The 72,089-nt window shown below is 40.8% G+C and overlaps 1 protein-coding gene and 1 long non-coding RNA gene across 6 annotated transcripts; one reads left to right on the top strand and one right to left on the bottom strand.

Annotated features, from left to right (window-relative positions):
* The first annotated feature begins 20,385 nt into the window (after positions 1-20,385).
* LOC147623812 (uncharacterized) lies at positions 20,386-21,136 on the top strand. Of its 4 annotated transcripts, none has more exons than XR_015269288.1 (3): positions 20,386-20,543; positions 20,637-20,778; positions 20,881-21,136. It is a non-coding gene; the product is annotated as an uncharacterized LOC147623812 (long non-coding RNA). The 4 variants fall into 4 exon arrangements; XR_015269289.1 differs by having other exon boundaries at positions 20,398-20,543; positions 20,643-20,778; XR_015269287.1 differs by having other exon boundaries at positions 20,402-20,543; positions 20,619-20,778.
* An 18,652-nt stretch (positions 21,137-39,788) lies between these two features.
* CNX5 (co-factor for nitrate, reductase and xanthine dehydrogenase 5) lies at positions 39,789-60,481 on the bottom strand. Of its 2 annotated transcripts, XM_086820439.1 has the most exons (11): positions 60,192-60,481; positions 59,782-59,874; positions 55,706-55,761; positions 44,773-44,837; positions 44,524-44,598; positions 44,287-44,365; positions 44,131-44,169; positions 43,911-44,019; positions 43,634-43,752; positions 40,497-40,616; positions 39,789-40,364 (listed from the first exon to the last, which is right to left on the bottom strand). In XM_086820439.1, the coding sequence occupies exons 1-11, from the start codon at positions 60,400-60,402 to the stop codon at positions 40,008-40,010; spliced, it is 1,323 nt and encodes a 440-aa protein (XP_086676565.1). In that variant the 5' UTR covers positions 60,403-60,481; the 3' UTR covers positions 39,789-40,007. The 2 variants fall into 2 exon arrangements, with proteins under 2 accessions (XP_086676565.1, XP_086676566.1); XM_086820440.1 differs by lacking the exon at positions 59,782-59,874 and having other exon boundaries at positions 60,192-60,427.
* Between the last annotated feature and the right edge of the window lie 11,608 nt (positions 60,482-72,089).

A 72,089-nucleotide genomic window follows, 5' to 3' on the forward strand; every position in this document is an offset into this window, starting at 1 on the left:
GAGGCAACCAACAGCTGTCTGATAGAGTGTGACATCAAAGTGATCTCCAGCATCATGAAGACTCAACTTCAAACCTGTCTCCATTGGAGTAGCAATAGGCTTGCAGTCTTCAAGGCCAAATCTCCGCAACAATGTTTCAATATACTTTGTCTGACACAAAGCAATACCTCCATCACACTGCTTAAATTGTATCCCCAAATAATGATGCAAATGCCCCAAATCTGACATCTCAAAAGAGGCATTCAAATCAGCCTTAAAATCAGCAATATGACTCTCATTTGGTCCTGTGAGCAGCATGTCATCGACATAGAGAGCAATGATTAGATGTACACCATCCACACGTTTAACATACAAAGTGCTTTCTGTTGGACTATTCTGAAACCCATGTGCAGTCAAATATGCATGTATTTTTTCATACCAAGCTCGTGGAGCTTGCTTTAAACCATATAAAGCCTTTTTTAACCTGCACACTTTGTTTTCCTGCCCTCTTTGAACAAAACCACGAGGCTGCGATACATACACCTCCTCATGCAAATCTCCATTTAAGAACGCTGAAGATTTGGCCTTGAAGACTGCAAGCCTATTGCTAATGTACATTCCAACCATTATGAGCTGCTAATGCACAGATGCTACGAACAGTGGTCATACGACATGTGGGAGCAAAAGTCTCATCAAAATCAATGCCCTTCTCTTGAGCATAACCTTTTGCAACAAGCCTAGCCTTATGGCGATCCACTGTGCCATCAGGCTTACGCTTCAATTTGTATACCCACTTAGTGCCAATGGCCTTCTTGCCAGGGGGCAAGTCACATAAAGACCATGTACTATTCTTCATAATAGCATCGTATTCTGCTTGCATAGCAGCCATCCAATTTTCTGAACTTTGTGCCTCATCAAATGAAACAGGCTCACTTTCATCGCACATACTAGAAACAGCCAATGCATAACAATCTGACGCATAAGAGGCACCATGAGAGCCAGAACGAGTGCGACTAGACAAAGGGGCATCCAACTTGCTGTCACGCAAAGTCTGCACCAGCCATCTAGGCATGTTCCTAGAGCCCTCAATCTCTTGTCTCTCATCCTCAAGTGCATCATGCACATCTGCATCAGATATAGGCTGATCTGTGCCATCATTTAAAACCTGCATAGGCTGAAAAACTGCCTCATGAGGTATTGCACTTGACTGTGCACCACTGAAAAGAGGCAACAATGTATCATAGACATCACGTGAGCTGATATCTGTCTCCTTAGTACATGAAACCAAGGGCTGAACTGCATCTTCCACAAATACAACATCACGGCTAACCAAAATGCGCTTTGTCTGTGGATGATACAAACGATAGCCTTTGCTCTCAGCACTATATCCAACAAAAATACATTTGACAGCTTTGTCATCCAATTTTCTGCGATGTTGCACAGGCACTAATGCATATGCCAGGCAACCAAAAACACGTAAATGGCCAACAGATGGCTTGCGGCTATGCCAAGCCTCATATGGAGTGACAACCTGTAATGCTTTGGTGGGACACCTGTTTAGTACATAAGTGGCACACATGACAGCCTCAAGCCAAAAACCATGTGGTAGACTTTGACTCTTAACCATACATCTTGCCATTTCCATGAGAGACCTGTTTTTTCTCTCAGCCACACCATTTTGCTGTGGTGTATACGGCACTGTACATTGGTGTTTTATCCCACGCTCAGCCAGAAATGCATTAAATTCTGAAGACATATACTCCCCCCCTCGATCTGAACGGAGGGTGCCCATCTTACTTTCTGACACATTTTCAGCCATAACCAAAAACTGTTTGAAGCACAAAAACACTTCGGACTTTGCCTTCAAAGGATATACCCATGCATGCCTGGTAAAATCATCAATGAAAGTCACGAAGTAAAGGTAGTTTCCAAATGATGGAGTTTGCATGGGACCACAAACATCACTGTGAACAAGCTGCAATCTGCGTTCAGCTCTCACTGATCCATCTTTGGGAAAGGAAGCACGCTGCATTTTACCCAATATGCAGCCCTCACAAACATGCTTGACAGGTGCCTCAAGCTTAGGCAAAGAAGACACCATTTCAGATTTCTGCAGGCGCAGCAAACTTGCAAAATTCAGATGACCAAAACGTGCATGCCACAGTTTTGCATTTGAAATAGCCTGCGTATCCATAATAGCACATGCTGAATCCTCTACACATTTGCCATCCATATTGAGCTTATACAGCCCTCGACATAGTGAACCAGATGCTACAATGATGTCACCACAAGAGAGATCATGAACAGTACATCTGTCATCCACAAATTTTACAACCAAACCTGTTTTGGCAAATGCGGAGACTGACAGCAGATTCTTTTTGATCCCTGGCACATACAATGCATCAAAAAGTGTAAAGGTGTTGCAATTTGCAACATTCAGCACAATCTGTCCAACTCCTTTAACGGGATAAGAGGAGTTATTGGCACAAGTGACAGTATTCCGTGTGGGAGCAGACTCAAGGAAAGTGAATAAACTGCGCTGCGAGGTGATATGCTTAGTGGCACCACTGTCAAAGTACCATACATCTGAATCTACTGCAGACATACATGTGTCATGCAAAGATGGGTCATAACTGCACTGCGCATTGAATGCCCATTCTGTATCTTGAACAACATTAGCAGATTCATTGTTAGAAGGAGAGGCATCTGCAACAGCCATACCAGCCTCTTTCTTTTTAGCCTCTTTCGCAGCCAGCTTAGGACACGCTTTGATGACATGATCATTTCCCTTACAGTACTTGCAAAATGTCTTCTGTTTGTCACCCTTCTTCTCATCTTTGTCTTCCTTCTTTGGTTGCGCAGCATTTGCAGATTTCTGCTTACTAGAAGAAAAGCCAGCTTTACCTTTCCCGCTTCTCTGACTAGCAACGAAAGCTTGATCTGCGACACGCATAATATTCCTGTTTTGCCTTGACTGGTCTTCTTGCAGCAAAACAGAAACTAACTCCTCAAATGATAAGGCATTGGGATTGCCTTTCATCATCAAGCGAAGAGTGGAAGCAAAACCCTGATAAGAATCTGGTAGACCATTCAAAACAGTCTGCACAAGTGAACTGTCTGACAGGATTTCATCTGCAGAAATGAGCTGCTCTTTGAAATCCTTGATCTTTGTCAAAAAGCTATCCATAGAATCACCTTCGTTCATATGCTCACTCTCCAACTGTTTTCGAAGGTAAGCAACACGAGCCTCATTTCTTGCCTGATACAATGTGGCAAGTACATCCCAAGCATCCTTAGAAGTCCTGCAGGAGCGAATATGTGGGATAATGGTACGTTTGACAGACAGCGCAATCAAGGCATGAGCCTGCGCATCTCTACCATCCCAACGAATCTGCTCTGCTGAAAGTGGTGGTTCTCGAACAGCTGCTACAGCACTTGTGCCTGCACCATCATCAACAGTACCTGTTTCTGATGTGTTTGCAGCATTCCCAGCCACAATAGGACGTGCATCAATACCCTGCACAATGTTCCATAACCCCTTTGCTACCAATACATGTCGCATCATATATGCCCACAATGGATAGTTGGTGCCATCCAACTTATCCTCAGCAGCTAACATGCGGAATACATCATTGTTGTCAGCCATGGCCAATGACTGTACTACTAGATGTAAATGCTGTCTGTAAGAGGTAAACCTGTATAAAATCGACCTGTGCTATGTAGCACAGCCCAAAACAGACGAATGGGCACCTATCCTGCAGATTTTAATCTTGACAGAAAATCTACACAGTAGTACGATTTTGCCTGCGCAGTACTTGGAATGCAAAAACGGAGGGCGAAATGACTTCAGATCAAAATTCTGAAATGAACAAGCCCTACGGGCTTTCCCACGGCATATACTAACCTGCAGACGCTCGTGAAACCTCGTCGCAATCGGAGGAGATGAAGCGGCAGGTGCCGGTGATGCTGCCCGGGAGGAGGAAGCCTGCTCTGATACCAATTGTTGGAATTAGGGTTGCAGGAATGCACACACAACTTCAAGAAGATGAGGAAGCTTGAGCACAACACAGTAGTGTATTATGAGTGCCAAAAATGAAAGATAACAAGCCCTAGAAGATAATGGGCGTATATACAATGCACGGGGGAAAAAACCTCCTAGTGAGGGAAAAAGTGCCCCGGCGGTCCTAAGTGTGTTCACACACATCACTACTATAATATGGTAACAGATTTGAGTGGAGGAATCTGGAACATCCTCAATTTCAAAATGCCCTGAAAGTTTCATTAGATCCTTCTCTTTGTTTCTCTTGGTCCCTCAAGAAGTCCTTAGCTTGTTTGGTTTCTATTTCAGGCTATCTAGAAATATCATTGCTTGTCATTTGTTATGGTCCTTGTTTCTTCTTTTCCCTTTTTTACTCTTCGGAGATTTTAATGCCTAAGATGTCGTGGACACGGTTGCATGATCTTGCAATTTCTTCGCTTCAGCTCTTGTCTCATGACCTTCAATAATGGAACTTCTTTTTCTTCCTTTAAAGAAGACAATGAACACATTACACTAACAATTCTCAAGCCAGTAGTGGTCTTGACAATGTATGCATTCGAGGATTTAGATTTTTTGGCTTAAGAGGGAAGTCACTAATCAAATGATCAATGCTACTTTTTATACACCATTTATATGGCTCATGGGTAACCCATCACCATTTATCCAATGGTGATGGGTTAGCTCTGCGGCTTCTAGGATGGCTCTCATTGGACAATCAACCACTTTGTGAGGGCCTTCTAAGAGGGCCTTGACATCTGAATCATGCTAAAGGAGCTTGCCTTAATGTCCTCTGCTTGGTTAGATCGTGATGCTAATGTTGTCAATTAGTGTGTGTCTACTAGCATTAAATGCCTTGGCTAGGCCATGTAGTGCTCACTCATTTGGACTTTCTACTATTGAGTCATGGTATTCCACATAGAAATCCAATGGGTTAGGAGGTTCTTCTTTGATGATAGGCTCTATCTCGACTACTCTTGTAGGAGTTATTCCTGACGTGGTGGCTAGTTGTGGTGGTAACACTGGAGGTGGAATCTATGTGTCCCTATAAAGATAAGATTCCTAATGACGCTGCTTGAGGTGGTAACACTAGAGGTGTGTGCCCAATGAGGATAGGCTTCCTAATGATGATTAGGTTTCTATTGGCACAGGTTGCATCAGTACCACTAAGAGGTGGTGGTGACAAGGCTAATGGGGTTGAGGAGGGGTTGGTAAAGGTGGCACTCTTGACATACTTATTCTTTAGGAATGGTAGCACTTACATGGACTATAGAAGTTTTATGGACTCTATGAGATCCTTGTGCTCCAGTTGGTACATCAAATGACTTGATACTGGAAGAGTTTTGTGTGGGGATATACATATTTCTTTCTGTAGATATGTAGAATTCATGTCCATAATGTATCGTGAATCTTTGGGTTGTTCAGGATCTCTAGTTCATGACCTGGCAATGCTGAAAGTGACCGTTGCTGCAAGAGTCCCAGCCATTTTGGTAAATATAGATTGGAACTTTTACAGCCTTGTGATAATCATAGCACTCTAGTACATAGGTTTCACCATGATCAAGTTTGTGTTTGTTCCCCACATTCTCACTAATCACTTGTCTCTCTCTGTTTTGGTGTGCCACCTAACACTAGATATGCAATCATTTTGGGACACTCTTTAACCGTATTGGGGACTCTACATTATATTGTAAAATTGTGAGAGCTGTAAAGAGGAAATATTCCATGAAAAGGCTTATTATTGTTCATAGATGATTGGGGGGATGGTCACCGAGGGAGCTTGGTGGAGGGAGCTTTGGAGGGAGCTTTTCATGGCTGCCCTCTCTCCTTACTTAAATAATCTCTCTTTAACTATTGCCACCACCATCGCCTAGCCTAGCCTGGCCCAGCCCACCATCGCCTAGCCTAGCCCAGCCCAACCCACAGCCCACACCACCCTCTCTCTCCTTCTCCCACCCTCTTTCCTCCCCCTCTCTCTCTTCCCTCCCTTTCCCTCTCCCACCCTCCCTCTCTCACTCTCTCTAGGAGAGAGAGTGTGGTGTGGGCTATATCCATCTCTATATCCTACTCTCTCCTTCCACCCTCCATCTCTCTCTCCCTTTCACTCTCCCATCGTCCCTCTCTCTCTCTCTCTCTCTCTCTCTCCCTCCTTTTCACTCTCCCACCCCCCCTCTCTCTCCTCTCTCTCCCTCCCTTTCACTCTCCCACCCTCCCTCTCTCGCATCTCCACCCTCTTCCCTCTCTCTATCTCCTTGCCCCACCACTGCCCAGTACACCCTCTCTCTCCTTCTCCTATCCTCTTCCATCCTCCTCTCTGTCTTCCCTCCCTTTCAATCTCCCCCCGTCACTCTTCTATTACCCTTTCCCTCTCCCACCCTCCCTCTCCCACTCCTTGTCTCTCTTTGCTACTAACACACACTCTCTCTTCTATTACCACTATCCATTTCTCTCCCTCCCTTTCCCTCTCCCACCCTCCCTCTCTATCCTTCTCCTATCCTCCTTCCCTCTCTCGCTCTCTATATCCTTGTCTCCCTCTCTATCCTTCTGTGACCTCTTATGCTCCTTCCCTCTCTCTCTCTCTCTCTCTCTCTCTCTCTCTCTATCCCCCCCTCTCTCTCTATCCTTCTCTTTGCTAACTCTTTAGTCCTTCTCTTTTCTCACTCTCGCCTCCCTCCCTCCCTCTCTCTCTCTCTCTCTCTCTCTCTCTCTCTTTCTCTTTGCTCACTCTTGCCTCCCTCTCTCTCTCTCTCTCTCTCTACACTTCTCTTTGTTCTCGCTCCCTCTCTCCCCCTCTCTCACTCTTTCAGTCCTTTTTTTTGCTCACTCTCTCTATCTTCCCTCCCTCCCTCCCTCTCTCTCTCTCTCTCTCTCTCTCTCTCTCTCTCTCTCTCTCTCTCTCTCCCTCCCTCTCTCCCTCGTTACCCTTCTCTTAATCACACTCTTTATCCTCCCTCTCTCTCTCTTCCCTTCTCTTTGCTCTCGCTCCCTCTCTCTCTTTCTCTCTCACTCACTCTTTCTATCCTTCTCTTTGCTCACTCTCTCTATATTTCTTTCTCATTTCTCAACAAAGCTTACTTAACTCATGTTTTGCCTATAGATCCTCAAGTGTACAAACGCTTCACTACCTTATTTATTCACACAAAATAGAAAATGTTGATTCTTTATTGGTTTGTACGACATGTTGCATATTAAATATCGTTGTAGAGGGAATGATGTCTTATTGCAAAACCCCAACATGCGTTGCTCTTGCCCTCTTTCTCTCTTTTTTAATATGAAAAATAAGATCATGACACAATCATAAGCAATTGCTACTACAAATAAGATCATGACCCAGTCACTTGAATATTCACAAATAAATATGTTTACTGCACTACAATGAAATATTCATCAAGACACCCTCCTTTACATCCCCTTTGGGATCAATACAAACAATATTCATGCCTAATTTACGTGCTACCATGGCACAATCTCCACATCTAGCATAAAGCTCAACTAACACTTGCCCTTGCTTTACATGATGCCTCAACAAGCTATCCCAAAAGTCATATCCACACTGAGATTCACCTGCAAAGAAAACATCTCTCTTAATTCCACAAAAAATGTAAGGCTCTTATTTTGGAGCACATGAAGAGTTAACTCCTTACCTTGCCATCATGTCCCATTTGGGCGTCTGCCCTAGTGCATTATGTTGCAAGGATCAATGATATAATCAGGTGTGAAAGGTGTTAGAAATGTAAGCAAGAGTGGGCTATGGTGGATCAAATATAGGGCAAGACATGATTAAGCATGTGATTAGCAAGTAATTACCAAGTGATTAACAATTCACTCAATACAATAGAGTAGGCATGGGAGATCAAATACTAACACATTCTCATTAGGCCAATGCCTCAATTCATAGCTTTTACATCCACAAGGTGCCAACAAGCACCCACTCCCCACTAATTTCTCCTTGATTTGTGCCACCTCCCCTATATCTGGGGACACCTTTTCCTAGAATCTTTCCACACCCATATATTCACTCATGCTACCCTTGATTCTCTCATCCAGTAGATTCTTCTCACCTTTTCACTACTACCCACTCAATTATGGACTCCCTTTTACAATCTCTAGCTAAGGGCTTGTTCCCACACACACCCATTCACTTGCATATTTCAACACCTCTCCTCAAGTGAATAATTCTTGCACACCTGGACCATATACCAAGTTTCCCTCTTACTTGGTAGCCGCGACTAGTGTCTCAAGTCCCTAACTCATAGTCCTTGACACTCTCTCTCTATTTGTCCAAGGCTACTACAAGTGCCCGTGACTTTGACTAAAGTGCTCACACATACATCTACCACATGGCCTACATCATCGGTGGCTCAGAGGTGGTTTTACTCTATTATTGGGGTAGGTTACATTGGGTTGTGGGGTTTCTCTCTTTCTCTCTCAGAGAAGATGTTCTGACTCCTCTTCCTTAGGAGTCTCCACATGAAGTTTACCGATGCCAATCCTTGTTCATTTGGTTTGCTGTAATAGTCTGTAGCCATGTGTCCTGGCTTCCCACAGTTGTGGCAATTGAAGGTCCTTCCTCCTCCCCTACCTCTTCCTTATCCTCATCCTCGTGCGAGGCCTCCTCGGGGGTGTAGAGTGCTTTCTCCTCTCCAGTTGTTGGGTCCAATCCTTTCTTCTCTTTGACCTTGTTCTTTTGCTCTAGTAGAGCTCCTTCTATCTCATGCAACTTCAAATCTGGTACATTCTTTAAGGTTGCCACAATGTTCTCATACTCTCCCTTGTCCACACTCTTTAGAAGCACTGCTAGTGCCTCATCATCTTCTACATTCTTTCCAATGGTTGTGTTTGATGTTTTTATATTTGTTCAATTGTGTGGTTAGAGGTTCACTTTACTTCATGTCAAGTTTGTAGAATTGCATTAGCAGATTTATCTTTGAATTCTTTGCTTGGGTGCCAAATAATTTGTTAAGTTCATCCCATGCATATTTATCTTGTTGTATCCCTGCAATGTGGTGAATGATTTCAGCATTTAAGCTAAGTGCAAAAAAGAGTCCTAATTCTCTTGCTCTTCCACTCATCCTTCCCATGCTCCTCTGGACATTCATCTCTTCCCTCACCATAGGTTCTTTCTCATGAGTAAATACACGATTTTTGTTTGCCATGTGTGGAATTGCTCCCTGTTGAACTTAGCTACTTATTAGGTAATGCTCATGATGATGTAAAGGGGGTCTTACCTCTTGATTCAATTCAAGATTCAAGGGCAGTGTCTACCCTTTCACAACAAGTTTTGACCACTAATGATGCTTAGAAAACTAGGTGTACTAGTTCACTGTTTGCGTGTGCAAAGAATACATTGACTTGGAGGGATTAATTGGGATAGTAATTATGATGAAAAATTTAAATTAAACACATAGACTTGTGTAGCACCCTCCCAATGCTGGATTAGATCCACCAATGTCTAATTAACACCTTGATTAGGAGAATTAATTAAGCAATTTGCCGAGATGATTCACTGTTCATTATGCAAAAAGTTGTCCCCACTTGGAGTCTTCAATTGATCCACTTGCACAAATCTAATCTCAAAATGCTTCAAGATAGTAGTAGATAAAATGTGTCTAGATATGTTTTGAGTCCACAAACATCAAGATTGAAGCAGTAATGAAGGATTAATCAAGTGATTAACAGAGGCACTTCCCTGACTGTGCACAGTGCTGGATCTCACTGTAGGCTTGATGAAATCAAAAACCGTCTTCACCAGCTTGTAGAGCACACTTGAAAACCACCAGGTCCAGTTGGAATTAGATAATTTCGAAACAAGCTCATCGTATGGAGCGTTTTTCCCAAATTTACCTGCTTGCTAATTTTGCTACCGTCGTCAATCTGCATCAAATTTTGCCAAACCCTCCGAGCAGTGTGTGGAGAAATGGGTCTAGTTTGGGCCTCTAAAAGGGCTTGGGAAAAGGATGTGTATGAAGGGAGAGGGAGCTCCTCCACCAGCTCTGCAGGTCCAGATCTTATTTACTAGGAATTACTAAAACCATGCCTAATCTCATCACTAAGCTAATGTGGACCTAACCCTAGACCTAGGTTCTGATACCATGTTAGAAATGCAAGCAAGAGTGGGCTATAGTGGATCAAATATGGAGAAAGACATGATTAAGCATGTGATTAGTAAGTAATTAAAGTGATTAGTGAACAATTCACTCATCAATGCAATAGAGTAGGCATGGGAGATCAAATACTAATACATTCTCATTAGGCCAATGCCTCAATTTATAGCTTTTACATCCACAAGGTGCCAAGCACCCACTCCCCACTTATTTCTCCTTAATTTGTGCCACCTCCCTTACATATGGGGGCACCTTTTCCTAGAATCTTTCCACACCCCTATATTCACTCATGCTACCCTTGATTCTCTCATCCAGTAGATTCTTCTCACCTTTTTACTACTATCCACTCAATTACAGACTCCCTTTTATAATCTCTAGCTAAGGGCTTGTTCCCGCACACACCCATTCACTTGTATATTCAACAAAAGGTTGTGTATAGTTTTGTCCAAGTATCCTCATGAAGGTAGCAGTGACGATGTATCTACACAAGAGTATGAGATGATTTTTTGTAGCAAAAGGTGATGCTCAATGGAAACCTCTATGGGCAATGTTTCTCACCTCTTATCCAAAGGCCCTTCCAATCTGCATTATACATCGCACATTCACCAAGGTGTCCAAGAAGAAGCCAGAATGCTCGGCATGAGCTATAATGGTTGCCACTTGATACACAATACCGATAACAATAATAGAGCCATTGTCGTCTAAGATGGTCTCACAAATCTGAAGCAATGCATGCTTCTCTCCATCTATGTGGCATTAATTAGAATGACATACACAAAAAACGTAAGCATGACATACACACACGCAGCATATACACAACAACACACAAGGTCTTAATGAAGGAAAAATAATCTCATTACTCACATGTGCAGAGATTCCATGGTGGGAAAATGTCATTGGGGAAACCAAAACAGAACCACCTTTAGCAGTAAAGGTCCTGTCTCCCATGTTGGCCTTTAACAACATATCAAAGACATGTTCTAGCTCCGGTGGACATGTTCCAGCTTCAATGATTTTTGAGGAAGCACCTTTCTTCAAAGACTTAGCAACTCGACTTGGATTCCTTTGAGGAGGAATCTAATCATCATCTATCTCTTGTACTTTCTTCCTCTTCTTGGTGCTTGTCACTTCTTGGTTTTGTTGCTTGGCAGGTGTACTCTTAACACAGTTTGCATGCTTTGGATGTGGTGTTTCCTTTGATGTGTTTATAACAATCTAAACACATCGACATATATAAACAGATTGCTCTCAAAAAAATCACTAAAAAGAGCATAATTGAAAAAGTGGAGAGAGATAAAATAAGACTTACACAATCTCTAGCTGGCCATACAATGATGTATCCTTTAGTTTGATTTAGCTTGTTGATATCACCATCTTCGAGGGGAAAAGGAAGAAGAGCTTCTCCCACTTCAATATCTTTTATTGACACGCCAACATGACCATGCGACAACAAAGCAATTCCATGGAAAGTATCCACTGTGGGATCCACATGCAAAACGGTCCCTGTTGTTGCAACCTTGGTATCACTGAACATCAAGGAGACTTGTGTCCCTCTTTGGAATCGGGGAGACGCCATGAGGAGTAACACAGAAGGAGAATAAACAAGAGAGAAAGAGTCCTAAAATATACAAGAAAAAAAAAGAGCAAAAAAGCAATGGATATAAATAGAGGGATAGATATAAATAGCGGTTTTGAAATTAGTGTTTTCAAATAACAAACAAAAAATAAGAGAACACACAAAGAAGAGGTGTAGAGAGAGAGAGAGAGAGAAAAAGAGAGAGTGAAGATAGAGCTGGTGAGAGAGAGAAAGAAAGAAATCTTAGGATTTAGAAAAGTAGAGAAAAAGCTTTTTTGAAAAGAGAGAAGGGTTTTGTTTGGGGAGAGTATGGAAAAGTAGAGTTAGTGAGAGAGAACAAGGGTTGGTGAAAGGAGAGAAAAGGGTTTTGTTTGGGAGGAGTATGGAAAGAGTTATAGAGGGAGGGAGATAATGCTTTGTTTTTTGGGGGGGAAGGATTGCAATGCCTTACATAAGAAGCGATCAAGAATGTAAATTTATTAAGGTCAATAATTTTTTAATTATTGACACACATCATGGCCTAATTCTTTGAGAGAGAGAGAGAGAGAGAGAGAGAGAGAGAGAGAGAGAGAGATAAGAACATGACGCTGGTATTCAAAACATACAATAAACCTAAAATCTAATATAATTAACCATAACAACGACAAATACACAATTAATACAAAAGACATGGTGATCTAGAGTTGAAGCTGCTTTATTCCAAAAAAAGGTTATTATATGGGCTACTGCACTCTAACATTGTTTAAAATTGAAAACATACTATAACTACTTATGAATCCTACACCTGTACACTCTTTTGGGCTACTTTATTCTTTAACTCCTCCTGTAAGGGCTTCTCCGCCTCTTTTGCAATATATTCAAAACTTCGCCAAGTACCGATGGTGGCGTTTCCAATCTTCATGTTCCACACAAACAAATCTCTAGAATTAATAGGCTCATTTACTAGCATCTTTGTCCAAAGATTGCGGGCCTTTACCGTGATTCTAAGATGTTCTCTTGCATCTCCTCCCGTTTTGTTGCAAAAATCTTTTGTAAACCCTTTCCAAGGTTTCCTTTAAAGTATATAAAGGGCCATTAGAAGAAGCCGTTAGAGATGAACAAAGGTACTTGATGGTCTTGAGGGTTATAAGGAAGAGAACAATAGAGAGGGAGAGAAATACAATGAGAGGGTGAGGGAGGCAACAAGAGGGAGAGAAAGGAAACAAGATTTGGAAGTGAGGATTATAGTAAGAGGCAGGGGTCAAATTTATAGATGCTACTTTGCATGGTTACCCACTAAATTTAGAAAAGTAGATGCTTGGTTTTTCCCTAAATTTAGAAAAGTACATGCATGGCCTTTCCGTAAATTTAGAAAAGTAGATACATGTCTATCCACTTTTTTTCAAAAAAGTAGATGAATGGAATGAACATATTCAAGGCATTGACAAATAACCATGCTAAAACATTAAAAAAAAAACAAAAAGTTAATAGTCGAACATTTTATTATTGCAACATGAAGGATATTTTCAAAACTACAGTACAATGTCATGAATAGTACTAGTAGGTCCTTTTCACATTGTTCTCCTACTACTGAACATTCTCATTATGTCCTCATTTTTTAAAGTGGATTGATGTATAAACATATTATGGTTCGCATCTAACCCAAAGATACGCAAATATACAAAGTAAAGGTGCTTGCATGCACAATATGGTCTACCCTGATTTGAAAATCGGGACATGTGCATGATGGGTTCTTTTCCATAGTCACCTGGTATTTTTCATTGCACACTAGTGATTCCTCAGTCTCAATTACAAAATCTCCCATCTGCCCAACTTTAATAACCAAATGCTCAAAGACCCCAGCTATACTTGAGATTGCCGAATCTATTCGCTTGGCTGCCATATATGATATGCCACTTCTGTACTTGTTGGCTATTGGCCCACATCATTTGCTTCCTAACATTGTCCCTTTTGCAACACAAACCCACCAGCCTCCAATTCTCGAATCTCATCCATAGTTAGGTTTGTACATTGTCCCACTAGCCAAACAACCGCCGGGGGTCTAGCAAGTGATTGATAAATGGTGTTACCATTCTCTCCAAGTATGATCCACATTGCTATTACAAAACCACATGAACTAATGCCTTTGCCCCCTAGACCATTCTCTCATACCATAGAAAGAAGGAGCTAGAACACCTTGCCTGCAATTCTTGATACTCTTTTTGCACTTGCCATCTTGGCCACCTAACCATCCTTGGCAAGTTACCTTGCTGTGTAGAGATGTTCGATGTATAGCCCACATTGAATCGTGTATGTCACTCTCCACAATTTCCTGCAACTCTACTTCACTTGTCTCTCCCTCTGCATTTTTTTGACCACCTGTAGTTAAAGGAATAGGGAGTGGAAAGCTTAATCTCCTACCTTGTTTCTTACATGGCTGGTTTTCTGTGACATACTCTAGACGATGTGATGAGTTATCTTCCTCAATATTTATAACGGTGGGTTTTTTATGCTAGCTAATAGTAATGTTATCACCCAAAAAAATTGGTTGCATGTGCATTGGTGTGCCACTCACTGCTTCCCCCACCAATCTACTAGTGCTTGATGGACTTGGAGCTTTTGATGTTTTGGCCTTCTCCATCAACTTTATTATTGTAGGGCATGCTCTCTGTGATATTTGCCTTGCATGAATGCATGCTTCTTTATGGATTGCAAGAGGGCATTGGCGAGGTCTGAAACAGCTACATCATATAAAGAGATGGTTCCCCTGAAACCCTCTCCTACTAACCAACTTGCATGCTTCGTTTCTACTAGATTAGTGGTCAGCATGTGTGGCACACAAGCTTTGTTGACATCCTACAACAGGAAAATAGGTTAATTACATCATCCAACTGCATTCTATAACCAGATAGTTAAGTTGACAATTTAGATTCAAAATACAAGCTATTCTTTTCAAGAAAATAATACTTACCCCTACAAAATGTTTCCTCCAATGGGAATATCTAGTATGCCACCAACTAAGCCAACAATCCATGCCTGGTAAGTTTGCATCACCGACTTTACCGTTCATCCACAATGATCCAATGTGTTCGTATTTTAAAAGTGCCTCTTTCTCACTCGATGCACAATGCCCTTGACATAGTCGCTTGTGCTCTTCCTAAAAATTTCTAACTATATGTTGTATTGTATGGATGTTCAAGCTTTGTTCCCAATTAAAAAGACACGAATGCTCACAACCTTCCAATATATTCTCTGGTCCATTTTTATAGACAATCCTAACTTCCCTCCAACTGGCTCCAGCCTCATCAGCCATGAAGCCAAAAAAACCTGGCTTAGAGAAGCCTTTTTGGACCACAACATTGTCAATCATCTCCCGGAACAGCACTTGTGCCACTGTGTCCTCCTCTTTCATTTCACAAGTTGTAATTGTCATCATGAGCTCTTGTAGGCTGCTGCATGCCATCATATGACAATTGAAAAAGTACTAAAATCAAAATCAAAATTTTCAAGAACTTAACAAGACCACACTCTACCTTGGATCATATACATGTGCAACCATTATTGTCCATCCTTGCACACACTTGATGTGATCAAAACAAACCCAAGCCTTCCTCAAATCCACGTCTCCTCTTTGGCACAATACGGTTCACTAGATCTAAACTCGATGCAGGCCCTGTGGTTGACATTTTAAACACATAACACCGATCTGACTCATCCAAAGCTTACCCAAAAAATGACTACCATGGAAGAACTCAAAAGCACATTGTCTCTTCAATTCTAGAATACTTAACTCTGCTCCTTACACTGAATTGTTGATCCTAGAAGCACGCACCATCATCTTGAATCTACAAGAGAATTGGACCAATTAACAAACTATATAAACGTTCATTCACAAGAATTACCAAACAATTAAAATCAATATGGAAAGAAAATTATATTTGACATTGAATTAGGGGATGCATGTATTCTAATAATAGTGATAGCTCCATGTTGCTAATATTTGATTCATTCTTTGTAGCTTCCTGACAACTGCATCTAATACGAGTTGTTTGGTGATATCCATTTGTACCTTCCTTGGACCACTTGTAGCAACCTCTAAAATTGCCTCTTACACATGTTCTCTTATCTTTTGCAATGCTTGCCTTGATGTGCCCCTTTGCACCTCATGCAAATGTTCCCCTTGATGTATCATCAATCTCGACATATGTGGATCAGCAGGCATATAATAGTACACCGTAGCACTACACATTCTTTTATATACAGGTTTGTTCTTGCAGCAGAAACAAGCTAGTGATCCATATCCATCTGTTGTTAAGCCCAAAGAGGAAAGTTTCTGTGTGAGCTTTCCTATTATGTGAAAAATTACAACATTCTAATAAATACTCTTATAAATCAAAGTTTACTGAAATTAAGCCAAGATAATACGCTTATCAAATAAGCCTCCACAAGAACTCTTTTGTACAACCCCAGGAAACTTCACATGACTCTCTGCAGGTTTCACCCAACAATGGCCATCATGTGCTTGCTCCATTCCTTTCATTGGAGAGACTAAAGAATCATGTACATTTGGCAACTCAAAAGCCACATTACCATTATAGATTTGAGGAATCTCTTCTACTTTCTCAATATGTGTGCTTGCTAATAACAATCTACAAAGAACACCAGCATGAGATTCCTCAGACAATAAGTACTTGGCCACACTCTTCTGAAGTGGTGTACCTGTGGGAGAATCTCCTATTGTAAGGTCAATAATAACTTCTTTTAGGGTGCTTGGTGTAGTGTTGCTTGACTCTCCTATTATTGGAATAACAAGGTATTCTGTTGTTATATCTTTATCAAAGATATAACATGGTTCCTCTCAACGGGTCTAGCTGTCTGGATAGGTATAAGATATTCTACACCATCATCTTGTGGTTTGATTGCAAAAACTTTCAATCCAGAGCGAGGACATAATATTCCATCAAAATCATCAGCTTTAGTAATATAATAATGACCCTGTACAGTTCTAACAATAGGATCACTCTCCAAACCTCCCACAAAAACGTGAAAAGAAGTGCTCTCCATGGCAAGAATATCTCTCAGAAAACCAGCTCAGTAACACCACATAAGCTCTCAAAAAACCATCTCACAAACGTACAACAAAGTAATGAGAATGAATTCAAAGTCTAAACATGAATTCTATACATAATAGAATTTAAAAAAAATATACTCATTTTAAATAATGTCATTAATACACAAAATCTAAAATTAATTTTCAATAATTAACTATACAATAAATGCATACATAACTACCTCTGATTATTCCATAACTAACTTCTATATAATGATTATTCCATAACTAATTCTTAGATAATGATTATTCTATAGCCCACTATCATATAATGATTGCATAACTTTTATATCTCTGCCATGATCCCAATTTAAGTTTTAACCTTTTTATCATCTCTTTTATGATTCCATCCATTTTTATTTCAAATATTAAAGAGTACATCCTTGTATTGCCTATCATTTGAGCATGTCTATCATCATCATGGACATTGTCATCATCATAATAATAAAGGTCTCTCCTTTAAGTTTAGCCACAATTACAAAGTAAAGTATTTTGTAGATGCTTTAAATTGATTAAGAAAATGCAAAACAGATCCATAATTACCATTTGTTTTTAATTAAGATCCATGGCTACATGGCACCATGGAATGCGTGTTATTTGAAAAGAAAAGAGAGAGAACACGTTATTTGGGGGGGGGGGGGGGGGAAGACAGCGCGTTATTTTGGGGGGGGGAGAGAAAGAGAGTGCATTATTGGGAGAGGGGATGCTTGCCACTAAGAACTACCGAGTCGCATTATTTGGGAGGGGGAGGCAAAGAGAGAGCACATGGAACGTAGGGGGAGAGAGAGAGAGAGAGAGAGAGAGAGAGAGAGAGAGAGAGAGAGAGAGAGAGAGAGAGAGCATGTTATTTGGGGGGAGGGGGGGTGCCCCACTAAGGGTGACCGGGTTGCCCTTAGTGGGGCACCCCCTATGTTCCACGTGCTCTCTTCCCCCCTCTCTCAAAGAACATGCTCTCTCTCTCTCTCTCTCTCTCTCTCTCTCTCTCTCTCTCTCTCTATGCCGTCACATATAAAGGCTTTAAATGCTATGAAGAAGTCACGTGAAAAGGGCATAGAGTACCATGCAATCACATGCACATATAATAACATCCAAATGCAATAACATCCACATGTCTAGATGAAGAGATCATGTATAGGGAGGGTGGGACAAGGGGGGAGAGAGAGAGAGAGAGAGAGAGAGAGAGAGAGAGAGGGAGGGAAGAGGATGGGAAAATGAGAGAGAGGGTACTGTGGGACAAGGAGAGAGAGAGAAGAGGGTGGGAGAGGGAGAGAAGGGAGGGAGGGTGGGAGGGCAAAAGGGAGAGATGAGAGAAAGGGAGGGTGGGAGAGAGAAAGGGAGAGAGGGAGGGTGGGAGAGAGAAAGGGAGAGAGGGAGAGGAGAGAGAGGAAGGGTGGGAGAGTGAAAGGGAGGGAAGAGGATGGGAGAAGGAGAGAGAGGGTAGTGTGGGACAAGGAGAGAGGGAAGAGGGTGGGAGAAGGAGAGAAGGGAGGGTGGGAGGGCAAAAGGGAGAGATGAGAGAGAGGGAGGGTGGGAGAGAGGGACAGGAGAGAGAGGGAGGGTGGGAGAGATGAGAGAGAAGGAGGGTGGGAGAAGGAGAGAGAGGGAGGGAGGGAGGGAGAGAGGGAGAGGAGAGGAGAGAGTGGGAGTGGGAGAGAAGGGAGGGAAGAAGGAGAGAGAGGGAGGGTGGGACAGAGAAAACAGAGAGAGAGGGAGGGAGTGTGAGAGAAGGATAGAGAGAGAGAGGGAGTGTGAGAGAAGAGAGCATCGTTGGGGAAGAGGGTGAAGAGGAGAGAGAGGGAGGGTGCGCTGGGTTGGGGGCTGGGCGGAGATGGCAACGATAATAGTTAGAGAGAGAGAGAGATAGTTCAAGTAGAGAGAGAGAGAGAGAGAGAGAGAGAGAGAGAGAGAGAGAGAGAGAGAGAGAGAGGATAACCAAGAAAAGCTCCCTCCACCAAGCTCCCTCAAAAATCACACTCGATAATTGGCAAGGAGCTTGAGATCATGAAATTGTTGAAGAAATATGTGCCTCAAAAGCTTTAGTAGAAAGAAATTGTAGGAGAAATATGTGCCTCAAAAGCTTTAGTATAAAGAATTTAAATCTTTTGTAGCATTGGCATTATACCAAATAGAATTTCAAACCAAGTAAGGTAGACTAAGCAAGGAAAAAAAAACTGTGTCTCGCTTGCAAAAGGAAGCTTCAGGGTGTGTTGAAATTTTCCTTCTATCAAACTTTTCATTCACACTTGTAATGAGTCCCTATATAGGTTCTATAGACTCCCCCTTTCTTTTCCTTTCTCTTTACCTTATTTCCTATATAGGTTAGGATCCAACCCATTTTCTATTAAGGGCCCTCACAATGTGTGGCATGCAAGAATCTCTCTCTCTCTCTCTCTCTTTATATATATATATATATATATATATATATATATATCAATATATCTATTAATAAATATATAGATAGATAGATAGATAGATAGATAGATATATTGTTGAACCACATTTTATACATTCAGTTTGAGCTATATCTATCTATCTATTAATCATGGACAACCAAAGAACAAGGAGAAGAGAGAAAAGAGAAATCTTGGATTTCTAAAAAATAAGAGGAAAAAATCCTTTTGATTTGACCCTTTGTATTCCGGTGCATTTTGCTTCTTAATGTCTTTTACATACCACAACAACTCGTGGGTTGAGTACTAGTATATATTTGAACCACATTTCATACATTCAGTTTGAGCTATTTAAGCTATTTCAACACCAATAATGGCACCAAAATGCTAGTTTGCTATTAATTAATTAATTGGGAACGTAAACTTTAGAACAAAATAATTGAAGCTCGGATCATAGACCTTAGAATGAAGGCGATGTATGCGAAAGTCTGGTGCCTTTCTAGATTCGTCAAACACTGACTTCGAGTGGTATAAGAGAGAGAGGGAGGGGAGGCTATGGTGAATGGAATGAGAGGGAGGCTAGGGCAAGGGGGAGGGAGAGGGAGAGGGAGAGGGTAGTCGAGGCGAGGGTGAGAGAGGGTGGCCACCGTTGGGGCAACACAAGGAGAGCAACTCTGGGGTGAACGAAACAAGAGGGAGGCTGGGGCAAGGGCGAGGGGGAGAGAGAGAGAGAGAGAGAGGGGGGAGGGGGGGGGAGAGAGGGCGGTTGGGGCGTGGGCAAGAGGGCATGGCCGGGGCAAGGCAATGCTGGGGGGTGAATGGAAGTAGAGGGAGGCTGGGGGGCGAGGGCCGGGTGTGACGATAGTGTGATGGAGGCGTCGTCAGCTTTTTAACCTTATCCCATAAATTAATTAATGGGCTCAGAGTGAATAGAGGGGGTTAGATATTTAGACTCCAATATGATATAGAGATTCCCTTCACACATTGGCAGTTTTCCATAAATAAATAAATAAATATATAGATTCGTAGCATTGCGAAGTTACGCTGGAGTGAAGATAAGAGCTACCGAGTTATACAGGAAATGGAATCTTTGAAAAGTGTAAAACCTAGGTGTGTAAGCTGGTGAGTGGCGGGTGGTCATTCATGGTGGTGGTGCCGCGTTAACGTGTGGTGAACAGTAGGGACGTAGTCAAAAATCACAAAAAGCAGTATATACATACATACCACTCACAAAAATGCAAAAGCAGTCTATACAGTCACAAAGGCCGCGCGCACACACGCACACACATGGGAGACAACGGCGCCAGTGAGCGGCGATATGGCTACCCCCCTCCTCCTCCTCCTCCTCCTGCAGCTGCGCCGCCCGGAGGTGAGAGTCTCTTCCATTATCTTTTCCTTTTTTTGTTATTGTTGTTGATAATATCTATTTTTGCAAAACAATCAGAGCTTACAGCGTTTACAGGACCAGGCTACAATAATTATAATAATACCAACCAGCCGAAAATTGTAGCGGCGCCTCCCCCCATCTTGGTGCAGCGGCCTCCGCCCCATACTACTAGAGGAGGAGGAGATAAATCAAGGGACGTTGGCCTCCTCGGATGCTGGTAAACCAAACACACACACTCTCCATGACCCTTCTCTTAAACACTTTTTTAACGCTCCTGTTTCTATGGTGCTTAAGCATAATCTGATCCTTGTGTGTGCAGCTTGGCCACCCTTTGCTGCTGGTGTCTGGTGGACGCTTGCTGCGGCTAATTATCAACACATAGCTCTCCAATAAAACATGCCCCTTCTATAGTAGCTCCCCCCCCCCCCCCCAATTCTTCTCTTGAGACCATGTTAGACATCTTAGGAGGTTAATGAAACGTGCCCCTTGTGTCCTCATTCGGTTATGTTTTGTGAACACTATACCTATAATTGATCGTCTTTGGGCTACGTTACAATGACAATTCTTTTTTTAAACTGGATGGAATTAGAAAGTAGAATACAACACACACCTATGTGTGCCATCACTTGCACAGTATGACCTTGGGACTCTCAAACAACACCTTTATTCACTACAATTCTTTTTTTATATTGGATGGAATTAGAAAGTAGAACCTACCATCGCTTGCACAATATGACCTTGGGACTCTCAAACAACACCTTTATCCTCTACACTAACTCTTCGATAACAATGACAGCTTCAGTAAACGTTCGATTCATGCTTCCTCTCTACATTTAATTTTCTCTTATTTACTTTGACCTAACCTCTTGTGTAGGGTATGTTGTAAGCTAACCACCACTTAGGCAAGAGCATGCAAGAAGGAATTTCTAAAAATCTCCAACACCTACATACCAACATAGTTTTTCATGCCTAAGGAAATTTTATAGGTATTTACGCTCATTAATGAAAAGAATTTTTCATTTTTAGGAACAGGGACAGTAGCCCATTGGTAGAGCAATGAACTCTAACCATACAGGTGCCCTCCCCCTCACATAAAGAAACTAACCTCTCATAATTTTATTTTATTTTTAAGAGCTTATCATTTTTTGAATGCATAGTGAAATACTAAAACTAATACCCCCTCAAGTCCACAATTATGTCTTGGCACCACATGGTGTGCTTCTCATCACACTCTCCAAACTCTTCGATCTTGATGGGTGTACAATTATAACATGGTATGTAGGTAAATTCACCAAAGGTATGATCTTTATGGGTATTATCACATGGTATGTAGGTGGATTGGCCAAAGATTTTTTTATCATTGACTACCTGATATTCTATAAGGAACTAAGCTCAATCACACATAAGAATTAGGGGTGATGATCAGTAGAGGTGATAAATTACCTTCCTCGCTATGAGTTTGTCCATAACACTATGCTTACATGAATTTCAAAAGCACTAATAGTAGTAAAATATCGTTATGAATTTAAGATAAAGATTTTATGTAGAAATTGTTATAGGTGTATGACTATGAAAATATGGTCAATAATCATTCATATTGCCTTTATGTGCACTATTTCAAGGAGAACATGAAATACTCAATTTTTTTTCATATACATAGCAGCTTTTAACTTTCCTTTACCCTACGTCCACCTCCGCATGTCTATCTCAAAAATACTCTACATACAAAACTAATATCAATTTTAACTACGATGCATCAAAAAGATAACTTTGCAATTCTTTCCATAGTTTTATTAGGGCGAGACCAAAAGATTTACAACTCTTCCCATAGTTTTATTAGAGTGAGACAAAAAGCAGAAAGCATCAAGAAAGGTCAAATAGCCTCTCGCAAGTTTCTTAGAGGTTTCATTTATATATGTGACCTTGAAGGCTCTCTCTCTCTCTCTCTCTCTCTCTCTCTCTCTCTCTCTCTCTCTCTCTCTCTCTCTCTCTCTCTCTCCTACTAAAGATGCACTTCTACATAGATCACTTCCTCAGGTTTATCCAAGCTGGGCTACCTTAGTGTTCACATGTACCATGCCATGTGGGTTGCAATTAGCCAGATAACACTACAACAGAATGAGGGTTTAGCAACAAAAATAGTAGCACTTTTATAACTAGAAGTATGGAGCTACCGGGCCTATATCGTTACTAAACATGCTGCTATTTTCACTACAACGGGTTCGCTACTCATCAACGAAACTAGCAGCACTATTTCACTGCTCAACAGCGATATTACGCTACTCAACAGCTCTATTTCATTGCTCAGCAGGAAAATAGTGCTGCCAGTGATATTACGCTACTCAGCAGCAGCGCTATTTCGCTGTTAAGCAGCGAAAGTATTGCATTAAAAAAAACCTGGGGTAGATTGAGGAGTCTGCACAGGACTCCCCAGTTTTTCGAAGCTCTTTTTTTCCTAATGTAGACACAATAAAACTAACATAACTTCACATCATCATGGACAAGTGTAATGTAAAACTTGACAAATACCAAAAAGAAAAGACATTTGCAATTCATGGTTTTAGGAATGTCAAAATTTAATTACAATACTTAGCGGAATTATATAAGTGTATAATTTCAAAAAACTTATATGCAAGATAAAGCGTAATGAAAACCTATGGAGCTAGGGGCTATCTAGATCTCATGATGGGCAATTATTATTGTTCCTTGTAGCTTTAGCCCCTTCACTTCTCACATTTCCATTGCTATCGGCATGGACATTTGCACCACCGTTTCTAGTTATATGATCCTAAAACACAATAAAACTAACACAAGTGAGGATCAGTTTTGCAAAAACAAAGAGGTTTAGGGTTTAGGAATGTACTTACTTGCCATGCTTGGCAAGTATCTCCTCCAATAATAACAATATATCCTTTGTCTTGCACCCTATCAAATAGAGCTTGCAAACTCGTTGTAATAAAAAATCATATTCATCTTTCATAGGGGGGGTGGTTCTAATTTGAAAGTCTAGCTAAACCTTGATAGGTGGGGTTTCCAATAAGGCATTCTCAATTATACTCAAGATGTTGAGTGGTGCAACTTTGTAGTAGCTTTTGTGGTTTGAACCCATAAATTGAGTGCCACAAGTTCAATTGGTTTTAGCACTCACCATGTTGGTATTGATCTTGGCAGTCACCATGTTGGAATTATTCTTAGCACTCACCATGTTGGAATTGGCCTTAGCACTCACCATGTTGGAATTAGTCTCAGCACTCACCTCAATAATTAGTCTTAGCACTCACCATGTTGATTGAAGTTGTTGGCATATTCTCATCCCTTTTTAAGTCAAGATACTTTGTACCTATAATGGGCATTACATCTATGTTGGCCCAACACTTGTGTCCACTAAAGTGAGAGTATGGGAGTGGTTCATATGTGATATCATGTTTGACTTCACTTTTCTCATGATATGTTTGACACGCTTGGGATATACGTGGATATGTTTTCCACACTTGGATAGAAGCCATGCAATTAGTTATGCTAGACTCATCTTCGAACAAGCCTCCACCCATGGGGACGATTCTTTCAATTGTTAAGATCAACCTCTACCATACCCATGGGATGAGTCTTCTAATTCTTAAGATCAACCTCCACCAATTCTTAACACTAGTTTGGTACCAAAACAGGACACTTAAGTGTCCTTTTTTGGGGGTTGCGAAAAAAAATCAAACTCCTAATGTAGGCTTTAAAAACCAAAATGCTTCATTGGGCATGTAGAACATAACCCTATGCTTATGTAAAAAATGCTAAACATATAAAATGCCTTTTTATTTGGAAGTACATAAGCAACAAAGTAGCATATGTCTTGAAAATGAACATTTTTCAGGATTTTTCCAAATATGCAAGCATCATTCTCTCAAAAAAAAATCCAATGATATCAATAGCATTTTTCCCAAGATATTTTGATAGCATACATCAGTCCAAGGAGGTAGAAGTTCACCAAAAAAATCATTTTCCTTTCCTAGATTTTTTTCCAAAAAAGTTGCATAAAATCAGCAAAAGTAACGCGTATTATCAAAACTCAATCACACCACTAAAAAATAATGTAGCCCTATCAATGAGAATGTTAATTATTGGTTTTCATGCTTGAGATGAGATAAATAAGCCATAATTTGATGTGTATGACACTAACTTAGCCTCCACTTAAGTAGGTTCTTATCGCCTAGTTCTAAAAAAACTGTAAAAAATAAAAATGTAAAATTTGATCATCTTTTATCAAAAACTAATCATAACTATGCTTGCACAAGTAGTCTACACCTATAGTTACAACAAATAATGCACTTACACAGCTTTCCCCTTTGATGAAAATCAAAATTAGGCTCATAATTAGACATTTTATGTATTAAAAACAGGTTGCGCAAAAGGCCATGTATGAGAAGAGGCCCAAAAAGTGGCTCTAAAGTTTTGGAAAATTCAAAACAAAGTAGTATTTACCCTATATAACATGGGTGCACCTCAAGTTTTACATTATTAGCTTGCATATGGAAGGAGAAAAATTCATGCTCCACCTGTATAAAAAACGTCATTTCAATATTAGCGAGTCAAAAATTTATCCAATAATTATCGTTTGATGATTCCAAGATTTAGTTTACATCATGGGCTTTCCATCAAGCCAAGTTTCATGATCAAACTATGTCCCTTCTAAAAGTTATGTCCAAATTACTACTATTTTGAAAACAGCAAAAATCATGCATTTTATCAGTATGTGTCTAAGAAAATTAAAATATTGCTTTGCAAAAGCTAACAAAAGTGCAATTTAAAAAATCTCAAGGATTTTTTGGGTCTTGAGGAACATCTGTGGATGTTAAGCATTTCAAAACTCTTAATAGATTGCCCACAAAAATTCAAGAACTTTTCAGGACACTTTAGTGTCTCAAGACACTTAAGTGTCCAATTACAGAACTAGTGTTAAGATCGACCTTGAGAATTTGTCCATCTTTTCTTAAGTACAAATGATATGTGGATAATCATGAATGAGTCTAGACTCTCTCATAAAGGGTTGGCCAAGAATAACAACATTATAAGAACTTGGTTGATTAAGGAATTTCATCACAGCAACACAAGTGAAGTGGATAGGAGAATGAGAATATTCTACTATTTAGGTTATGGAGGATTCCCATTGGCTTGATAAATACCATTTGCCATTTTTACAATAATATTTAGTGCATTCCAAAGGTGGTTTTCCCCATTTCTCCCAACAATTCTTAGTGACAATTGTAACACCAACACCAGCATCTAGGATCTTGTGGCTTCCACACCTTTGCAAACTACTAGAAGTGTGCCATTGGTATTGTCATTCTCATAATAGTCTCCCAATTAATTTAGTAGAATACTTGCCTATAAAAATATTCAATTGAATCATAATTTCTCAAAAAGATCTTGCCAATTTTCACCCCTCAAAATTTTCAATTGAGCATACACATAATTTATCAACAATAAGCATTCCTCCATAGCACATTTTATAGTGGTTTATAGGTCTTTAAAGGACATTTATAAAATTGTAATGTTTTCATCTAATAAAAACTTGAAGTTTGTAAAAACTGATTTATAGATAAAAAACCATGCATGATGAGCTAAACTCTAGTCCTTTTAAGCATACAAATCTTGCATGCAAATATTTTTCTCCCGCATATTTGCCATGGGGATCTTTAGTTCTTCCCTATCAATATAGCAAACTCTGCTTCCCTATGTATCTCCTTCTCTAAACCATGCTATCTCCAACTTCCTCCCTACTTCCCTACAAGATGAAACGACTATAGTCACGACCTTCTCGACATATGAACTTCCCTAATGTGCACCCAAAGGAACCATGGAAAGTTTGTAGGATGTCAAAGGATTTCTATGGCTCATGGGTGGATTCTTGGGGATGGGGTCATTCCACGAGGGCATTCAACTAGATGACATGAGTGATGAAGATTAGGAGTCAGTTTTCACATGCTTTAAACCACTTCCTCAGCAAAAAATGAAATGTTACAATGTGAAGAGAGAACTATACAAGGACCTGATGCTGCTAAACTTCTAGGTTTACCAGGGTTCTCCTATAACAAGGAGATTTCACATGCATTTGCAAAGGGATTTGCCTGGGAGAATCGCACCTCATCCCTTTATACAACAAAACAAATTGAAGTATAGGGTGGATTGGGCAAGCTTTGCTTAATCTGTTATGGTTACAGTTCATGTGCATGGTGACCTAGATAGCAAGAGAAAGAGGTTTGATATTTTAATATTTGGTGTTGACTCTGCTGCACCTTTGGATGCTTCTCTTCCCAACAAAGACAACAAATATACAAAGATCATGGCTATGTAGTACGGTGATGTTCACAAGGATGCAATAGAAGAAATATGTATTGTATTAGCTAGAACACATCTTGCTTATTGTAAGAGTACGGTGGAGGAAGCACGACATGCATTACAGGAAGTTGACAACAATTTTCATAGGGCTAAGGGAGCATCGATATCTTTAGAACAGGTCACAGCCATCCAAGAGAGAATGTTGGCCATATTAAAGCCACATTTGTCCACAGAAGACACAATGTCCTCAGAGACTAGCAAGCTTATGGAAATGCTGCAATCTCTTTGTCCACCAAAGAACACTAAGGAGTTATCCAAGAAAGTATAGGATTCAAAGGTAAACCCTTCATCCCTGTTAGCTAGATTTCTAGAGTGATAATTAATGCCATATCAACATGTTAGCTTAATTGTTCTCACCTAGCATCTGATACATCACATGTGAAGCTCCTAGATAGATAAGCAAAGTGTTATATAGCACTTACCTCTTATTTATTACACACTTGCCATAGAGCTTAAAGTGCTTGTTATATTGCTCTTTAATTTGTTATTGCTATATGGAACATTTGAGGGCAATATAGCACCTAATATATAATGCTATGTAGTATTGGTTAGTCCTATATATATACTCTTGTTGAGACCCTATAGCAATAGTGATATGTAGCAATGGTTAGTACTATATATATACTCGATATACAAGGCCCTATACCAATAGTGGCTACTGTGTTATAGTGCTTAATAATTTCAATGTTCACTATATACAAATAGTGACTGCTATATTTGTCTATATAGCAAGTGTCTCTATGCTCCTATGCAGTGTAGATTTGGTAGTGTTGTGTATTATTTATATTATATGCTATTCTGCTTTACACCAACAGTGTCTGCTATGTAGCACTTCCTATGGTGCTTCATACAAATAGTTTCTACTATATAGTGGTTGTTACAGTGGTATATAACATTTCCATAGAGCTATATTCTTTACAGCAGTGTTAGACAACTATGTAGGACTCCTAGCTATGTAAAGCATGGTAAATCTAAGTGTTTAAAAGGTATACATGTAGCAATGCTATATACCATATAACATATAACATATAACATATAGCATATAACATATAGCTCTAGTCCTGCTATATAACGCTATTACATAGCTTTGCTAAATATCACAACTATATAGTAGTGCTATATATCTCATGCGTATATATAGCAGTGATATATAGCACTGCTAGATAACTATGTAGGATTCTCCCAGCTATAAAGCATGGAATATCTAAGTGTCTAAAGGTATATAACATATAGCTCTAGTCCTGCTATATAACGCTGTTACATAGCTTTGCTAAATATCACAACTATATAGTAGTGCTATATATCTCATGCGTATATATAGCAGTGATATATAGCACTGCTAGATAACTATGTAGGATTCTCCCAGCGATAAAGCATGGAATATCTAAGTGTCTAAAGGTATACATGTAGCAATGCTATGTAACATATAATAGATAGCTATAGTGTGTGTGTGTGTGTGTGTGTGTGTGTGTGTAGGTATGTATATATGCATATATGTACACACACACACATGTGTGTGTGTGTGTGTGTGTGTGTGTGTGTGTGTGTGTGTGTGTGTGTGTGTGAGAGAGAGAGAGAGAGAGAGAGAGAGAGAGAGAGAGAACCTATCAATGGTGGTTGGTGTGTGTGTGTGTGTGCATGTACATATGTATGCATGCATATATGTACACATGTATGTATGCAATGGTGGTTGGTATGTGTGTGTGTGTGTGTGTACAAATGTATGCATGCAGGGGTGTATAGCAGTTCCATAGAGCTATATTCTTTACAACATTGTTAGACATCTATGTAGGACTCCCAGCTATGTAAATCATGGTAAATCTAAGTGTTTAAAAGGTATTACATATAACATATAGCTCTAGTCCTGCTATATAGCACTGTTACATAGTTGTGCTAAATATCATAACTATATAGTAGTGCTATATATCTCATGCATATATATAACACTGCTAGATAACTATGGAGGACTCTTCTAGCTATCTAAGTGTTTAAAAGGTATACATGTAGCAATGCTATGTAACATATAACAAATAGCTGTAGCAGTGCTATATATCTATGCTAAATATCACAACTATATAGCAGTGCTATATATCAATGTTATATAGCAGTGACATATAGCACTGCTAGATAGCTATGTAAGACTCTCCTAGATGTAAATCATGGTATATCTTAATGTTTAAAAGGTATGTAGCAGTGTATCTATATAGTAGTTATTACAATGCTATATAAAACATTTTCATAGAGCTATATAGCAACAATGTATACTATATAGCAATTGTACATGTATAGCATGCCATAGAGCTATATAGCAACAATGTCTCTTCTATAGCAATAGTGATTAATGTATAGTACTTTTTATAGTGCTGTATAGCAATATACACTGCTATATCACAGTTGCCCCTACGATATATAGCACTTACTTTATTATCATTTAATAGGTCGACTAGCATGTCTCGTTTGTTGTTGCAGGACACATTAAAGGATTCAGAGAAGATGTATGAAGATGCATCCTAGAATTATGAATTTTTCCTGAATATGAGGCAACGGAAGTCTTCTCGCTTTCATGTAGGCATTGCTACCATTTTCTATGCTTCTTTCACATGTGCATAGAGCAGGGTAGCTGTGTACAAAAGGGTTGTACATAATCTATACCCAAGAGGATAAAAGGCATGATGATGGAGATCAGTGATAGAAAACTGGTCTCTATGTCTACAGGTAACAAGAGTTTAATTTTCCTCTTTCTCGAGGGTTTAGGGTTCGATGTTCTTGAGGAGTACTAATAACCCTATGAGAGGTTTGACTTCAATCAAAGGGAAGTACTCTCTATTTTCACTTTCTCGAAAAAATCAACTATGCTAGTTGACCACCTAAATAGGTCGTTGCATATACTGGCAATACGTGCATGATCCATAAAAGAATAAGATGCATGATGAGAACCTACACGTCTCTTGCTAGACAATGTTATAGCTAATTTTCTATCTGTAGTACTAGCCATTTTGGCACTCTTAGATGCTTATATGGCTATCCTTTTTCCTCATCCCACTGCATCGTTCATAATTCTAAAATTTGAGCTGATTTTCAACCGTTATGGGTTAATTTGTACCACCTTGTTAAGCATTCATTTGCTCTAGTATGGCTATCCTCCATTGTACAAAGGTAGGAGTGTATCAAATATGTCCCATGAGCATACATTTTTCTATTTTTTGCACAAAACCATGGAGTGAGCTAAGTTCTCAACAAAGACAATATCTACATTCACCAAAATCTACATTGTGGGCAAGATGGTAGAGTTTATACCCTTTGCTTTTTGAGTTGTATCCCACAAAAACATATTTTATTGTCTTATCATCGAGCTTATTGTGTTGTTTTTCTCAGACATAAGATCATAAGAAATACAACTAAAAAATACAAAAATGAGCTTCATATGGGGTAATCATGTGCAAGGCCTTGGTTGGGAAATATGCAAAAGAGCCATAGAGGGCTACATAACTACCTCCAACCAAAAACATGAGGCAATTCCTTGCCTTTAAGCATATAACAAACCATCTCCATTGGAGATCTGTTCTCTTTCTCTTAGCCACACCATTTTGTTGAGGAGTGTAAGGCACTATGTATTGATGTTTCATGCCTCTTTTGGCCATATAAGCATGAAACTCCTTTGACATTTGCTCCCCTCCTTGATCTGCTCCTTGATCTGTAGTACGAAGGGTGCCAACGTTACATACATGCACATTTTCAGTCATAGAAACAAATGTCTAAAGCATGTAAAAACCTCTGATTTTATTTTCAATGAATATACCCGTGTGCATGGAGTAGTTATCAATACAAGTCACAAAGTAGAGATGTCCCCCAATCAATGGTGTCCTGATAGAACCACATACATCACTATGTATAAGCTATATTTTTTTTGGATAGATCCATCTTTCGACCATGATGCCCTTTGCATCTTTCCCAAAATGCACCCCCCTCACATACATGTTTGACACCGGACCTCAAGCTTTGGCAACAACTGTGACACAATTATCTCGTCTTTTGAGGCACAAGCTTCCAAAATTCAAGTGACAAATGCGAACATGCCATAGCTCCATATCACTCATAGTATGTGATAGTAATTGGACAAGAATTATATACCAATCTCTCATACATGCCAACTTGTAAAATCCATGTCTTAGAGTATCGGATACCACATCGATGTATCCATCACTCGGTCATGAACTATATAGCTATCATCAACAAATCTAACCACTATGCATGCCTAATAATGGCAAAGACTGACAATAGCAAGTTCTTGTTAATGCCTGGCAAAAAGAAGACTTCTAAGAGAGTGATTGTCTGCCATTTGCAGCACAAACTTACCAACTCCTTTCGATGGATATGAGTTGCACATGTGATTATGCCTCCTTGTTGTGAGGACAAAATTCGAGGGAGGAAAACAAATCACGCTGAGAATTAATATGCTTTCTAGAGAGAGTGATTATCCCATCATTTGTTGTATAGTGAGCATAACCTTGCCAACTCCTTGCATTGGATATAAGTTATTCACACATGTTCTTTCTAGTACCACTATCAAAATACCACACATGTTGATCTATCTCACCGACATGGATACGTCTTGGATAGAAGGGTCATAATTATAGTACAAAATGAAATCATCTTCTATATAGTTTGTTAACTCCTTCTTTTCAGCACTTGGTTGTCCTGAAGCATCAACCATAGCCATGTCTGACGCTTTCTTCTTCTCCTCCTCCACAATTATTCTGCATGCGTTTATATAATGGCCCGGCTTCCGACAATAGTTACATTTTCTTTCTTCTTAGGCTTATCACCCCCCTTCTTGACATCCTTATTGCTAGAAGATTGGGTTGATTCTACCTTTAGCTTATATCCACCTTGAGAGAACGCTTTGCCTTTACCTTTTAATACCTTATCTCCCACATGCATAACAATTCAGTTTTGCTAGGATTGCTCTTCTTTTGCAAGAGCACTGCAACCAACTCATCAAATGTAAGGGCATTGGGGTTACCCTTTATCATAAGCCGAAAGTGTGGATGCAAAACCCTTGTATTATTAGAATTTGGTAAAGTTGGGAGAACAACTTTACGAATCTAGTAAAACTGTGAGATGAGTAGACATCAATGAACTCTTCAAAAAAGGCTCATCGATATATGCCAGAAGCTACTCTTTGAGATCTTGTGAGAAACTCATTTATCGAGTCTACCTCATTCATATGCTTAGACTCTAATTGCTTGTGCAAGTAGGCTACACATGCCTTATTACGCACCTAGTAAAGTGTAGCAACAAGTGCATCCTTGGCCTACTTGCAATTTTACATGAGCAAAAATAAGGAATAATGCTAATTTTTTTTGAAAAAGTGCCACCAATGCATGTGCTTGTGCATTCCTGTCATCCCACTTGGCTTATTCCATTGTGGGAGGTGCAAAGATGAATGCCATAGCTACATCTGAACTAGTATCACCATTCATCTGAGGTACTTGCTAGACTCTAATTGCTTGTGTAAGTACACTACAGTGCCTTGGTAAAGCGTAGAAAGCGCATCCCAGGCCTACTTAGTAGTTTTACATAGCAAATATGAGGGATAATGCTTCTTTTCACGAAAATTTCCACCAATGTATGTGCTTGTGCATCCCTACCATCCCACCTGGTTTGTTCCGCTATGGAAGGTGTAGAGACAGATGCCACAATTACATATCAACTAGAAACACCATCCAAAGTATCTATACTATCATGCGCTAGCGAGGTAGGGCATGCCTCAACGCTAATAACAACATTCCAAAGACTTTTAGCAGCTAATAAATGATGCATTAGTTAGTCCCAAAGTGGGTAGTTTTACATCTGAACTAGTATCACTATCCAAAGTACCTGTACTATCATGCGTTGGTGAGATAGGGCATGCCCCAATGCCAATAACAACATTCCAAAGACTTTTAGCAACCAGATAAATGATGCGTCATTTAGTCCCACAATGGGTAGTTAGTCCCATCAAGCTTATCATCAATGGAAAGAATCCCAATTACATTACTACTACCTACCATTTCAGACTATATATAACATATCTCTGGCACAAAATGCAAATGTCCCAATAATCTACAAGTACTATCATGCCCACTGAAGCAAACGAGATGGCTACTAGTAGATCAGTGATGACAAAGAGACTTGCAAATTGTATTAAAAATGGTAGAATGTAGAGTGTAGAATTTTACTAGTAAGAATGCAAAAGTCGATGATGATGATGATGCTGATTAAGTTGTTGATAATGAGCTTGAATATATGATGTCGATGACAATAGAGAAGAACGGCCATGTCTACACACCAAATGTATAATATTCTAGTGCAAAAAGCCTAAAATTTAACAAAGATAGTTCAAACTGCACTCCCTCAAAATGTTTACGAAAACCTTACAACATACGAACGAGCCCCAAAACGCGCCCGACGGTTGTTTACCCCTATACTTATCACCTCACATTTAGCTTTTTGTATTCATCTAAGGGCACTTTTTCCCAATAGGTTTTTCCCCTTGGATATTCCACATTGCACTAATTTGTGTGCACATATTGCACACAATTTGTATTACTTTGTGCACATGTTTTGGTATGCCCACACCCTATAAGTTGTAATATGTGGGATCACTCTATGCTTACCATCATGTGGCAAAGAGATGAGCCTCATTCTCCTATATAAAGAAGCATAGGGTGAGAGGCAAGGCATTCCTTCTGTAGCCCAAGTTGGAATCCACCATTGGTGTCACTTTTGGGTAGAGCCTCTAGTCTATCTCCTTTGGGTGATCTCTAGCCATTTGAGCTCTTGTGAGGATGAGGGACTTGCTAGGTGTGCTTATGGTGGGATGATCTATTTGGTTGAGTTGTGTGATAGGAGTGGCGGGATACTAGTGGTAAGGGCGCCTACCTACATGTGGGTTGAGACTTATTCTTTCTTGTTAGCACTAGTGGGTGGAAGTTGAGTTTACTCCTCTACATCCATTGGTTAGGGTGAGAGTATTGCAAGTGTGTACTTCTATTTTCTTGTTATGTTCATTCCTTCATTGTTATTTCCACTTGTTACCCTCATCCCCTGTCATTTTTCCTTGTTACCCTCACCCCCCTTTCTCTCTCTCCATCTATTTCACCCCTGAGCACTGGAGTGAAATTGGTGGTTGGGCTTGGTTGCCTTCTATGCATCTTCCATTGATGCATGAACCCTCGGAGTGCTAGTCGGCTAGGCCTTAACAACGTTCCAAAAGGTGCCAAATCTTTGTTAACATAGTTAACAAGACACTATAGGGTATACCTTCTTCACTTAAGAGATAGATCAATTGAAGACAATGAGTAGCTTGAGGAGGTCATGAGACGAGCGGATGGGGACCAAGAGAAGAACCTAATCTGATACCCATTATCGGAGTGTAGACATAGACAGATGCAGCAAGCAAGAAGAGATAGAGAGAAGCACAACATACACATAGATGAAGCAAGCAATCAGAGATAGAGAGAAGAACAACACTCAAAAAAGATTGATGAGAATGAGTGAAGTACAAGTGAAGTGACATGATAAGATTACTTACACACTCTCTCATAAGAGTGTGTAAACATGCTCAAGGGAAAAAACCTCCTAAGGAGGAAAAAATTACCTTGGCCCCATTACTAGCATACGCCAACACATCACTACGATACAATTGGCACACCTTCCGCCCATCACCCATGCACGTCACCTGCATATATCACTATGCATATCATAATTTTTTTTTTCACATCGTGCACTTCACAACACACACACACACACACACACACACACACACACACACACACACACACACACACACATGCACCTATAACAAATCTTGTCAACGCCAAACCCTCCACGTATATCTCTAGATGAGGGACCATAAAGAGCACAAGCCTGGCTCAGGTATGACCCATTGCCTAAAAAATCCTCGACCAAATACCTCCAAAGAGCTTCAATGCATGCAACCTCTACTTCAACTCCAATTCAACCATACCACAACCTCGCCCTTGCCAATATATTCGCCATCATGAAGAAGCCTAATCTCTAAGCATTACGATGTGTAATCTAGGTAGAATATCACGTCAGCTAAGAAGATTCAGACTGCCATCTACCCATGCAAATCATTTCATAATGGTCATGACGCTTATTCCGTTAATCACATGTCGCGAACGACTACAACCAACTACCTAATTTTGAAGGGTCCTCGCTAGTTTCACAATAGAAGGAGGCCTCGCACATGAAGAACTTTCTACATCGCTTTTACCTTTCATGTCACCTCAACAAGCTGCCTACCACGAGGGCTACCCAAATCTTATCACCAATATGCCCTACATCCAGTTATAGATTGGTCATGAACCATACCACTTAACTCACACTGATTTGCACCCTTCCACCCCAGCAAAAACTTTGCCCCACTAACTTGGGTGACTTGGAGACGTGGTCACCATTAGGAAGGGAGCTATGTTAACCATAGGTCAACATGGTTCACCTTCCCGACCTACCGTAAGGCACTTTGCCATCTTACCTACTTGAATGGGCACTTTTTATCTTTTGTAGGACATTGCTTGAACAAATAAAGTGTCCTTACCTTGTGCTTAATGTGAATTAGGAAAAGTCTAAGAACTTCGTGTACATACTTGCTTAAGACTAGTAATAGAGACCGGACCATTTTCTAAGTTTGGTCGGCCTAGTGTGAAAACTATTGACTTGTATATAAGTCATTTTTGACAATAAGTAATGGACAATGATTCCCTTGTAATAGATTACTTATGAGCAACCCGTCTTCTCTAGTCTTGCTTGCTTGTGCTCTATTGAATCTTGCATGCTAGTTAGATAGGATTGTTGCTCTATTGAATATTGTGTGCTTCATGGATGCTTGTTAGATAGGATTGTTTGTAGGTTTTTTTCTTACATTAGCTTCCTCTTCTTCCTTTGCCTTCTGTGAAGAGAACCATCACAAAAAGGAGAATCTCTACTTGCCTACATCTAGGTGAAGAGATCTCTCCCTTCACCTCATTGTGGTGGCAAGGAGAAATTCAGTGTGACAACACAGTGAGGACACGATGGACGAGCTAACGCACCCACATCATCGAGAAGTTACAATTTTGGCTCTAAGGCAAGGCTTCGGCAAGGCTAAGATAAGCTCTTGACTGGAACAACTACCTTTAGGGGTTTCTATCCTAAATTTTTGATATAGGGATGGCAAACTACGTATCTATCAATGTCCATAGAATAGTTTTTTGTAGCATTTGTTTAATGAGGAACATAGTTTATTTATGAGCTAAATAATTGGGTTCAAATCAATTGACTGAAAGTTACTCATTATGCATGTGTTTTGTTGTTTTACACATCTTGGATGTGTTTTAATCTTCCCTTTTATGATTTATAATCAATTCCGTATACATGTTTATTCTTATTTTGTCAATTACAATAGTTGCAAATGCCTCATAGCCATGGAAGAACACATGTTCTACTTATTTATAAGTTAGAGTGTTATGAAATATGTAAGAGACCATAGAGTAGTTGTCTTCTTGACTTAGAAGATGGCATGTGTATGTAGCAATGCCTTGAAGAAATGTGTTGGAATTCTCTTGTTAAAAAGAATAATTGTGTATTCTTTTTATGGTTATTCATTGTACACTCTAGATTTTTTCTACATGATTATTACTCATTCCATGTTCCATATAATATTGGAGCCTCTACACGATTATTACTCATTCTATATTTCATACAATATTGGTGCCATTTAAAAAAATAAGGGTATCTCAACAAATATGTTTTTGTAAAATAGGCATGAATTTTTAATTGCATTTTCTATGATGGTGATATTTCATTAAAAGTTTTATATTTTTCCCATGATGGCCTAGTCATGTATATTGAGGTTAGGAAAGGAAATCATCGATAAATTTATTTCCTTAGAGTAATGTTTTTTAAAGAACCTATGAAAGGACACTTTTTTGTTCTACAGTGTTACAAAACTAGTCCTAGGACATGAAGTAAACAAATCGTTTCCCTCATATTAATAGGGGTGAGGAAATGCTTGAACTCTTTCTTGAATCCCGTGAGAATTTATTGTGTTGTCTCTTCATCTCTGATAATCTCAAGCTCAGATACTACAATGCCTTTGAGTAATTCTTAGAAAGAGTACTATTAGAGCTATACATATCAATGAGACTACACAAAGTAACATTGAAAGTGTGCATTAGTAAATTGACCCATGGGTCTTCAAGGATTCACTCTTCTTCTCCTCAATCTCCCTTCTCTCAATGTCCCTTTGACGATTGAACCTCTCATACTCTAACCAGTGGAGGTGGAGGAATAGACACTAGCTAAGAATAGTATTTCTAGCCTTTTAACTCTCAAAGACATAGAAGATACATTGATCAATCGGACCAATCAAAATCAAAATTTGAACAATGAACAAGGTGATGGATAATATTGAAGATGCATTGATACCATGAACATTTTTTTAAACTAACCTAGGTCAATTCAAAATTGAGATGAACAATTGGATGAATCAAAATCACAATTTAAACAATGAACAACAAGGTGATGGACAATATTAAAGATGCTTGTATTACCCTAGAAGATAGATGTGGTCCAGAGAAAGCAAGCTCACTCTTGAGAGACTTAATCCCAAAACATAATGATATAAAATAAGCTCACAATGTCATGATTAGATATCTCTTTCATGTCTCAACTCTCTGGGATACATTTATCTCCATATAAGTGATTGGAGTTGCATTATTGCGAGCTTATTGATACTTCACTAAACAACTATGTTGCAGGTGATGAGATTTTGTAGTTCACTACTATTTAAGCTATGAGCTTATCATTAGACATAGGAAACTTGGAAAAACAAATTACTTTTTACTTTCTTTTGATTGAGGTTGATTGAAAATTTCCTATGAAAATAGGTTTAAGTGACGTGTTGAATAATATGTAAACTTAATATGAGGCCAATTTGTACATAACTTGACCCCATTATAATGGTTTAACATATGCCTAATGAACCATATAAAAGTGACTAGGAAAAATGTCCAAACATAAACACGTTGCTCTATCATTGATTAACTCTCCTCAGAAAGTTTGCTTGATGAGCCTAAACAAGATCACAAGAAGGTGGAGTCATCAGTCAACTCAAAACAAATGACGTGTGTACATTGAAGTGTTGCATAGTTCAAGCAACTAGGTGCTCCTCTTTTATGTAATAATGGCTCATTGTAGGATTTTCCTTTATATGGGATGTTGCATGCAAAGGTTGAAGTAAATACATATTGGGCACTACACCTCCAATTATATCTTTGCAAGAGGAGCTTGAGGGTAGATTAGTCACATCATTCTTTATCTTTGTTTGCTAGACTTGGATCTATATAATGTGATAATACACAAGACAAAGATCCTAGGGAAGACAATGAATACGCTTGTTTGCTAGACTTGGATCTATATAAATAATGTGATAATACACAAGACAAAGATCCTAGGGAAGACAATGAATACGCTTGAAGACCTAACACTAAGGCAAAAGATGAAGGGATTAGCAAAAATGACATTGAACAACCTTTTGTATGTATTGTTTACGAGTGTAACAGCAATGTGGCAAACTGTATTTATTTTCTCAAACAAATATCCACAATGCATGTTCAAAATACAAAACAAAGACTTAAAATTACAACTTTCCTCACATTATTTTCGAAAGCTCTTTACCTCTTTTTTGGTAGAAAAATTTAAAGCTTTGTGAATTCTTTAAAACTCTTCTTCTCATTTATTTTCCTTCTTTTAAAAATGTACACTTTACATATTTTTAATACAATTAAAAATACCAAAATTATAAATTTCCTCAAAAACTTTGGGAGATCTTTCACCTCTTCCCAAACCTTCTTTTTTGGAAAATAAAAAATAAAAACAATTATAAGTACGAGAAGTTACCTTTAGATGTGTATATTGATTATGATTATTTTTAAATTAGAAAGCGTAATAAAAATTGTTCAATTTTATATCGAGTTCTTCAACGAAATAGAATATAAATACTTCTCTTTGCATGTTAATTTCATACAAAAAGTATGGTATCTTTTCTTATATGTCAAATGCATGATAAACATAGTTTCGTTGCCAAAACTAGACTTGCAATTTTTACTAAGTCATAACTTCTATATTTCAGGTCCCGTTCAACCACTCAAATCTACTCATTTACTCAAATATTAATTCACTTAGAACATTCTACTACTTTTTTTCTTCATTACTCTAGGATCAATCAAATTATTTTTTCTTACTTAAGTCATATATTTACTCAATCTCATTAAAGAATCTAGGTTAGATTTATAATTTTTTAAAAATTAGACATGTTTACAATATAAATTAGGTAACTTATGATGCTAGATTTATCTATATATAAGTTAAATAATGTAATATTTTAGGAAATTAGGTTTTAAAAACTTCCTTCATACCAATCACTCAAATTATTATGGATAAGATATGTGTCAATGCTTGCTTTAGAGATAATGCACTAGAACTATATTTCTTTTTACATGTCTAAAAAATAGCCGCTCGAAAAACCTTGCTTGTGAGGTTTTTGCTCAGACTATGTACGCATCCGATGGCATCATTTTTTTTTATATTTTTTTATTTTTTTGCTTTAAACCAAAGATATTTTTTGTTATGAATCGATTTAATGGTGGACAAAATTAGATGCATCACTTGCTGGAGGACATATGTTGGCATTGGAAAAACACTTCCCCACATTACCTACAACACCAATTCTCTTGGAGAAGACCTCAATAGCCAAATGGGAACATTTGTAGAAAACTGTAGAAACAGAGATTTGCTCACTAGGGGAAAAAACTATTAATTCCAAAATTCCAAAGTCTCAGCCATATTATGGAGCATTTATGCTACTAAAAACAGTAGATACTTCAAAACACCCGGCCAGACGAGCTCTTTTTGACAATTGTTTACGTGTACCGCTAAAATTGGGTCCACATTGAGGGTGGCCACAATCACTTCTCAATGTGATGGTGGGCCCAGATGAGAATGAGACCCTTAGTATAATGGAAATTGTGGGTCAATATCCTTGGCCCATGACTCCAAACCTCCCACAATATCAACAGCATCAAAGTGGCCATTTTCTCTCAAATACTTGACAGCCAATTGTGAGTCATTGCCTCTCCTACATACCACAATAATTTGGGATTCTTGTGATGCTGCTTCAACTTCAGGCAGCTTATCTTTCAAAACTGCCAGTGGGATATTGAGAGAATGAGGAAGGGCACAGATGGAATATTGATGCGCATCTCGGACATCTAGTAAAAGATGAGACTGGCCTTCCACCAAGCAGCCCAGATACTCTTCGACAGTGATTCTATGAGAGCTAGGAATTGCACTTTGAGAAATAGGGGTCTGCATTGCCACAAACACTAAAAAGTTGATGACACCGGACACATACAGACACACTTCTAAGCCCAATGACTAGCCCAAAACTTTGGTTCTGCAAATTGATTTAGTACACAGGAAAGAAAACAGCAAGCGCACCTCGTCAGACAAAGATGAACCTGTAAAATGCTCATAGTTGAAATGGCATATATCTTCCACTCTAACATGGGAGGCATCTCCACACACATTGCAATCAGAATTCCTGCTTCTCAGCTTCACCTGACCATTATCGTAAACCATAGAATGAGGCAACCTTTTAAAAACTGTGATTATAAAATAAAGCTGATATAGTGTAAACAACTCCAATTCGAAAGCTACAGAAGGGTGCCTTAATTAAAAAAATTCCTTCGGCTGTTACAGTTCTGCAGCACACACCTAGATCCTTCTACAGGCACTCTCAATGAGTAAGTTCTCTCTCTAGATTGAACTGCCAGGCCTCCTGCCTTTGTCTCTTTGGGGCAAAGACTGAGTAGATATTTGTAGCTAGTTACAAGGGTTGTAATTTCTCTAGGAGCGGATAGGCATAGTGTGCACATACTACACAAACACCCTCATTGACAGTAGGGAGGGTAGCATGTAAGCTTCCAGCCATTCATGGAGCTGTCGTGTTTTGAGAGCTACCATCACCGTTCACTTACCAATTTTAGCTGCTTCTAGTTTAGCTAGCCACCTGCTGCTCCTACAAGTCACACTGTGATGGGAGAATCACATTGCAATGTGGAAAATGCAAGTCACACTAAAGTATCCCATATATTTTGCCAATGCAAGAATAGCCATTGTGCACTCACTATTCTATCATCTCCCACGCGGGGTCTTTTGGAGTGAGACATTATGGCCTTTGGGCAATCACACACAGATTGGTTGGGTGGCCGGAGTAAGATCCGAGCATGTAGGTCTTTTTATCACACAATGAGGCCTGCAAGGTGATGATACTTTGCATTCAAGCCCAAAGTTTGCTTGCTCCTTGCTGATAAAAATTGTTTTGTTAGAGCTGGGCTCTCCCTGGCTGGCACAGTGGTTACTAATCAGGTTCTAATAGAGACCACATGATACAACAGCTTGTGCCCATTTTTTTCTTTGCGCTTATGACCAACTGCCTATGAATCACTGCCTGACAAATGAAAGGTCTTTAAGGAGATCATCCTAGAATGTTCATGGTGTGTAACAAAGTTAAAAAGGTCTCATGTAATTTGGGGCTAAGGCCAAATGGTTTGGAGAATGGGAAAGGACCATGTCCATCTACACATTAAAGTGTAATGGGAAAAGGGGTCTTGTTGAAAATTACCATTCCTCTCTCTAAATCTAGGCTAATCTCTCTATGCTAGGCTAATCCAAGATTAATCCAAGACTAAACTAGGCTAATCTAGCATAATCTAGTTGTAGCTTTCTTTCATTGGTATCAGAGCTTAGTTTTAATCCATCTTCATCTTCATTTCAAGAAAAGTTGTGGGATTCTTGAGTTTTTTTATTTTCTTGATCTTTCTTGAGTTTCTCTTTTTATATAACAAAGCTGGAAATTATATTAAAGAAAAGAAAAAGTCTACTACAAGTATGACATTTTAAACAAAAGCAAAGCTTTTTACATTGAGAAGCTTAACACAAAACTTTTCATTAACTCAGAGTGCAGCTTGCATCTCAATGATATCTAGGATATAATGGGACATAAAAGAAAGAAATTATGGTTTCTTGAGTTTCATGATTTTTTCAATGTTTCTTGAGGAAACTGGTGCAAACATGGAAAATATCTCAAGTTTGATGACAAAAATCAGAGTAATGGTGATTTTGAGTGTTGGCCACAACCAAAACAAGCAATTTACACCATCAGCTGACTATTCTAATGCTCAGCTGATACAGAACTGACACTGTACCCTCTCAACAAATGCTGACTTAGTCAGCTCTGACTTAGAAACACTTCACAGTTATCCGACTGATACACACAGAAGCTTCATCCTCATGAACTCAAGGAAAATCACTCATTCATCTCATTCAAAACATCAAAACAAAAGACTATATATCCATACACAACTGACACACTGCTGACACAAACCAAACTCACAGACTTCATCAGATAGACTGAAAAACATGAACGTCTCAGCAACCCTGAGACATGGGCTCACAAATAAAAGAAGGAAAACACAACAGAGCTCAAGGTTTCCCCATAGGTAGATCCCAGCGGCAATTCTTCAAAGCACCAATTTCAGCAGCTGCAGTTGAAGATGAATTGAAATGGGTCAAGTCTCTAACAGAGAAGCTACCTAGAGAGCCTAGGGAAAACACCTCCTAGCCAACTCTCCATTCTTCAGCTCTCACTCTGCTCTGACACATCCAATCCTCTCCCACTGTGCTGTCTTTCTCTACGATCTTGAAATAAAACTGCAGAAACTAACTTGCAACTTCATAAAGAAATCTGACCTGCAAGAGACACACTCCACTGCAGTCTGCATTCACCTCTCTCTGGTAGTTGCTAGCCACCCCTCGCGAAAACCACTCGGAGAGTCCCTTCAAAAAACTCAATTGTCTTTCTTGACCCCCGTCGCCGCCCTCCTTCCTTCTGGAACAATTGTGCCGCCTGTCTTCATCGTTTGCCCATGAACTTTCCTTTTTTATTCGCGCACCTGCGCAAATCCACCTAGTTACGCAACGGTCATCTTCTCTAAGGTTTCAAACATACTCAATGGGCTATTTCATTTTCTAGGGTTGGGGATAGGTACATCATTTGAGCTCATTTCTTGGGCACAAAAAAAACCCATCAATGTCATCAGTGCCCAATAGTGGATGTAGAACTTGGTATCAATACATGCTCCCACACCCCCCCCCCCTCCCCCCCCCCGCCCCACGCGCGCACACACACATAAGAGCATACATTCATACAAAGGTCTATGTACTGAGTTTCTGTCAAAGCTCTGGAGATGAAGGGCAGACTCAGCCATAAATAGCACTAAGGGATCATAACAAATAGAAAGAATTATTACAACCAAAAGGTAGTTGATAGGGCATATGCACCACTATAGATAGAAAGAATTAACACAATATCAACTAGCCGCAACTTGCACGAAAACTACAATGTGAAATTTGCATGTCCGCTAATACAGCATAAAGATATACCTAGATGTTGAGACCGAACCAGTCTCTTCTAAACCAAATGCAGAGTATGAATTTTATGCTTCGGCACCTTTAACTCGTGAACTTAAATTAAATGTGAGAATGGAGGAGTACAAAAGGATGCAGTCTCATACCACACGAATACTTGTTGACAAGCCATCTAGAATTAGCATTCTCTTACTAAGAGCCTCTCCAATACCGCTCGCAATCTTAATGGCCTCTAGTGCTTGAAGAGATCCAATAATCCCAGGAACTGTCACAGCACCCCAAAGAAAAGAACCAGTTTTAATAGTATCCCACAAAGCAATATTATCTCAGCCAAGCAATCATTTTGATATCTACACTTACAAAGCTCCTTCATTTCAGGAATTTTATTTTATTTATTTTTTAAATTTCTGTAAATGCACCTACCAACACCTAAGACCCCACTATCGGAGCATCGCTGGCATGATCCTTGTGGTGGAGGAACAGGGAAAAGACATCGGTAGCATGGACCTCCCTTGAAGTTATAAACAGTCAGCTGTGCACACACATGGAAATCTCTCTGTTCATTAGTTTGTTTAATTTTGGACAACATCTAAACCTTCACTATTCAAAATGGTACATTACAAAATCAAATATAATCATGCACCTGACCATCCATGCCCAAGGCTGCACCTGATACCAGGGGCTGTATCAACAAACAAACAAAAAAAAGTGTGTTACCTGGTTATAAATTTATAAAATGATAAGCTTAATTTCAGAAGAAGTGGATTTAATAAGTTGAAAACCTTGCATTCGTACACACCTTACCCAAAGCAACACAAGTATCATTTATAAGATACCGGGTGGGCACATTGTCAGTAGCATCCACTACCACATCATATCTTTTATTCAAGTCAATTCAGTTAAAATATAAGAACAGGTTGAAGCCCTTGGGGAAACAAAGGTTTAACGCTTGGTCCTGTTGATAACAAACAAATTAAAGCTTTATTCCCTATTCTCCCAACTTCACTCTCCTTGGCCAAATCACCAAAAAGGATACTCCTTGAAAACATCCACTGAATTGGAAGATGTCAACAGGGCACTGTGCTCTACAACCTTTAACGTTGAATTAATCCTGTAATAGAAAGAACACAGTCACCCTTCCAACATATTCTTAACTGAAACATTTATGAAAATAAACATAAGAGGTGGAAGAAAGGGGGGAAAGGAGGGGAGGAGGAGGAGAAATTATTCAAAAACACAAAACTATGCATCTCATCAGATCACTGCATGATGAAATAAATCTTACCCACGGCAAGCTGCAGCTGCAGACTGCACCTTTGAATGGCCGATCGAAGATTCAGAATGGATAACCTACATTCAAGTTAACATTTGCAAGTTCAATGGACCAAAAATCTTGTATACAGAGAATAGATGATGAAATGAAATGTCCAAAATTAAATATGTGGCATGTTAATTATAAGATAGTAGCTCTGCTTACAAACTAATCCATGAGATTACATTATGAAGCATAAGGTTTAGGGTTAGGGTTTCTAAAGCTGGGTCAGCCAGGTCGTCTAGGTGGTCAGCATGCAAAGTGGTTGTTCAGCTGTTTGATCAGCTCCTCTTATTGCCCATACTGTTTGTCCTGCCTACCCAACCCACCTAACTGTGGCCCTTGCTATATCCCAGCTCACGATGCAAGAGTTACCTAGAAAATCTAGTATCTGACTAACTTACCTTAAGTACAGCAATGAATACAAGAATGCCACAGAGCATAAAATTGTGCATGTGGCATCCCCTCCTACTTTTCTTGTAGATGCCATGTGCATGGCATTCTGTTGTCAGCCAACAAAGTAGGATGGTTGAAGAAAAATCATCACCGAACCATGTGGTCTCCTGTATGCCTTTGGGCAACAAACACCAAGCAGCTCAATAACCATAGTTACCATCTCTACACATATAGACACTACATCTTCAATGAGTGTTGCCGCAAGGCAATAGACCTGGTACACAATCTCCAAGACAAGGATGTAGAAGTCGTCCCCCCGAACCAAGAGATAGGGGCTCAATGGCTAAGGATGCCCAACTAGCACCAGCTAGAGTCCTAGTCAAGGACATGAGCATGGACGGGTTAGCTCAACCGTTTAGGCCAACACTGGCAAGGACAGCCCCAAGGCCAGCCCCAGCCAGTTCCTCAAGCAAGACACCAACATTTATTTCCACGGAGAGAGATGGTTTGGTGTACAATCTAAGGCCTAGACAACAACAATTTTGTGCTCATTGCCAACGCCATGGAAACCACAATATAATCCATTGTAAGTACCAAGGAAACCTGGCACCACAACCTATGCTCCCAACACCAAAGTAACCACTAGCTCTAACGCCCATACCAAATGCTTCTCAACCGGTGCATAATCCAGCACCCGTTTTCAAAACCCTATACCACATACAAACGGCCACCAATGCCATACCCACCTTCGGTATTACCACCTGAACTAGTTCCTCCTAGAGCTACACCAATACAACAGTACTCGGTGACTCTGTCAATGGACTCTAAGAGTTCAGAATATGAGAGCTATGAGTCATACGAGCATTCCGATTCATATGGATATCCAAAAAAGTCCCCAACCATTGACTATGCCTCTTGTTAGAAGCTATGGTGCAACAAAGAGTGAGAGACTTCAATAACATGTCACACGGGCCACCTCTCCAATGTTTCTATTGCAAGGGCCCGCATCGTGTTGCCAAGGGTCCTCAAAGCCGTCGCACAAAGTATCCCAAATCCATCCCTGAATCTCATGTCATTCCATTCAGAGACACGTGTTACAAGTGTGGATTCAAACATTCTTTCAAGGATTGTGAAGATACAAGGCGTAGGTTAGGGTTTTGGATAGTCCATGGCTATGGTGGGTGAAACTCCATGGAGAGAGAAAGAAAGAATAAATAAAGAAAGAAAGATATATTAAGCGTCTACTAAAGACCCAATGGGCCTATGAGACCAAAGTGATACAATAATGTCCATGGCATATCTCATCATGGAATGGAAAATAAAATAGAAACAAAACAAAGCTATCTCAATAGGGTGATACAAAACTGTCCATGAAAATCTTCATGGAATACCACAATCATGGAGCATGAGAGGAGCATCAGCCCCCAATAGAAGGTAAACCACTCTCCGAAATATCAAGCATGGGGCTAAAGAGTATGGCCAAGAGGTCTCCCTCAGCTACGTCACGTGATGGCGGTGGAGCATGTCTTGGATCTGGAGTTAATGAGGGAATCATGACTGACATCCGGTGTCACATGCACTCTAGACTGTAGTGCATGGTGACAAGATGGCTCATCATCATCAGTGCAACATTGTACAGTACAGGACACTTTTACTATCTGTAAAGGTTTTCCTGAGCCCGTCATGATTCGTGGGAATAGAAGCATTCTTGGCATTCCATTGATTTCTCATCTCCAAGCCTGACAAGCTATCCACAAGGGAGCGGAAGGAGCATTGCTTTATGTTCATGCTCAGACAGCCTCTACCTCATCGGTGGCAGCTACCTCATCTTCATTCCTAGTCCCACAGTTAGCAAACCTCCAGGCTAGACATTAGGACATTATGCTTAGGGACGATCTCAAGCCCAATATTCCCCCATCCCGTCCTGAGGACCATCATATCGATTTGGTCCTTAGATCAGAACCTCCTAGCAGGTTCCCCTATCGTCTTTCCAAGACTTTAGAGAGCGAGCTAGAAAAGCAGTTATCTGAGATCCTCCGAGCTGGATTCGTTCGGCCTTCTTCCTCACCATTTGTTGCACCCATCCTATTTGTCCAAAAGAAGGACAAGTCAGTACGCCTTTGTGTAGACTACGTGGCATTAAACAAACTCACCATTAAGAATAAGTTTCCTATGCCAAGGATTGAGTACATTTTGGAGCATTTAGACGGTGCAAAATTTTTCACTAAGATCGACCTCAAGAGTGTCACCATCAGGTCCGTACTGACATTCCAAAAACAGCTTTCCAGTCAGAGCGTGGTCACTACAAGTTCGTAGTCATGCCTTTTGGGCTTACCAACACACCCACAACCTTCAATAAAATGATGTCCAAGATTTTCGTAGTCCTCATTGGTAATTGTGTTTTCATATTTCTTGATGACATACTTGTCTTCTCAGCCACTGCGGAGCAGTATGAGAAAGATGTGGAGAAAGTCTTGTAACTTTTGCGAGATAATGGGCTCTACATAAACGCCAAAAAGTCTATCTTCGGCATTACAGAGGTTCAATACTTGGACTATATCATCGGTTCCGATGGGATTCGATTGGACCCCTCAAAGGTTCAAGAGATCTTGGATTGGGACATCCCTCAGACCGCCTAAGAGATCCGTTCTTTCGTAGGTCTTTGCTAACCCTACAACACTCATGTTCACCAGTTTTCCAACCTTGCAGCACCTCTCACCGACTTACTCAAGGGGGTGAAGACTCGTAGATAAAAAGTCACAGTCACAGGCAAGACGCTTGATGCATTCCGTGCACTCCAGAAAGCTACCTCAGAAGCGCCTATTTTGAAGTTAGCATCTTGGAATGAACCTTTTGAGGTCATTACCGATGCCAGCAATGTAGCCAGAAGTTACATCATGGTGGATCTGATACAATGTCTGGATAAAAAAACCCAGAAAATGAAAAATAAAGATGATACTACTGGCACCTAGAAAATGAAACTGGAACTGGAAGGTAAACAGAAACCCTTATAGGGTGTGAATATAGTGAGGGGGGGGTACGCTATGGAGGTGAGTGGAATATAGTGAGGGGATACAATATCATGTGGGACGGAGGGGTACACTATGGAGGTGCCTCCATCTCATAATATGTGCCGCATCGGACGCTGGCGGATCTCCTTAATATCCTCTGTGGTCAGCACCCTGACTGGGTGTCCCGCATGCCTCACAAGAATAATCCGAATCCGCCGCTGCAACCTCCGTCTATGCTGGGATGTCCTCCTCCGTAGTCGTGGGCGTCTGGACCACCCAAGCTCAATCGCACGATCAATCAGTGTACCTCTGGTGTGGGCGGTATCCATGTCCTACTGCTGCTGTGGTCCATTTGGCGCAGTGATGGCTGGACTAAAGAAGTCTGTAATGTGCCTCTGAGTCTGGCTCTCTGTGCGCCTAAGCAGGCTATCTCTATGTCTCCGCAGCTCAAGCAAGAACAATCCCAAACACCTCTAGTCCTAGTACCCCATGACTCTGGAAAGTGGTCCAAAACCCTCTCTGAATAAACAGTGGAAACGACCACGTATCTCATAGTATGCAGTACAATGGCATATATAATGCAGCTCTGTCTCTGGCTCCCCATGGCATACTCGGCATATCCTGGCCTCCGCTGGTATACCTCTATATCGGCCAATCTCAATCTCAAGCTGGTGTGAGGATGTGCGAATCTGACCAATAGCACATCGTACTGCATGAGACAAGTGTACATCCATGTAACTGGGTCTGATCACAAAACCATCTGCTGTGAGTTCAAGAAAATGCTCTCTGTAGAAAGCCATCTTCGTGCCCAGCTCCTCAGTCGGCTGTATCCATGTCCTCCTAATGTCCAGCTGAACTAAATCCTGACGGATGAGTCTGGTAATCTCTGTCCGTGTGAGAGTGAGAGAGGGTGCCTCCAGAGAATACTGGAAGGGAGGCAATCTGTCCATGCTAAAACCATGTGCCTGGAACCAAGATGTCATCTGTCCATACCAACAAGCCGTGTCTCCCTGTAAAGCTAACTGTCGGGAGGACTCCAGGGCGAGGCGTGCATATCTGTCTCGGGGGAGATCCCACAAGCCATGTATGTAGGAGACTGATCTCGTAAGAGCCTCAATCACCAGAGGGGCAGCCGCCAGCTCTGCTTGAATAATCTCATGAGGTACCACGGCCTTGGCTCTAATAATCCTAGCAATCATAGATACCAAAGGCCTCTCCATACCTCTCCACCCGCCTGCGCTGTGATGGCCCACTGAAGGTCCCCATATCTGCACTCCATAAAGCATAGCTGATGTCACTAGAGTGTCAAAAAGCCAAAGTTTCGTTCGAGGTTCCTGAAACTGAACCTGCGAACACATCCTCTCCAAACCACCCAGGGCTGCATGTGTTCTAGTCAATCTAGTCTCTGCTACTCTCCTCATCGAAAACACTGGCCCACTGAATACTACCCCAAGATATGTATATGCATCTGTATACTCCACAATCTCCTGCCCATATGTAAACGTGGAAGCTGATCGCCTAACCCACTGTGGCGTGGCGAAGCCATAAACTGTATCAAATGCTTTGCGAAAGTCCACAAAGCTACAATAAATCCGTCGCCCATGCGACTTGCCCTCCTCAATAATGGCCCGCAGAGTCAAGATGTGGTCAAGAGTAGAGAAACCTCTCCTGAACCCTGCCTGTCCCTCTGCTCGAATGCCCTCTCTCTTTGCCCATCTACTCAACTGCTGCTCAAGAATGGATGCATACAATCGTGATAGTGTGTGACCAATCATAATAGTGCGATAATTCCCTGGCTCCATAGGGTCCCTTGACTTGAAGATAGGCACGATGGTGGACCTACTCCAAGTCTCGGGTAAGCCTTCGCACATAGCACGATTGAACATCACTGCTAGAAGCTCTGCCAGCATGTCTCTCGCATGAATAAAGTGCTCAGCGACAAATCCATCATGATCATATGCTCTCCCAGTCTTCATCCTATCAATGGCCTTCCTTACCATCTCTACGGTAAAGAAAGTACATGTCTGTGGGCATGGTGCTGGCGGGTCAGGAAAAGGTGTCTGTCCAGGAACTGTATATAGAGATGCTGCATAACTACCCCAGACCTCTGTAGAAGTGATGGCCAAAGCAGGGGAGGACTCATGAAACAGACGCCAAGCCTCCCTCGAATCCTAGCTCAAGAACAGCTGGTATAATTCCTGCTCTAGCTGAGCAAGGAAGGCCCGCTTCTTCCTTCGCACAAGGCGTCGGAAGGCAATACGTGACTGTCGGTGAGTAGTGACTCCCAAAGCAACCTCCCGCTGCAGTCGAGCTCTGGTCTCTCTGCACTCATCATCATACCAGCTGTTCTGGGGCATACATCCAGAACGCTGTCTCTGTCCAGGCTGAGTATGTGGATATGCCTCTCTCGCTGCATCCTGTAAAGTCTCCGTCAGTATATGGGTCAACTCCTCCAAAGGTCTCCCTGACTCCTCTGTGTACAGACGTCTATAAATCCCATCTGTGTAGACAGCATCAGTCTCTGAGGTAAAAGTATATCGAGTGTGATCTGCCCCTCGTGTCCTCTGAGCTGTGGTAAAGTGAAAAGAGATAGTCAATGTCAACAATGCATGATCCACTACTACCCCAATGGGCCGAGATCCAACTGTGAAGTCCTCAATGCATGAAACAAAGCTCGGCATAGCCATAACATAATCCACTGTGCTAGCACCATGTCTATGTGGAAAGCAAGTAAATCCAGCTGCTGACGGAAACCTCTGCAAGCCATTAAGTATGGCCAACCCATGTGAAGTCCCCATATCTACCAAATATCTCCCACTCCTGTGAGCGTCTGTCTAATCCCATATCCAGAGTGTCCAGCTCTCTCAGCATCTCCTCCGAGGTATCATAAAAAGCTGTCTGGCGGTTGCCCGTCCGGGCATTAAAGTCCCCTAACAGGATGATGTCTCCATCCCTAGAGAACTCCCATATGTCATCATCTAGCACAGAGAAAGGAGACTGCCCTCTAGGTGCTGCATATGTCGATGTACTAGGAGCAAAATAGCATATGGCAATATACAGGAATCTGCCTGTGTCGGCCCTCAGTCTCACCCACATATATCTGGCCTGATCATCTCTCCGAACGATGTGTAGAAGCGGTTGCAACTCCTCCCTGAAAAGAACTGCCACCCCCCCTATCCTCTACTACTGTGTACCGATCTCGTCCCTACTCTGCAAGCTATCTCCCATCTGTATCCTGTCACCTGTGGCATCCTCTGACCAGGGGCCTGGTGAGTCTCCGAGTAGAAGACTATATCTCTATCTCTAAAGCTGTCCTCAAAGGCACCTACATCAAGTCTGAGGGATCCATTGCAGTTCCAGGCTGCCAGCTTTAATTTGGTCCCATAGGTCTCGCACCGTCATGTAGAGCGTCGCTCCACGATGACCACCCTCCCTTCTCTATAAAATGTTATCTTTCCCTTTTCTCTTGCCGCCCTAATCTCTGGCATGACTTCCTTCATATGTGCAAGCTGTGAAAGAGTAAGATCATCACCAAGAAAAATGCCTGTGTTCTTTAAAGTGGGTCGCCTCTTCAAGAACTCCTTCTTCGCCTCAATAGAGGGGAAGCGAAGTATGAGAGCTCTTTCCTTTGATGTTTCCCCGTTGCTTCCGCTTTTTTTGCCCACTCTCCACACTTTTGCATGTGCCGGACTGTCAATCCCCATCAACACCGTAAGCGAGAGAGAGAGAGAGAGAGAGAGAGAGAGAGAGAGAGAAAGTTGTATTAATGTCTACTAGAGGCCGAACTCGACCTATGAGACAAATCAACGTACAACTGTCAATGTCTTCTGGATGTCCAGAAAAAAAAAGGACAAAATGGACATGAAATAAACTATGAAAGTACTGAGCACTACTGCTAGAGGCTCAGTATGCAACCTATATGGCAGGGTATACAAGAATGCAATGCAAATCTGTCTAGCTCCAACCAGCACCATAATGGGGGTGTAATATGTGATACATAGGCGATGGCGAGGAAAAAATACCTCGGAGCATGATCTCCGGGTGCGAGTGTAAGTGAGCTAGCCGCTCCTGGATATGGTGCTGATGTCGAGCCCGTATCTCTGTGATCTCCCTTTGATGTAGTCTGGGAGTCTGGTAGCCTGGTGCTCTCGGTCTCCGTCTGGCTCGAAGGTCTGTAGCGCGCTGAAGTGTAACCCCCTTTTGTGTCAGAATAGGCACTGGGATAGATCTCTGGAAGAAATCAGTGAGCTGGAGCTGTCGCCCACCTCTCCCTGGGTATGAGTCCGTAGCAGTGTCTCTCTGTGGCGCTGTCTCTAGTAAGAACTGGCCGAATCTGCGCTGGTCTGCGGACTCCATGATCTGGCGGAGTGAGGGATGTCCACTGGAGATGGTGGTGTATCTCTCTCTAATGACACTATATGCTCTGCATCTGCATACATAATGTTCCTCACTCTCAACCTCCTCCTGGCATAGTCTGCATATACTCTCTGCTCTGGGGATCCGTACTGCCCTACCTGCCTCAATCTCAAGCTGGTGTGATGACACTCTGAGCTGGCCAATCACCACTCGGGCACTGTGAGGCATGTACACATCCATGTATCCAAGTCTCTGTATGAATCCATCCGCTGAGATACGCATAAACTGATCACTGTAGTATAGCATCTTCGGCGGTAGAGGCTGACTGGGTGTAATCCAAGTCTCTTGAGTGTATCGCTGCCATAAATCTTGCCGAAGGACTCTGTTCCTCTCACTATGAGAGAGCTGGATGTGTGGTGCATGTATATCATACTGGAAAGGTGGTAGGTGTCAAGACCATGCTGAGTGAGCCACTGTATCATCTGTGAATACCATGATCTCCTATCTCCACTCTCTACGAGCTGCTTGGACGCCTCAAAAGCTCTATGTGAGAGTCGATCTGATGGCATATCTCTGATCCTCTGTATGAAGCAAATCGTCTGGAAGAGGGCCTCTACTAACATAGGAGGTGCAGAAAACTCTGTCCGGACAATGTCATGTGGGACGGAGGGTATGCTGCGGATCATCCGTGAGAGCATGAGAATCTGCGGCCTCTCTATCTAAGACCATGTGGAGGTGGCGAGCCCAGGTGCCCATACTGCTGCAGCATACATCAAAGCAAGGGTGACTAGTGTGTCAAACAACCACCCCTTCGTGCGGGGCTCCTGGAAGTGCGCCTGGTAATACTGTCTCTCTAGCATGGCCAGAGCTGCATACCCTCGTGTGGGTCTATCCCTGGCTGCCTGTGCCATAGTAAATCTTCCTGGCGGAGTCATAAATGTAATCCCCAGGTACACATGAGTTACATGTCCTCCTGCTAGTGTGAAGATGGCCTATCGTCGAAACGGCCCTGAGGTGTGGAAAATCATGGCCTTGGTTTTCCCAAGGTTCACTGTAAGTCCCCCTCTGTGTGCAGAAATCATCAAGTGCATGGAGATGGTGATGTAGTCCCATCTGCGACTCAGAGACCAGAATAATATCATCTGCATATAGCATAAAGTGGACTGTGGTACCTGAGATGTCTACCCCGTCCCCACCATCATGACCAATGAAGTCAGCCACCTCATCGATGTATAGCCCAAATAGTGTAGGAGAGAGAGAGAGAGAGAGAGAGAGAGAGAGAGAGAGAGAGAGTAATATTAACGTCTTCAAAAGACTGCAAGACAATGAGTGATACAATGATACCATGGGAGTGGTTTTGAAAGAACATCTAGGCGAAAGTGATGAGCTTATTCCTATGAAGGAAATCCCAAATCTCAAGAGGACAATCAAATATGCACTCTTGGAACCCAAGTCGGTTCTCATTTAGCGTGCTAAACAATCTAGAAACACAGTTTATTTTGAGGATCTCATCAAGTGTAGGGGAATGTTGGAATCAAAATCTACTTGTGAAAATGTGTGTAGTGGTCCTTTCCCTAGATTCATTGTTGAAGACATCATTGATTCTTTAAGGGGAAAGTTACGTTACATCCCTACCCTAGTACAAGTTAACAATACTAGCCGGGCGCTAGGCTATCCTTGAGATTGCGCTAAGGCATCATGCTCATTAGTAAACAATGTTGCTCCTCTCCAAGCTTGACCCATAGGGGACATGGAGAGTCCAGAGCACGCCCATAGGTGAAATAAGACCGAGTATTAATCAACTGCGGCAAAAGAAGATTGAAACCAAGACCCCCCACTCTCAATCACTTACTAACTTGCCTATATGCCGCAAATGTGGTTAAGGCATCTAAAGAGGAGGTCTAATGGTTGATAGAGGCAATAGGCTAAATATAGCACCTGGCTATAGGGTGACTATATGAGTCAATTTAAGGCTCAATCATGGAAATCAATCATTCCATCCTCAACTCGTGGCCTAGCAAAGACTAATCCATGTGTCAACACCCTTGGGTGTGTCCTGATAGTATGGGACGCCAAGACTTAAATGCACATGTGACATATGTCTCTTGACACCTTTAGATCTTTGGTGCCAGGGTGAGCATGAGCCTTGAGGAGCTCTATGGTTGGATGCTGAGCTAGATTCTTCCTCAATTAGAAAGCTGGCTCACGTGGTGGGCATGGCCCTAACAGGTACATCCTACCAAATCATGTGTTTGGCATTCCCCTTCCTTGAAGTAATCATCATGCTCCGACAAATGGTTAGACAAAATGGCTCCAGAACTCTTGCCTATCTCGCCTAATAGTCCATGCAACCACAAACTGCCACCCATAAAGAGAGTGCTCCAAACCTAGACCGCTACCAAAAGACCCACATCCAAGGCAAAGTAATTGTGCACATCTATGACAGAGGCACAGGTACAAGTATTTTTTTTACACGCTCTAGAAGAAACGACGTCGGGCGGGGCCTATGAGACCTATTTTGCAGAGGTATATTCAAGCACAATAAAGCTTCTAGTTGAAGGCTTAAAAAGCTTGTAACCTTCAACCAGATGTTTCCCATCATGAGGCATGTGGCTTATGTAGGCAGCCCAACGTCCATTCTAGGGGATAATTGTATCAATGGCCTGGTTATTGACATCTATGATGACAATAATGGATCACATCAGTGGGCTTTCATTTCACTCCCTGCAGGGCTTCCAGCTGCCAGCAAACTCACCTGGCATGTTATTTGGTAAGTATGTTTTACTCCCACTTCATCTCCAATTGGTCAAGGGCCAAAAGGTCATGAGTTCAAAACCCTAGCACCCTAATAATAATTAATAATCACCTCAAGTCTACAAACAAAGCATTTAAACTTTTGATCTATTGCTTGGCAAGAGCAAATCTAATCATCTTAAATACTAGAGACCACAGGTTTCAAACATGAAGCTACATGACAAAACTTGTTGGTGCTTGTGGACCTCTTCGCTCCTCACAAGATCTTGGAACCCTTTCCTAATTCAGCGAAAAATTTAGCCCATAAAAAATAATTTTGGAAACTGATTTCAAGATAGAATTGTTTTTTGTGCCCATAGCCCAATGATGCAGAAGATTGTAGAGCATACTTGACGATGCAGATTGTTCAGCTCCACCACATCATGATCAACGATTCCAAGGCATCCTGCATATAGAGAATACATAAGTTTAAGAGATGAACAGACTTTGGTAGGTTCTCTACATGCTAAACCTTGGCCTTCAAGTACAAAAAGCAAAACACGCTTTAATACATGAGCAAAAAAAGAGCCCAAAACTGACGTAACAATTTTTGAGCACTAGATTATTTTTTTCAACAGGGTGGAGCAAATGAAGAAAAAAAGCATATGTTTTTAGGCCATAAAATTGAGGATCGTCTGACAATTTTCCCTTGAAACAACCAAAAGCAGATTTTCGTCAAGGATTCACAACCCAAAGTGCCTGCCATGAGGGGAAAGAGGATACATGCAAGCGTAATAAAGGTTTCTCTTCCGTGTCTCATCTATAAAGGCTACATCTTTTGAACGTTGCCTTGAAACCCTACCACGAAATATGCCTAAGTGTTAAGAATCAATGCTCCAATGTAAGCTCCATTCAAGCATCATCAGATTGGTAAGCCACAAAAAACCGTGTAAAGCTGTTTGCACTTCCTTTTAAAGGAAAAACAGAGATGACAGCAGAAGACTCACTCAACTCACTCAAAACAGCAAATAGCCTAAACTGTTGATGCATATTGCATAGAAATGAAGAGGAAGTGTTCTACAAACAAATATAGGTTGGCTCAAAATACTTTACTGTGCAAGCTGAAAACACCAAATCCTGAGGAAGGAGGACAAATGCTGGCTGAGCTGAGCCTAAGTTGCAAGTGCTCCTGCTAATCACTGGAAATTACTCTGAATGCATAGAATGATAGTGGGGATTCCTTATATGATCATGACAATTCATTTTCAAACTATTTTTCCAGTTGCTTGCCTCCCAAAACAAAGTGTCCCATGGAACACAAGGTGGCATGGTGCAATCCCTTTTTACTTGAAATAAGGCATCGGCTCGTGAGCAAACTCGAATGTACAATGCAGAGAAGAAGAGGGGGATCCCTCCTTGGCTGGCCATGTCACATGAGTGAGACAGCAGAAAGAATTAAGCATGGATTAATGTTAAGCATGAGAGATTCACATTATCACATTAATCAAGACCGAGCAAGACACAATAGAGGAGAAATAGACCTAATCTATTGTATAACTAATCTGATGTATATTGAAAAACATGCTATATTTATAATGATGAACTTGGATCTTGACTCAGATCCTGCTTGTCAGATAATTGGATTATTCATATGCGCCAATAGAAATACTGCACCAGACCACAAACAAAACACTGTTTGGGTAGGCCAGAGAACTCCATGCGCTACAAGAAATGTGAGCCATCTAGTCAATCAGAGTGTTGGGGAGGTTCTTTAGGGGAAAAATAAGCACTCATAAGGTCAAAAGATCTCCCCACCTGAGTTACAGTCGCCACCACCATCGAGAAGTCTTACAGCACCAGACCTAGCGGACGCCCAATCACCAAGAGAAGCTCGTGGTACTCTTTGGGTAGGCTCAGAAAGCATACTCTTGACCAGGAAGCCAGCACAGTTGCCATGGTGTCAACATCGGGTGAGAGGTAGTGCAATCAAGCAAAATACACATTGCACTGCGTATAAAGTGACACGGCCCCTGCTGTAAGACTCTCCATCAAGGCAGCTGAGTCAAACTCAACCCTGATGAAGCTGTTTCCAAAAAATTGAATGTCAGCAATCCGCCCCTGCTCTCCAACCAAAGCGACCTGCAGGAGGTCCCAAATCTGTCCTCTTGCGGGTCTGCTACCAACAGCATCTTGGCTTCCAACTAAGCCACCGGGTTAAATAAGTGCAAGAGTTCCACTCCAATTGAGGGTGGCATCGATCAAGGAAGATGGAAACGCTGCCATGAAGTCCTCCCAAGGGGGGAGACCAAAAACCGCACTCCAACTGTTGATGGAGAACCAACGTTGATCAAAGGCAGCCAAGAGAGAAAAGGTCGGTAGAACCAAAAAAGGAGGGGGAGGAGTACCACAAAGGGGGAGGGGACAACAAGACAACATACCCAAAAGGGGAAATTTTTTTATTTTTTTAGGTTTTTTTTTTGGAAAGGGGAAGGAGAGGGGGGGGGGGCACTGCGCAAATGGGAGAAGGGACGGAAGAGGGCACTGCTGAGAAGGGAGACAAAAAGAAGGGCGAAAAATGGAAGGGGGGGGCTGCACAGAAAGGGAGAAGGGGAGGGAAGGGGGGCGCGAACAGGTCGGAGGAAGGCAACCACGTGTGTGTGTGTGTGTGAGGGTGGGGGGAAGCACCGCGAGAGCAAAGAAGTAGGAGGGAGCTCATGCTCTAGTTGGCATGGCTGCAGGATGTGCAACAAACCCCTCAGGTGAAAAGAGCCGAGACACTCAAGCCTGACACACACTTCTCCTCTATGCTCTGCTTTGAGTTTTAACATGGTGGCTTGCTTGAAGGGGGCACAGGGAGACAAAAAGAAGGGGCCCAAAATGGAAGGGGGGCGCTGCACAGAAAGGAAGCGAGGAGGGAGAGGGGGGGAGGGGGAGGGGGCGGGGGCGGGGGGGGCGCTGAGCAAAGAAGCACAAGGGAGATCATGCTCATTGGCACGGCTGCAAGATGTGCAACAAACCCCTCAGGTGAAAAGAGCCAAGACACTCAAGCCTCACACACACTTCTCCTCTATGATCTTTGATTCTAGCGTGGTGGATGGCTTGAACTATTACTTCATGTTTATTGGACAATTTCTCGCAACAGTGCAACGTGATGGTGTGACAACGCTCGTGGGAGAAGGCGAATGGCAAGCTACCCATGGCATGTGTAATCCATGTGTGTGTTCCGTTTTAAAGTTATCGATGATCTTCTACTGGCTGCTTCCCTGCTTGGAAGTCTCTCTTAAGTGTCACCGCCAGACAAATTGCATCAATACTTGGGCCCAGCAAACAGACAATTAAGTGCAAAAAGCTTCAACCCACCCTAAACCTGTTGACCTGATCCCTATAATGCACTTTTCTTGTGAAGCATCAAATAAAATTAGCGGAAACCAACGTGATACTTCTCATACCAGTTTTTGGAAAGAAGTATCTCATTGCTTCTTCACTCCAGCCAATGAAGGAAACTCCCTTAAAACGGCCATGCTACAATCATCCTGAGTCCCCACTGTAAAACACTTCTGGTGATTCTCCCATCAGAGAAGAGATCCATTAGTCGTTGATGTCTGGACTAGATAAATCTACAGCCTGGCAGATACCCCTAATATTGCCATGGCCACATTCATCTCTCTAGCCCAATTTGTCACCTATTCACCATCAATCTTCCCATCAAAATTGGGGCTTCAAGATCTTCAACTTGTAAGCCTGCTCTTTAGAAGAGAGAGTGGGGTCCACCACTGGGTTTAAATTAGGAGTGCACCTCAATCAAGAATGGGTATCAGAAAAGGATGCAGTCAAAAAAATTGAACAACTTGACAAGCTTGGGAAGGACTTGAAGTGGCATACCTTCAGGTTCTTCATCGATGGTAGTGGGAATGGCATGGTGAATCATGGTCTTCTTTACAGGAGCACCAGTCATTGCAAAAGTACTCGAAAAAAAGTGCGTCCAAAAAATGCTCCTGGTTGATTGGAGCCTCTTGGTTATTAGGATTTTGTGCTGCATGTATAAGAGTTGGCGCTAGAAACTACTGAATCCTTCCAGTTGATGGTGGCCAGCAGTCATGTAGATGATTGGGTCCTAGATGGAGCTGAGAAGGCAAGCAAGAGGTCGTGCACCCGACGGGGGTTGCAAGAAATTCATGGGCACATTGAAGAACAAGAGAAGGCAAGGGCTAGACAAATGTCATGAAGGCCGACTCCTCGAGTATAGAGGAGCTTCACACCAGATATAGATGATCCACCGGATTATCAAAAGTGGCACTCAAAAACTACTTTCTGCTGTCTTGTTTACATCCACATTATTATCTAGTGCACTAAACTAGTTTCAACTGTGATGTTTATCATGATAGTGGCCAACCTCACATGTACTTTCCCTCGTACATATGCTAAGCTGGATACATGTTTTATTCAGAGCTTGAATTTGCAAATCCCAAGATCTGCATCGTCTTACCAATGCCTGCAGCCGCCAAATATAGTGCTGCTGGAGAGCCAAGGCCACCAGCACCAACCACCAAAACGGATGAATTAAGAAGATTCTGCTGTCCTGCAAATGCCATCAAGTCTCTTTTTTCAAAACTAAGGGGCAAAAACACAATGGACCTGTAAAATTCTCATTTGCACTTTGTGTGCATGAGCGTGTGTGCGTATGTATGTGTGCTCACATGCGTGTATGTATGAATGCATTATATACAATACGTACATGTGTATGCGTGCGCAGGCATGTGTAAATATATAATTTGATACACACACACACGTGTGTGTGTGTGTGTGCCCCCACCCCACCCCACCCCACCCCACCCCACCCTACCCTACCCCATATATATCTGTAATTTGATTTTGGGGTGGGGGAAAAATGAAGACCTTGGACGCCAAAAGCAGGCACAAGCAGCTGCCGGCTGTATCTACGGATCATCTCCTGGTCTAACGCGTGGTTTCCACCCGCAATCCATCCGGCGTAGGAACACCTGTCGTCACAGTGGGAGGCCAGGTCGGACGATCGAAGGGTCCGCACTTCCGCCTGCAGCTGGGCGTTCTGCAATCGTAGCCTCTGCAACTCTGCCGCAAGCGCCATTTGCAGTACAATCCAGCCAAGTATCGTAATACCAAGGCTTTATACTGATAGCTCATAAAGCGCTTCGTTTCCTTCTCTCGTGCCAAATAAGGCACAATATAATATATGGCTCCAAAATGTTTATTTTATTTCGTTTTATTTTTTTCTAGAGTGCTTATTTATTCACTCAAAGACATTAATTAATTTTTTTTTCGACGGTGCTTATTTCGATTTCACAAAGAAACCTAAATGTCAGTTTTGAACCTTAGGAAATCCCAAACATTACGATCAAGGTCATTTGTAAACCTTACAATTCATTTTTCAACAGCAGCATAAAATAAGAGCGCAAAGATGTATATACAGATGTAGGGCTTTGGTATTTTGATGTTAGAAGCTCTAGACACTCTGATGTAAAGAATTTCAGTCTATATATATATATATATATATATATCTAACTTTTGATCTCAAAAAAAAAAGAGCGTAAAGACACATTGTGGTCTATGGAAAATCAACTCACATGTGCTATCTATGAAGGGTAGAACCAAGACAAGAGGAGGTACACACGAGGAAAGCCAAGTATACAAATGAAACCTAGAGGAAACAAGCTTCTACCTCACTAAGACCAACAAATTTACAAACTTTTGGCGAGAGCGATACAAATTCATCTCCATCAACAATGGCTTTTTTGAATGTCTGTGTTATTTCCCATACATAAAGATACAATGTGTTGTAGTCGTGTGGTGACTAGGCTTCTTGATCATCATCAATGAGGACGATGGGATTCACATGACTCCCTAGCTCTGCAGTGTGGTTGCCATGCACATTATGTACTCCATCACCATCTTCACTTTCGTCATCTTTATCTTCTCTATCGGACCGTGCATGCACTGGATTGAAATATCTGACACAAGGAGTATCTGCAAATTTCTTTTATGTCTATACACTGGGTGAGGTAAGGAAGCTTCATAACTTGCCATACTACAACATATCTTCTCCTGCTCATATCCGAACCAATCTTCGAATTATCCATGACACTACTGGAAGTATTTTCCAGTTTGCGGACCATTTTCAAGAGAGTGCTCTGGATTGAAGCACCAAGTTTGTTGGGTATATAATTCTCCATGTATACATAAGCCCGCTCAAACAGATTGACAGGTGACAAGAAAACTTTGTTCTTTAAGTCTGCCTGGCCATATAGAACATATAGCTGGCATCCTCTTGTTATCTCCTCACTAGAGATATTGTGCGAGAAGAACTTGAAATGCAGTTTGTGTAAGCACTTCATGCAGTACCCTATCATGTCTTTGAATGTATGCATCGTAATTTGTCTAAGACCTCTACACATCACTAAGGCACTCTTTGGTTTGAAAAAGTCCCACCCTAAATACCTTTTTATGGTTTTGCCTATACTTATTGGGGATGGAGCCATTAGACTCATGACCATTTGAAAATGTAAGTGGTTCAAAATACCACCTTTCTCTAGTGTAAAGAGCCCTTTTAAACAATCAATTCTTATAAACTCTTCAAGTGGTTCCCAACATGACAATTTTATATCTCCGTTCCCAATAGCCACGATCACCGATACTTCGAAGAGCTTTGTCTTCTTCTCTAGAGGGAATCCAGGCGTCTTGTGCACAGAAGGCTTCGACTCTACATTTCTCTCACTTGTCATGGGTTGTTTGCCTTTGGTGTCGCGCTGTGTGGATCCTGTACAAAAGAAGGAATAAGAAATCTAATATACGACCAATATACGACTAATAAGCAAAGAAATAAAATGTTATTTGTCAATTGTTTACAACAATGACGACTGTACAGAACGTTAGTAATGCCGATTATTACAATAAGTGCATGCTTACGTTGCATGTGATTTAGCGCATGCTTACGTTACATGTTGTTTTTATGCTTATTAATTAATCACAAAACATTATTTACTGTTGTATTTAATTAATCAATCACTTAGCAATGCCGAGTACTATAGTAAGCGCATGCTTACGTTGCATGTGATTTTTATGCTTATTAATTAATCGCAAAACATTATTTATTGTTGTATTTAATTAATCAATAAGTTAGCAATGTTGAGTACTACAATAAGCGCATGCTTACATTGCATGTTATTTTTATGCTTATTAATCTCAAAACACTATTTACTATTATATTCAGTTAGCAACATTGAGTACTACAGTAAGCGCATGCTTACATTGCATGTTATTTTTATGCATATTAATCACAAAACATTATTGACAGTGGAATTAATCAATCAATATGCACCCACAACATTTAATCAATGCACATGCTAATGTTTAATCAATTGAATGTGTGCCCATTAATCAATAGGAGTAATATGCTTCTTAAAGAACAAGAGGTATATACATACCAAAGGATCGAGCTCTCTGCTTAATCGCATGCAAATTACAAACTATGGAAGGGCCTTCGAGAGGAGTGAGAATGCGGCTTGGCACATAACCACCTTGTCATCTGGGCATACTGGATGTTGATGGGCACTGCGAAAGTGGTGCTGGTCATGGTGGATTGGAACCACCTTCATCAGAGGGGAAAGATAAAGGACGACGGTCGATTTGCATGATATTTGGTCATGATGTCATGCATGACTTTTCTTTTAGGAGCCATAAGACTCACGATTAAGAAGGCGACTAAACTGTCATTCATCAATTGTTTACACAATGACAACTATCATTGGCTTTCCTTTTAGGGGAATGCTAAACGGTCATTCGTCAATCGTTTACAACAACAACTATACAAAACATTAGCAACACCAAGTACTATAGTAAGCGCAAGCTTACATTGCATGTGATTTAGCACATACTTATGTTGCATGTTGTTTTTATGCTTATTAATGAATCACAAAATGTTATTTATTGTTGTATTTAATTAATCAATCAGTTTAGCAATGCCGAGTACTACATTAAGCGCATGCTTACGTTGCATGTGGTTTTTATGCTTATTAATTAATCATTAAACATTGTTTACTATTGTATTTAATTAATCAATAAGTTAGCAATGCCAAGTAGTACAATAAGCGCATACTTACGTTCCAATTAATCAATCAGTTAGCAACGTCGAGTACTATAGTAAGCACATGCTTACGTTACATATTGTCTTTATGCTTATTAATCACAAAATGTTATTTAATTACTAGTGTATTTAATTAATCAATCACTTAGCAACACCAAGTACTACAGTAAATGCATGGTTACATTGCATGTTGTTTTTATGCTTATTAATTAGAAAAGGTTATTAACAATGCAATTAATCAATTAATATGCACCCACAACGTTTAATCAATGATGAACATGCTAACGTTTAATCAATCGAATGTGCGCCCATTAATCAATAGCAGTAATATTGCTCCTTAAAGAATGAGAGGTATATAATACAAACCAGAGGATCAAGCTCTCTACTTGATCGCATGCAAATTACGAACTATGGAAGGGCCTTCGGGAGGAGTGAGAACGCAGCTCGGCACACAACCACCTTGTCGTTTGGGCACAGTGGATGTCGATGGTGGGCACTACGAAAGTGGTGCTGGTCATGGCCGATTGGAGGTCGACAGACCACCTTCATCAGAGGGAAAAGACGAAGGACGGTGGTCGATTTGCATGATATTCATGATGTCATGCATGGATTTTCTTTTAGGAGCCATAAGACTCGCGACTAAGATAGCGAGGAAAATAACAAACTCAAAAAACATAGAGCAGATGAGAAAGGACATGAAGAAGACAACCTAGACTATCATTAAATAGGCGAGTAGACCATAACTTGCCATACAATAGAAAGCATCGAGAAGGCACGACTCTCCATGATAGAGCTCCAAAAGCCGAAATCAGATCCAATATACGCATGCCCTTCCAGAAGGAACTCGCAAACCATCACGAGACTACAAGGCTTTAGAAGCACCATGGCCACAAAACCGAAATCGAGAACCAATCATCTCGCAGCATAGGCACGCGGGTATATATCCACACGCTTCCAAAACGAATCCACATGCACTTCAAGAACGAACCCGCGAACCAACAAAAATGGCCTTAGAGGGACCATGGCCATGAAACAAAGAACCATCACACTATGGGCAGGAACCCACAAAAAATCAAAACCTGGGCATTCATGCGGAAGATGAGGAAAGAGAAAAATGATAGATGGAACATTTGCACGAAACAAGACGGAGCATGCAAAGACACATGTCCAAACTTACCTTAGAAGCTATCACTGCATGATTAATTAATGGCAATTAATGGCAACCCAAAAAACGTTATGGGTGCATATTGGCACCAAAATGTTTTTTGCATTTCCATTAAATAAATTATGTGAGATTTTCAAGAATAAGAGAGTTTTTCTAAGGTTTCATTTTAGTATGTAATAATTAATGCTTGAAAAATTCAATGAAATAAAAATGATAACCCTCTATATCTCTCTATTTAAGGCAATGCAATGATGACCTCCCATATCCTTTCTATTTTACATGCATTCACCCATATCCTTTCTATTTACATGCATTCACCCATATCCTTTCTATTTGCATGCATTCACCCATATGCTTTCTATTTGCATGCAATCACCCATATCCTTTCTATTTAAGGTCTCAATAGGCGCCCAAAATATTAGTGTGAAATATTTCGTCTATTACATAAGGTTTTTTTTAACATTTTTGTAAGCTCAAAAATCAATTTCTTAATGAAAAATCTTCCAAATTTGTAAGGCTTGACAATAGCCTTTTATGGGAGTCTCATGTTCCCATGTGTGGGGATCAATTCCCCTCCCCTTGCCTCTTTGTTGGTCCTTAGAGCAGCCAATGTAGACAAGCGGAAGGCATTGTCTTGATTAGTGGCTTTCCATGAAAAAGATGTGGTTTTGATGGAGATTTGTGTGTGATTCAGTGAAAAATAGCTCTCTTTTTTGTTTTGTAAAGAATGTTTTTTTGCTTAATTTTAGCTTAAATCATTGTTTTTGTTGTTATTAATCTATTTTTTAATGTTTCTAGGGTTTGCTCATAGAGTGTATTAGGCTCTGTTTGCTTCCATTACATCAAAAAATGCAATAGAATGTAATTTTTAGTGATTTTTAGCTCTCTTTAAAGTTAACCTAGAGCTAAAATCATTAATTTTTGTTTGCTTTGAATGTTTTTTGTTTGATTTGTATGCATTAGAGTGTTAGAAAGTATTAGGGGTAGCTTAATCCTTTAAATTTTTTTTAAAAAACTTTTAAAAACTCTCAAAATCAACTAATCTTTCTTAATTGACTAATCTTGAAATACCAGTTTATGAATTAGCGTTTCATGGCGTGAAACAAACTCCGCGGAAAAAATTTAAAAAAAATCCGTGTAACACCACTTCACGAATTAGCATTTCACGCCCAAAAAAAATCCGTGAAACTCTAGTTCACGAATTAGCGGTTCACGGACTAAGCAGTTTACGGATTAGTGGTTCATGCCAAAAATTAATATTTTTAATTTAATTTAATTTTTAACTTGAAGTCCATTCCACGTCATGAAACCCTGCTGTTTCATGTTTGTGTGATGAAAGGGGTCCATCGGCCAAAAAAAAAGGGTATGGAAAATAGCCATGTTTGAAGGCCCATATCTCCTAAACCGTGAATCCAATGAACGCGCTCTAGTGCTCATCTGAAAGCCGGCATCAAGCTTGAAATTGGTCTTGAGCGTCCGAGGGCAAAATCCATCATTTCGGCTTTCGACCAGCAACCTCAAAAATTTGACTCGGAAATCGAGGCAAAAAACAACCCTTAAAGCATTTCGGCTTCCGACCAGCAACCTCAAAATTTGACTCGAAAATCAAGGCAAAAAACAACCCTTAAAGCACCAAAAATCACCCAAAATAGCCTGAAACAGATTGCGAATCATATTCAGGTTACTTTTTTGAGTATCTAAATAATGAAATCACGAAAAATTCAAAGAAACAAAGTTGTAGTACTCCAAAAATACTACAACTCTTTTGTAAAGAGTTTTTTCAGATTCCTTTTGGAACACATTAAAAAATGGGCTGCGAAACAAGAAAAATCTTTCCGAAAAGAATTTTCATCTTGAGATAGTGATGGAAATAGGTTTTGAGACTTCTTCCATCTTGGATTCTACTGGCATGCACTTTTTTCGAAAAAGTTCATCCTAAGAGGACGTTCACGTGCACTTTTGAGACCTAGTGGCATGCACTTTTTTTGAAAAAACATCTCTAAGAGGTCATTCACGTACGTGTAGCATCTAAGCTAGTTAAGGTAAATGGACACTTGTTTGACCCAGTGATGGGTGCTCCAGGCCTCTTGAGGCTGTAAACGGTTGTAATAAGAAAACCTAAAAAGTAAAAAAAAAACACACACACACACACGCATGTGCTTGCTCATTAAGGAGCAACTAGCAATGTTACGATATGGCAACGATAAAGGGATTACGTGGGCTCACACCTAGAATAAACCCAATGGCTAAAATCTTTGAGCCATTGAAATCCATGCCCCAAATGCAACTCCTAACACCATTTGTCATGCCGATAACAAGCGTGTCATCGGGTTTTACATCCCCTGTCACATCAATCCCTCCAGGATTTGGTTCCTTGCCTAGCACTACCACAAGTCCTAAACCTTTAAGAGAGGGCTAGGTACTAACCCTTTGCAACCTCTACATGCACAAACCTTGGACATATTGACTAATCTAGAAAGGGGGGTTGCCCAAGACTAAGTAAGTCCCTACCCACAAGAGCACTCACACACGACCTTAGTGACTCATACAAAAACATGGTCATACAGATTTCCAAAATCATGGGCAAATATGATGGGATGACTGATCATGTTTAATTCATATATATGTTTGAACAAAGATGCAAAGCCTTTGGAAATCCAAACTGCCCCACCAAGATACATACGTTGAACCTATGCTTATGGGAAAGGCCAGTCCATGGTTCATCACATTGACACTGACGATCAAGACAAACTTCGAGACCTTGAAAACAACCTTTATCCACAACTTTTCAAGACAAGGTGATCGCTGGAGTGCAGTAAAAGAACTCTATTCAATTGAGCGTAAACAAAATGAAACCATCAGAGATTTTATCCTTCGGATAAAAGTCTTAGACTCATGATGTGAGCCATGGGAGAAACTAAACGATGCTCAATTGAAGAGATGTTTCATGATGGACATAAAGAATAACAGCCTTTGGTCACGACACACTCCAATGTCCTAATTCACTTACAGTTACCTCAAAACTGCAATCTCCCGTGCCCCAAGCAGTCAAAAGGGTAAAAACTTCTCAAGAAGTAGTTAAGTAAACACTTCAGTGTTTCTATTCTCGTGGACCGTACAAAGTGGCAGACTGCGTGGTTTGGAATAATTCCATGCCCACAGTCACTAACACTTTGCAACCCATATGCGAACGATGTGGCATCGATCACATATTCCAAGATTGCCCAAGGCGAGTTGCTTCAATGCAACTTTGCCCCAAGCAGTCAAAAGGGTAAAAACTTCTCAAGAAGTAGTTAAGTAAACACTTCAGTGTTTCTATTCTCGTGGACTGCACAAAGTGGCAGACTGCATGGTTTGGAATAATTCCATGCCCACAGTCACTAACACTTTGCAACCCATATGCGAATGATGTGGCATCGATCACATATTCCAAGATTGCCCAAGACGAGTTGCTTCAATGCAACTTGTCTCACAGAATACAACCCTTAACATCTTGAGTGTGCAAAAAGGGCAATTGTCCATGGTACCCTTGAATGTGCTTACACGCTTACAGGCTAAGGCATGAGAAACAGTAAAAAAGAATGCAAAAGAAAACACTTTGAAATGGGTAGAAGAGCATGTTTTAAAGCAAAAACCAAAAGACGAAGCAAAACCTTCTAAACCCAAGAAAAATAAGAGCCACCAAATTGTCAAAACCAAGGTTGAAATAAAGGATAGGGAAAAGGAGCTTGTGGAGGACCTAACCCCAAAAGAACCAAAAGCTACACATGATGCAGAAGCATCCGTCTCAAAGGCTACCACTCAAACCACAAAACCCGTGGGTAAGACAGATAATAAAAAAGCAAAAAAGAAAGTTCGTTCTCGTCGCGTGGGCAAACATAATGAAAGCTTGATGATCCAAGGAAAGTCAGAAAATGATACAAGTTCTACATATGTTGGGTAAGGTTTATTTTTTATAAGATACTTTAAAAGCATTGGACCTATGTTGAGCAAGGTTTATTTTTTATGAGATATTTTAAAAGCATTGGATATGGTTCAATTTTGTAAAAGCCCAATTTTAGAAAAGCTATGCTATTTATGGCTCCAAGGGCTAAATTTATAAAATATGATTTAAATACTATGTGTGGGAGAGACGCCACACACATCACCGGGGGGGAGGATTGCACCCAATCTTGTGTTCTTTGATTTTATGCTCTTGAGTGATGCTATGGTGTCTATGGTTTATTTCATTTATTATTCACTTTGAGGAATATTCAAATCTCCATGTACAAAGGTCCATGTACCAAAGATCCTGTAACAATAGTATCAGAGCATGGCAAATTCAAGTGTTGAATTTGGGTCATGGAGACTTGAAGAAGAAAAATCAATGAATTGGTTTTTTCTTAAAGGTTATTGGCTTGGAGAAAATTTAAAGGATTTTCTACAAATTCAAAATACTTTCATGAGAGAAGTGGAGAATCTACCAAAAAGCCAACAAGGGTACTTACATCAAGGGCAAAGAAGGGTGGAAAACCACTCTGCAAATCCATCCTCTTCATGAAAAATCAGTTTTTTGATTTCTTTGGCCTCTTGTGAATCCGTATGTACAGATGGAATCAGTATAAGGGAAGAGTGATTGCACTCCATAGCAGGTTTGCTAAACCAGTGAGCATGTAGAGATGTATAATGGAAAGTGTGGAGCGCTTTTTTTCCTCTCTTCAATTATGTTATGGGGGGGGCTACCGCACCTCCAAAGAAGGAACTCTATGCATTCACCTTTGGAAGAAGCAATAGAACACAACCGTCGTTAGGAAACTTACCAATGCTTTGAGCTTGTGTCCCTTGAGGTCTCCTAGCTCACTTCGAGAAGCTCCAATCCTCCAAGATTCACCTCCACGCTGTCACCGTAGAGTCACTCACATCACCATGCAAGGCAATCTCTCTCTCTCACATCACCATGCAAGGCAATCTCTCTCTCTCTCTCTCTCTCTCACTTATCTACACAAGCATGCATGCATACAAGCATAGAGAAGGCACATGTACTAGAGTACTCTCTCACACTTTCTCTCAAGACAAGGTAAGACCTCTCATAGCACAAAGGGGAATTGTGTCCATTCATTATGAGAAAATACCTTATATACAATTGGCCCTTATTCACATTTGGGCGCCCAAAACTTACTAATTAAGGCCTTGGGTGACCAATCTCTCATAATGTTATAACTTTTATAGTGCCTTTTCTCATGACACTTATTAATGTCCTCAAATGGAGGAGCATAGTTGTTAATCCTAACTCGGATTAACATCCCCCCTACTTGATATTATAGGTTCTATCCTCAGAACCTGTCTCACTGAGGCCTAAAGACCTTGTTGGCGGAACTCATGATGATAGAAGTTATGGCGTGATTGAAGCTTTTTTAGGGTTCTTCTTAGTGTAGAGTGTGATCTCCAGAACCTAGTGTCTACCATATCTTCAAATGTTACATGCATGTATGCTGGTAAACACCTAAGGCTATGATAGTATAACATTATGCCTCTATCAGTGGGACCTTGGTTCATGTCGAATAGGAGTTATCTACATCATATCTATCATATCTCTATGTAGGTTGGTCAATAAGAACCACAATCAACTTTAGAAATTAGACACTGGCCACAATAGCAGGATCCGGGATGCGACGCCATGCATGTACCCAAGTCAACAATTGCTTCCTTTGTTGTCCTATATCTGAAAATGTTGCTGGAAAAAATAAAGGAAAGTTGTAGCATATATGTGAATCTCGATGCTTGGCATCATGGAATTCCAATGATGCTTGGCATCATGGAATTCCAATGGTGTCCATCTTCGTTTCAGTGGCATATATAATGGGTCCACTCTTTGTGTGGGCGGAGCACACATGTACTGGTGACTATATTCTAGAATTGTCAAGTACTCTTGCCACCATGCTGGCTGTATACTGAAATCTTCAATTCTGGGGTTTGCATCCTTTGTGAAAATTGCTGTATAGCCTCCTCGCGTGTATGGACTGGATGTGCCTTTCTCCACCTCGGAAGCAGTAGAGTTGATCATGAATGTTACAATCCTCATTTCAAGTAAATCTGCCAAGTGCAGGTTAGCTAGTTTTATATGCCTTGCCACATTTGACCACCATAAGGTGCCTTCTCCAAGGGCAATAATTCTTCTAACTCTGGATTTGGTTCTCGGAGAGGGTATGGTACATAAGGCTGCTTTGTAGGTGTAACGTCAAAGTTTGCTTTTGGCAGGATCCACCTTATAGATTCAAAAGGTGTTATTTGCATTAACACCTTGAACACTAACTTTGGCTTCAATAACAATGGATTCCCTACTCTGATGAATCCTTCATATTCTGTAGACAAAGACTTAAGAACAATATCATCAGTAAAAGGCTTAAGAGTATCTTGTGGTAGAGTGTGACTAACCTCTTGAGTTGGTCGTGGTGGAGATAGGTGGCGTGCCGACAACTTCTCGGGGGCGAGAGTGTTAGATGGAAATTCTAATGGAAGAGAAAGAAGACAGGGGAAAATATAATTTGCCCGAGATTTGTTAGTAAGAGGAATACTAGGGTATGGATTTAGTAATTTACTTGCTATAGATGAAAACACCGCATAAGTTGGAAGATTAGATGAACTTGGTGTTTCCTCTTGACCCTCTCCAGAACTAGGGTGGGTGGGTTTGTTGAGCTTCATAAACTCCTCGAGGTCTATGACTTCCCGCAGGAGATATATAAGGATATTCGATGTGTATTTTACCAAAGTTATAGACAACTGTGGTCAGCATGGCTTCTAGATGTTTATGTATATAATGATACAGTTTAAGAATGCCATAGGGATGGTAGAGGGTAGATTCATAGAGGTTAAAATGTTGATGCGTATTATACACTTCTAGCCACCCACGTGACTAATTATCCAATTAAAACTTCTAGCTACAACCTCGTAATTGGCTGGTGTAACAGGAATATCATCTGGTACAAACAGGTCAAGTTTATCGACATTGTTGTCCAAGATGTCTGAATTTTGCAGCGCCCGACACCAACTACATAGGTTGAGGACAATAGATTGTAATGGATAGAAGAATACATCTTTTGGATCGGTTAGTACTAGGTCCCCCTAGAAGATACCATAATAATGGTAGGGTTAGCATCACGTTCTGTATTTGTTTAATTAGTGTCAAATCTCCTAGGCTTAAGTCTTTAGACAGATTTATTTCATATTGAAGTAAAGAGAGTGTTAGTGTAGACAAAAAGAGAGTAAGAGTTTAAGGAGGGCCCCGAGGAGTCACCGACAACAAACCTATCTCCGAAGCTTGCTCAAGAAGTAAGGGCAACTCATTGGTAGGCTCCTATCTTTCACTTCATTCCTAGATCACTAGTTGTCGCTCCAATTATTGTATCCTTGAGTCTTTGGTGTGGTTAGAAGTTTTGAAATGGCCGTTTCTCTGACCATTCTTGATGTATCTAATTCCTCAAATCTTCTGGTGGCAGCTTCTTATGCTCGTCTAGTCGAGGCTTCCAACTCT

This window comes from Cibotium barometz, chromosome 26, assembly GCF_041138505.1.
Source record: "Cibotium barometz isolate CiBa-2024 chromosome 26, ASM4113850v1, whole genome shotgun sequence".
Lineage (NCBI taxonomy): Eukaryota > Viridiplantae > Streptophyta > Polypodiopsida > Cyatheales > Cibotiaceae > Cibotium > Cibotium barometz.

Excerpts from the sequence above, each read along its gene's own strand:
- CNX5 (XM_086820439.1), bottom strand. The coding sequence starts at position 60,402 with ATGGCGCTTGCGGCAGAGTTGCAGAGGCTACGATTGCAGAACGCCCAG. Across the intron at positions 59,875-60,191 it reads GCCTGCTTTTGGCGTCCAAG|GACAGCAGAATCTTCTTAAT; the intron begins GTCTTCATTTTT and ends TGGCATTTGCAG. Across the intron at positions 44,366-44,523 it reads TCAGTGGATGTTTTCAAGGA|ATATGATGTGGTAGTGGATG; the intron begins GTATCCTTTTTG and ends CTTGAATAAAAG.